Source organism: Mesoplodon mirus, assembly GCF_964341445.2.
Source record: "Mesoplodon mirus genome assembly, chromosome: 17".
NCBI lineage: Eukaryota > Metazoa > Chordata > Mammalia > Artiodactyla > Ziphiidae > Mesoplodon > Mesoplodon mirus.
The window spans coordinates 7,465,515-7,537,408 of NC_138993.1; the positions used below are offsets into that span (position 1 = coordinate 7,465,515).

Sequence of the window (71,894 nt, forward strand, 5' to 3'; positions counted from 1 at the left end):
ATTTGTTCAATGTATGACGTTAACATTCAGAGAGTGTTCATTACAAAAAAGTGTATTCCATTCTAAAAATGGAAACACCAAGGGTGAAAAAGAAAAACCTTCTGAATTACCGCTACTATTTCAGGAAGAAACACTTACTACATCCTCGCATTTTCATCATAATTCATTAAAATAAAAGAAAATCTAATTAGCTAGATCTGACAACCAATACACCGGCACGTTAGGTATCTAGTACAACCACAAAAAAGGTAAACAAAACCCAACCAGCCTAGTTTTCAGTTTTCTGGAGAAAAACAAAACAACAAACTCTGTTGGATTCTTGGCCATTTGCATTCAGAAGAACCGAAAACTAAAATTCCTTCTCACTGAAGAATTTCTTGGTACACGGGACTTCCTTCCTCTACACCACCCTATCAAAATTATCAGCATTATTCCAGAATATAATTAGTTTGAGACCACTTAAAAAAAAAGCCACAGTCCAAAATGCCCATGGTGATTATTCTGTAAAGAAATGGTCAGAAACTACACATTGTTAATCCAGGACACAACTCAATCGAGCGAAGGACGTCTGGAATATGCTGCCCCCAAGATTCAGAACGCAGACTCAGAAATAGCACGCGCGGTCACGATGTCCCTTAAACCACATGACCTTCCTACGAAAGCAGACCCTTAAACTTAGAAACTCCATGAGAACTCCCCCCTCCTCTGAAGTTAAAACAAGGCAGGGCAGCTGAAATGAGCGCAAAAGGGACACGTCGGCCACTGCCTAGTAAGAATGGGTCCTGGAGAGCAAAGTCCCTGTGCTTCGGCTACTCCCCTTACCGTTAGAAGATCTGGGAGGGAGGAAAGGAGGAGAAACACCCAGAATCCTGGTGGAAAAGCCCCTGGCCTCGCAGATGGGGTTTAGGGAGACAGGGAGGGGCAGCTCCGTGTGTGGTGACCCTTTGTGAACACGCTCTGTGGCAGCTCGGCTCTCACCGAAGCTTTAGGAGAGCGGACTAAGGGGGCATCGCGCGGCCCGCCGTCGCGGTGACCTCGGCGCTGCAAGGAGGCGCCGGCCAAGAGCCTCCATCGCACCCTCCGCCGGATGGGGAGCCCTTCCCTCCCCGGCCACCCGCCCACCCACCCAAGTCACTCATGGGCGCGTCGCCTTCCGACCCGGGCTCGCGCGGCCAGAGCGCAACGAGATGCGTTCCGGTTTCTTTCCTCAGCGTAATCCCTCCGCTGCCGACCGCGCACTAGTTTTAATCACGCCCCACCCCCTGGCCGCCGGCGTCACCTCCGCCACTCGAGCGCTTTCCAGCAGCTTCCAGAAATGTCGCCACCCCAAACCCCGCCACTCACATATGGCGGGCTCTGCAGCCACCGGCCCCGCCCCTAGTCGTCGCCGCAGCTGAAACTACGACTGCGGCAGCCGGGCGGACAGCCACGCCTCTCTGCGGAGGCCTGACGGAAGTGCTGCAGTCTTTGCCTTCCCCGCCACGCTTACGTCCTTTCAGGCCCCGCGCGGGGCAGGAAGGGGAACTCTTTAGCCGCGGACTCAAACCGGAAGCTGCTTTTCCAGCGGAGGGGCCGGTGGGGGAGGAGCAGGCTGAGGGGAACGTGTGTTGAACGTTGCACTCTGGTGTGGAGCAGTTCGGAGCGATCCGGCGCGAAGAAGGGGAGAACCCGCGGCAGGTAAGGGAGAAGACGGAGTAGTTTCCTGATTCAGCTCCTGAAATAGGGAAGGGGGACAGAGCTGGGCTGATCTATGGGATAGTTGCTCGCTGAAAGGAGGGGCTAGGCTGGGAGGGGGAAAGGATGGGAGTAGGTTCAGGTGGGAAGGCTTGGTGGTTAAGGTATTGGAATGGAGTCACAGATTCATTCGTTTGGACTCAGAGAGGTAAATGCTGAAGAGAAACCAGAGTCTCCCCCGCCCCCGCTTTCCCAAGGAGCGTGGAGATGGGGAGGATTAACGGAACCCTGCTCTTCCTAGGTTTCCAAGGTTGGGTTTTACAAGTGACGTGTCTTAGTCTGTGATTCTGGACGGCTGGGTTGGGTACCAGACAGGGCTGGGCGCCGAAAGCCGACCCGATTCCTCGGTTTCATGTCTGTTGTGGCCTTACCTTTGACAGTTCGCGTGCTGAGCCCACTTGGTCTTGGAGGGAAAGCTCTAACGGGTAAGGCCTTCTTCGAACAGCTGGTTCTCTGGGTTTCCCCATTTTGCACATGGGGCTGTGAATTAAGCTTAATTGCTTCTTTCGCTGTCCCCAGAGACAACTTCACACTTTGGTTGTGCCGTACCTGGGTCCCTACTGGGTTAGTAATTGACATTCGGGCTTTTGGGAAGTTGAAATGTAGAGGAGGGTAAGGCTGGAAAACCAGTGGTCTCAGAGTGCAGTGAGCTTTAGGTCATAGCACTACCTTTAGGTCATACGGAGCTGTTTGAACTTTCCTATAATCACACTGGAGTCAGCAGAGGATTTTCAGTTGAGTAGCGACAGACTCAGACTTGTTTTATAGAAGCATCACTTTGGCATGATACTGAGTGGGAATGGGATAGAAAGAGAGGTGGGGATTTGAGATGCTCCCAAAGAACTGTCCGTAGGATTTGATGACTTTCACTAAGTAAAGAAGAGGGAAGTGAAAGAGTAGAGAACCACTCAAATTTTTCTTTTTCTTTTTTGTGCGCGTTGTGTGACATGCGGTATCTTAGTTCCCCAGTTCCCCGAACATGGATGGAACCCGTGCCCCCTGCATTGGGAGGACGGAGTCTTAACCATTGGACCACCAGGGAAGTCCCGAGAACCACTCAGATTTTCTAGTTTGTGTGTTTGTAAGGATGGAGATGCCAAAGTCTAGGTGAGATACAAACAAGAGGAGCAGGAACAGGTAATTTTGAAGGGAGGACAATGAAGGCGGTCATTTAGAAACAAGTTAAGTTGTACGAATCACCCCAGGTTTTGTACATAGGGTATTTTTTAAGTGAATTTTCTTTTGGATGTTCTGCATGTTAAGAATTTCAACCACCAACCTGCCTGTTTTTCCCATTGAAATGTTGGGTGATAGGATCAGGAGAGCAGATTTGAAGGCTCCTCATGTTTTATTTATAACAGAGAGAGAGAGAGAACAGCTGGAAAAGTTTTCTTAATCCCTCAGGTGGATGGAAATTTTCATCAAAAAAAATTTGTTCCAGATACATAGCTTACCAACTTCTCTTTTGAGAATACTGCATAATGATCCAAGCAGTGCTGCATATTTTCTGCATAAAGTATAAAATAGCACCAAATAGTGGTTGCAATTTACTCTGTGTCAGGTGCTAAGCATTTTACGTGTATTATCACATTTAATTCTTAGAACAAACTAACGTCACAAATAAATTTCTGAACCTAAAGCTCATGCTTTTATCCACTCTGGAACCAGAAGTTTGGCACTTTACTATATAGTTCCCTTTTGTAAGTAGATTATAAATAGAACCAGCCAAAGTTAACCAATTAGTATTGTCTGTGAGGAGATTAAAAAGAAAAAGCTATCACCACACTTGTTTTTACCCTTTTGGCAGTGGTTCTCAATGGGGTGATTCCCCCCTCCCCCTGGGAGGGGAGAGGAGGGAGGGACATTTGGCAATGTCTAGAGACATGGTCACAGCTGAGGGGTGGGTGCTGTTGGCATCTAGCACATAGCGGTCATTTATGCTGCTAAACATCCTCTTAACACACAGGGCAGCCCTCACAACAGAAGAATTATCTGGGCCAAAATGTCGATAATCCTGTGGTTGAGAAACCCTGCTTTTGGATATTTCTTTAGGAATAGCATATTGACATCCACTGATACTTTTTTTTTTGAATATTTGAATTTTATTTATTTTGTATACAGCAGGTTCTTGTTATCTATTTTATACCTTTTAGTGTATACATGTCAATCCCAATCTCCCAGTTCATCCCCCCCCCACCACTGCCCCACCACTTTCCCCCCTTGGTGTCCATACGTTTGTTCTCTACATCTGTGTCTCTATTTATACCCTGCGAACCAGTTCATCTGTACCATTTTTCTAGGTTCCACATATATGCGTTCATATACGATATTTGTTTTTCTCTTTCTGACTTACTTCACTCTATATGACAGACTCTAGGGCCATCCACCTCACTACAAAGAACTCAATTTCGTTTCTTTTTATGGCTGAGTAATATTCCATTGTATATATGTGCCACATCTTCTTTATCCATTCATCCGATGATGGACACTTAGGTTGCTTCCATCTCCTGGCTATTGTAAATAGAGCTGCAGTGAACATTTTGGTACATGTCTCTTTTTGAATTATGGTTTTCTCAGGATATATGCCCAGTAGTGGGATTGCTGGGTCGTATGGTAGTTCTATTTGTAGTTTTTTAAGGAACCTCCATACTGTTCTCCATAGTGGCTGTACCAATTCACATTCCCACCAGCAGTGCAAGAGCGTTCCCTTTTTTCCACACCCTCTCCAGCATTTATTGTTTCTGGATTTTTTGATGATGGCCATTCTGACCGGTGTGAGATGATATCTCATTGTAGTTTTGATTTGTATTTCTCTAATGATTAATGATGTTGAGCATTCTTTCATGTGTTTGTTGGCAATCTGTATATCTTCTTTGGAGAAATGTCTATTTAGGTCTTCTGCCCATTTTTGGATTGGGTCGTTTGTTTTTTTGATATTGAGCTGCCCGTAAATTTTGGAGATTAATCCTATGTCAGTTGCTTCAAAATATATGCAAATATTTTCTCCCATTCTGAGGTTGTCTTTTTGTCTTGTTTATGGTTTCCTTTGCTATGCAAAAGCTTTTAAGTTTCATTAGGTCCCATTTGTTTATTTCTGTTTTTATTTCCATTTCTCTAAGAGGTGGGTCAAAAAGGATCTTGCTGTGATTTATGTCATAGTGTTCTGCCTATGTTTTCCTCTAAGAATTTTATACTGTCTGGTCTTACATTTAGGTCTCTAATCCATTTTGAGTTTATTTTTGTGTATGGTGTTAGGGAGTGTTCTAATTTCATTCTTTTACCTGTAGCTGTCCAGTTTTCCCAGCACCACTTATTGAAGAGGCTGTCTTTTCTCCATTGTATATCCTTGCCTCCTTTTTCATAGCTTAGTTGACCACAGGTGCGTGGGTTTATCTCTGGGCTTTCTATCCTGTTCCATTGATCTATATTTCTGTTTTTGTGCCAGTACCATACTATCTTGATTACTGTAGCTTTGTAGTATCATCTGAAGTCAGGGAGTCTGATTCCTCCAGCTCCATTTTTTTCCCTCAAGACTGCTTTGGCTATTCGGGGTCTATTGTGCTTCCATACAAACTTTAAGATTTTTTTGTTCTAGTTCTGTAAAAAATGCCACTGGTAATTTGATAGGGATTGCATTGAACCTGTAGATTGCTTTGGGTAGTATAGTCATTTTCACAATGTTGATTCTTCCAATCCAAGAACATGATATGTCTCTCCATCTGTTTGTGTCATCTTTGATTTCTTTCATCAGTGTCTTATAGTTTTCTGAGTACAGGTCTTTTTATCTCCTGAGGTAGGTTTATTTCTAGGTACTTTATTCTTTTTGTTGCAGTGGTGAATGAGATTGTTTCCTTAATTTCTCTTTCTGATCTTTTGTTGTTAGTGTATAGGAATGCAAGAGATTTCTGTGCATTAATTTTTGTATCCTGCAACTTTACCAAATTCATTGATTAGCTCTAGTAGTTTTCTGGTGGCATCTTTAGGATTCTCTAAAGAAAATAGTATTTCTCTAAAGACTGTATAGTATCGTGTCATCTGCAAACAGCAACAGTTTTACTTCTTCTTTTCCAATTTGTACTCCTTTTATTTCTTTTTCTTCTCTGATTGCCATGGCTAGGACTTTCAAACGATGTTGAATAATAGTGGCGAGAGTGGACATCCTTGTCTTGTTCCTGATTTTAGAGGAAATGCTTTCAGTTTTTCACCATTGAGAATGATGTTTGTTGTGGGTTTGTCATATATGGCTTTTATTATGTTGAGGTTGGCAGAGGTTCCCTCTCTGCCAACGTTCTGGAGAGTTTTTATCATAAATGGGTGTTGAATTTCGTCAAAAGCTTTTGCTGCATCTATTGAGATGAACATATGGTTTTTATTCTTCAATTTGTTAATATGGTGTATCACATTGATTGATTTGCATATATTGAAGAATCCTTGCATCCCTGGGATAAATCCCAGTTGATCGTGGTGTATGATCCTTTTAATGTGTTGTTGGATTCTGTTTGCTAGTATTTTGTTGAGGGTTTTTGCATCTATATTCATCAGTGATGTTGGTCTGTAATTTTCTTTTTTTGTAGAATCTTTGTCTGGTTTTGGTGTCAGGATGGTGGTGGCCTCATAGAATGAGTTTGGGAGTGTTCCTTCCTCTTCAGTTTTTTGGAAGAGTTTGAGAAGGATGGGTGTTAGCTCTTCTCTAAACGTTTGATAGAATTCACTTGTGAAGCCATCTGGTCCTGGACTTTTGTTTGTCGGAAGATTGTTAATCACAGTTTCAATTTCATTACTTGCAATTGGTCTGTTCATATTTTCTGTTTCTTCCTGGTTCAGCCTTGGAAGGTTATACCCTTCTAAGGATTCGTCCATTTCTTCCAGGTTGTCCATTTTATTGGCAGAGTTGCTTGTAGTAGTCTCTTATGATGCTTTGTATTTCTGGGGTGTCTGTTGTAACTTCTTTTTCATTTCTGATTTTATTGATTTGAGTCCTTTCCCTCTTTTCTTGATGAGTCTGGCTAAAGGTTTATCAATTTTGTTTATCCTCTCAAAGAACCAGCTTTTAGTTTTATTGATCTTTCCTATTGTTTTCTTTGTTTCTATTTCATTTATTTCTGCTCTGATCTTTATGATTTCTTTCCTTCTACTAATTTTGGGTTTTGTTTGTTCTTCTTTCTCTAGTTCCTTTAGGTGTAAGGTTAGATTGTTTATTGGAGATTTTTCTGTTTCTTGAGGTAGGCTTGTATTGCTATAAACTTCCCTCTTAGAACTGCCTTTGCTGCATCCCATAGGTTTTGGATCATTGTGTTTCATTGTAATTTGTCTCTAGGTATTTTTTGATTTCCTCTTTGATTTCTTCAGTGATCTCTTGGTTATTTAGTAATGTATTGTTCAGCCTCTATGTGTTTGTGTTTTTTATGATTTTTTCCCTGTAATTGATTTCTAATCTCATAGCGTTGTGATCAGAAAAGATGCTTGATATGATTTCAATTTTGTTAAATTTACTGAGGCTTGATTTGTGACCCAAGATGTGATCTATCCTGGAGAATGTTCCATGTGCACTTGAGAAGAAAGTGTAATCTGCTGCTTTTGGATGGAATGTCCTATAAATATCAATTAAATCTATCTGATCTACTGTGTCATTTAAAGCTTGTGTTTTCTTATTAGTTTTCTGTCTGGATGATCTGTCCATTAGCGTGAGGTGTTTAAGTCCCCCACTATTGTGTTACTGTCGATTTCCTCTTTTATAGCTGTTAGCAGTTGCCTTATGCATTGATGTACTCCTATGTTGGGTGCATAAACATTTGTAATTGTTATATCTTCTTTTTGGATTGATCCCTTGATCATTATGTAGTGTCCTTCCTTGTCTCTTGTAACATTCTTTATGTCAAAGTCTATTTTATCTGATACATGTATTGCTACTCCAGCTTTCTTTCAATTTCCATTTGCGTGGAATAGCTTTACATCCCCTCACATTCAGTCTATATGTGTCCCTCGGTCTGAAGTGGGTCTCTTGTAGACAGCATATAGATGGGTCTTGTTTTTGTATCCATTCAGCAAGCCTGTGTCTTTTGGTTGGAGCATTTAATCCATTCACGTTTAAGGTAATTATCAATATGTATGTTCCTGTTACCATTTTCTTAATTGTTATGGGTTTGTTTCTGTAGGTCCTTTTCTTCTCTTGTGTTTCCTACTTAGAGAAGTTCCTTTAGTATTTGTTGTAGAGTTGGTTTGGTGGTGCTGAATTCTCTTAGCTTTTGCTTGTCTGTAAAGCTTTTGATTTCTCCGTTGAATCTGAATGAGATCCTTGCCGGTAGAGTAATCTTGGTTGTAGGTTCTTCCCTTTCATCACTTTAAATATATCGTGCCACTTCCTTCTGGCTTGTAGAATTTCTGCTGAGAAATCAGCTGTTAACCTTATGGGAGTTCCCTTGTATGTTTTTTGTCGTTTTTTCCCTTGTTGGTTTCGATAATTTTTTTGTGTTTTTAATTTTTGCGAATTTGATTACTATGTGTCTCAGCGTGTTTCTCCTTGGGTTTAACCTGCCTGGGACTCTCTGCGCTTCCTGGACTTGGGTGGCTGTTTCCTTTACCATGTTAGGGAAGATTTTGAGTATAATCTCTTCAAATATTTTCTTGGGTCCTTTCTGTCTCTCTCTCATCTCCTTCTGGGACCCTTATAATGCAAATGTTGTTGTGTTTAATGTTGTCCCAGAGGTCTCTTAGGCTGTCTTCATTTCTTTTCATTCTTTTTTCTTTATTCTGTTCCACAGCAGTGAATTTCACCATTCTGTCTCCCAGGTCACTTATCCATTCTTCTGCCTCAGTTATTCTGTTATTGATTCCCTCCTAGTGTATTTTTCATTTCAGTTATTGTATTGTTCATCTCTGTTTGTTGGTTCTTTAATTCTTCTAGGTGTTTGTTCTTTAATTCTTCTAGGTCTTTGCTAAACATTTCTTGCACCTTCTCAATCTTTGCCTCCATTCTTTTCCCGAGGTCCTGGATCATCTTCGCTATCATTATTCAAATTCTTTTTCTGGAAGGTTGCCTCTCTCCACTTCATTTAGTTGTTTTTCTGGGGTTTTGTCTTGTTCCTTCATCTGGTACAAAGTCCTCTCCCTTTTCGTTTTGTCTCTCTTTCTGTGAATGTGGTTTTCCTTCCACAGGTTGCAGAATTGTAGTTCTTCTTGCTTCTGCTGTCTGCCCTCTGGTGGATGAGGCTATCCTCCACTGATACTTTTCTAAAAAGCATTTTTATTTTTGAAATTATTCCTTGGCTTGAAAGGTGTGTAAAGTTTATACAGCAGGAAACAATAGCATAACTAGTTTTTAAAGTGAATCTGTGAGCCCCAGTTTCCTAGGAAGTGGTTGTCATAGAATCATGGATTCTTAGATTTGGGAAAGACTTTTGCTTGAAAGTGTTTTACAACATCCCTGTGAAGTGGTGATTCACTCTGCTTAAAGTTCTCCTTTATCTTGTTTTCGTTGTATTTGAAATCCATATCTGAACCACTGTTAACAATTACTTTTCCCTTACACTGAGCTCCAGTTTCATAATTTCAACTTTACTAAATGTGATTCTACTCCATGGGTCTACACTCAAAACACTGTATGATTGACAGTGTTCCATTACAGATTATTTACTTTAATGTAAAATAGTATTTTGTTGGTAGCTTTTATTTAAAAAGTGGCACTGTTCTCAGTTGGTGATGTATTCTTGGCAGTTGAAAGCAATAGGAATGTATAGGGTTCGTTTGTCCTTGTTAAGTAATGGCACAAGGGATCTGTGTTTTATTTAAATATTTTCTTGGTATAATGCTTACATATTTGTTTCAAGTTGCGCGTAGACTAAAAACTTAGGTTTTCAAGCTCTCGTCAATATATTTAAGAAATAGCTATCTCTATTACAAGTTTTGATAAATTTGCTTACAAAAATTAGTCTACTGTGAAGACTGGTCCTATTGCCAGTTTTTGCCCTCTCTCCACAAATTTGCTAGATCTTTAAATAAATTTAGGTATTTTGTTTTCACTTCAAGATTACAATTTCAGAATATGTTTAACATAAGATATATAGTTCTCAAAATATACTTAATATGCATACATCTTATAAAAATTGTCTATTAACTTTTTTTTTTCCAGGGTTCATTGAAAAATCCTTAGTGATATTGACATGTTTCAAGTGACATAAATTAGCCAATGACTCGGAATGATGGATTCCCCGAAGATTGGAAATGGTTTGCCAGTGATTGGACCAGGGACTGATATAGGGATATCTTCACTCCACATGGTGGGGTATTTGGGAAAAGTTAGTGAACTTATTTTTTGCCTCAGTGCAAAGTTGGTTTTTTTCTCTCCTATTTTTAAGACTTAAATTTGGTTTTAACTTTACCAGTTAATTTTAAAAAAACTGTATCTTCCACGGAAATCTTACAGTAATGGCGAAAGATTGTTCTCTGTTTACCTCTCTATGTTTTATTGATATGTAAAAGTAGAAATAAAACATAGACCGTATAGTTTACTATTTGAAAATGTTGAATGTATTTTCAGTGACAGTTGACATTACTTTTTTTCTTGCAGATAAAACTGATGCTATCTTTAATACTTAATTTAATATTTAAAACTAGAATATATTCTTTTTGGAACAATAGCTGTATTAAAGCCTATATGCACTTCTTTTATTTGCTATCTTTAAGATATCTTGCCAGGACACTTCTAGGTGAAAATTGTACATTTTTTTTCTGGTTACTTTTCCATTTAACTTTTTGTAATTTTATACAATCTAGGAATGTCTATATTTTAATTTACTTTTTTTCTCTTTTAGAATTATGATTCATCTAAAGTACCGTCAGATGGGTATTGCCCTGCTTGTAGGACGAAGGGAAAGTTAAAAGCCTTAAAGACTTACCGAATTAGTTTTCAAGAATCTGTCTTTTTGTGTGAGGATCTGCAGGTAAAGTATTAATCTTAGATAGTATTGAAGTTTTCGCCTTTTGCTTTTTTCTTCAGTGTTTAAATTTGTACTCATTTTTTAGTTTTTAGACTGTATGTTTTTAATATGTAGTTAGTCTCTAGATCTGTCTGGTATGTAATTTTAAATATTTTATTTTGCCACTTGATTTCCTGAGTCATTACATGAAGATGTTTGTTTTTATTGTCATTAGACTTGTGAGAAGAGAGAATATATTTCAAGATTTTTTTTTTAAACCTTGTGGAGGTCCTTTTAGCTGTTGTTATTCTCATGTGTTGTTTATTAACTTTGGGACTTACTGAAAAGGTTATTAATCTCTAAGTATTATGTACATAAGGCTCTAAATATCTTAGAATTATAGTAATTTGTACCCACTGGCACAACTTTTTACACAGGAGCTCGTTAAATTCCATAATGCTCTATATCTTACTGTACTTGACAACTTATGAAACTGTCATATACATACTTAATTCTCAAAACTTTGCAAGGTAGGTATTTCCATGTTATGAATAAGAAAACAGATGCAGAGGGTTTAGGAACACCACATCTTCATAAAGCAGCAGAGCAGTGATTGGAATACAGTCATCTAATTTCAGATATGTATTATTCCAGGTAAACTAGCAGTTTATCAGAATCCTTGGAAAGCTTTTTAAAAATTTCTGGGTCTCACCTAGATGCTTATTGAATAGAGTTGGCCCAGAGTTCTGTAGTTTTATAACTTTTATAAACTGTCTGATGACCAGCCAGTTTTGGAAAATACTAGACTATATTATATTGTTGGTGATAGATACTTTTGTTGGGTAACACTTAAAGAAAATTTCAGGTATTCTTACAAATAGAAATAAATTATTTTTTTGCATTTATGCAATAAATATTTATTTGTGTGTCACCATGTTGGCACTGTTCCAGATGCTAGGATACAGTGAATAAAACAAAAATTTCTTGCTCTCAACAAGGCTATATACTAGATTGGGAAAGAAAATAAAAAAGGAAAGCATACTTTTTTGTGTGAGGTAATGAAAAGTGCTGTAGAGAAAAATACAGCCACAGGGACTGGAGTATCAGAGAGTGGGTAATTTGCAATTTTAAATAAAGTATAGGAGGAAACTGTTAATTGAGAAAGTGACATTTGAGCAAAGATCTGAAAGAGATGAAGAGGAACAAGTCCTGCGGATACCTGAGGAGTGAGCCTTCCAGGTGGGGAGAGTAGCAGACACAAGGTCCTGAGAGAGCAGAGGCTGCCTGTCCACATTTGTGCTACTGCAGGGAAACCAGCAGAGCTGGATCGGAGTGAGTGAAGCAGAATAAGGGAAGATGGGATGGATCCAGTAAAGCCTTGTAGGCCATTTGCTGGCTTTTACTATGAAATAAAGAACCATAGTAGGGATTTTGGCAGAGGAGTGACATGATCTGATTTTCATGTTGAAAAAAATGTGATGGGCAAGATCTGAAGCAGGGAAATGGTTGGAAGGCAGTTGTAGTATTCCAGGGATAACAAGTAGCGGCCAGGTTGATGAGGCATGGTTGGATTCTATAAGTATTTTGATAGTTAAAAGGATATGCTGAAAGAGTAGGGTACATGGTAGGAAAGGGAGGAATCAAGGATGATCCCCAGATATTTGGCTTGAATAACTGGAAGAATGGAGCTGCCGGTTGCTGAACTGAGAAAGACTTTGGGAAGAGGAAGATCTGGGGGAAAGATCAGGAGATCAGGAGCAATCAAGCTTGAGGCATCTATCTAATAGCTGGGTATATGGAGTAAACAGTTGGATCTATGTGTCTGGTGTTAGGTGGAGAGTCTAAGATTGGATATATACATTTGGGAGTCATCAGCAAACTTACATGAACTTACATGGTTCAGTAAGTAATTGAACCATGAGGCTGGGTGAGTTTACCAAGAGTGTGGATAAAGAGTTGCAAAACTGAGCTGGAACACTCCAGCATTAAAAAGTTTGAGAGGTGAAGTGGAGCCAGCAAAGAAGTGAGAGACGTGGAGAGTGAGGTAGGCGTAATCTCAGGAAGGAAAGTATATTGTCCTGGATGTCAAGTGAAAAAATACTTAATGAAGGAAGGAATGATTTACTGTCAATTCCAGTGAGAACTCAAGGTGGCTGAGGACTCAACTCACCATTGACTGGAGTGTCATGGGGGGTCCTTGCAGGCCTTGATTAGAGTAGTTTTGGTAAAGTAGTAGTGGTAAAAGCCTGATTGGACTGAGTGATGGAAAATGGGAGAGGAAGAATTGAGAAATATAGACGTGAGGTAGTACCCGGAGGGAACAGTTTTACTTTTGTTTGTTTTTAAGTTGGGAAAAACAACAGCATGTTTGTATGCTGGTTATATCCAATGGAGAGGGAAAAATAGGAGAAAGTGTCACAGAATTGCTGGAGGGATATCCCTAGAGCAAATGACAGGCTCTATTGCACAAGGGGAGGGCTTGACTTTAGGAGACTTGACAGCTCAGCTCATCTGTAACACCAGACTCTACAGAGTTTACTAATTAACTAGCTCAGCATAAAGTTATAGAATTGTGAGCACTGGAAAGAGAGAAAAATAAAACTTACTGATTCTAGAAGAAAATTACTTTTTTCCCTCTTCTGAACAATACGTAATATTTCAGTAGAGTTCTTTAACCAAGGACTACCAGAATAGAGAAGTCTCTGTTCTCAGAACAGTGGTTTTAACTATTATGGTTAGATGTGGTTTTTCTGCATTTTTAGTTTTTGAAGCATTCTTTTTTAAGCAATGAGGAAAAAAAAGTAACCAAGAGTTTCAAGTATATACTTTGCAAATGTAAAAAAAGAACTTTAGAGTAATTATTGATCTAGTTTTTAGAAAATGTTCTCATCATCAGTAAGAGCCCAGTGTATTTTATGAAGTACATTGGTTTACACCAGGAGTCAGCAAACTCCTTGTATATTACCCACTGGCTAAGAGTGATTTTTTGTTGTTGTTGTTGTTTTTAATTAAGTAGGGGTGCTGGTGGGATGTGCACACCATGATTTTGACTCTGCTTGAGAATGGTAAAGGTTTTTTTAAAATTTTTTGCCTTTAAAAAAAAAAAGTAAAAATTTTTTTGTTAAAAAAAACATAAAATTTACCATCTTAACTTTTTTTTTTTTTTTTTTTTTTTTTTTTTGGCGGTACACGGGCCTCTCACTGTTGTGGCCTCACCCGCTGCGGAGCACAGGCTCCGGACGCGCAGGCTCAGCGGCCATGGCTCACGGGCCCAGCCGCTCCGCGGCACATGGGATCTTCCCAGACCGGGGCACGAACCCGTGTCCCCTGAGTCGGCAGGCGGACTCTCAACCACTGTGCCACCAGGGAAGCCATCTTAACCATTTTTTTTTTTTTTATAAATTTATTTATTTATTTATGGCTGTGTTGGGTCTTCATTTCTGCGCAAGGGCTTTCTCTAGTTGCGGCAAGCGGGGGCCACTCTTCATCGCAGTGCGTGGGCCTCTCACTGTCGGGGCCTCTCTTGTTGCGGAGCACAGGCTCCAGACGCGCAGGCTCAGCAATCGTGGCTCACGGGGCCAGCTGCTCCGCGGCATGTGGGATCTTCCCAGACCGGGGCACAAACCCGTGTCCCCTGAGTCGGCAGGCGGACTCTCAACCACTGTGCCACCAGGGAAGCCATCTTAACCATTTTTAAGTGTACAGTTCAGGAGTGTTTGCTATATTCACATTGTTGTATAACATATCTCTAGAACCTTTTCATCTTGCGAAACTGAAATTCTGTACCCGTTGAATAACAACTTCTCCCTGTAGCCCTGGCAACTACCATTCTACTTTGTCTCTATGAATTTGACTACTCTAGGTACCTCATATAAGTGGAATCATACAGTTTTTGTCTTTTGTGATTTTACTTAGCATAATGTCCTCAAGGTTTATCCTTATTGTCGCATATGACAGGATTTCCCTTTTTAAGGCTGAATGACATTCTATTGTATGTATATACCACGTTTTCTTTATCCATTTGTTTGTCCATGGACATTTGGTTTGCTTCTACCTCCTGGCTATTGTCAATAATGCTGCAGTGAATATGGGTGTGCAAATATCTCTTTGAGGTTTTGTTTTCAATTTTTTTGGATGACTCTGAATACAAAATTACTGCTATTGATTAGTGTTCTCTGTCTTCTGATGTGTGGTAGGACTAAGGAAATAACCTCAGGGTATAAAGTTGAGGGTCAAGTTGTTAGTTGATGGTGATTGCACAGCTAGTTGGTAACAGAAAAATCAAGAACTTGTCCCGTTAAACTAAAGAATTTCAAAGTAAGTACAATATTATGCATATAGTGTTCGCTTGTATAGAAAATGCTATACTTTAAATGAGAGCATTTCAGTTAGTTGTTGCTGTGAAGTGAACCATCTCAAAACTTAGTCACTAGAGTAACTTAATGGCTTCACTTATGATTCTGTGGGTTGACAAGGCCGTTCTTACACTTCACATACTGTTGGCTGGGACAACTAAAATGTACACATGGCAGGCTGTGGATGCTAGCTGCCAGCTGGGAACTCAACTCAGGTAGTCAGCCAGGATCTCACTTCTTTTCCATGAGGGTCTCTCGGTGAGGCTAACTGGGATCCTTACAGTGTGATGGCTGGGACTAAGAAAGATTGTTCAGAAAGAGGGCTCCCAGAGGGCAAGCCCAATAAGCCAGTGCTTATGAAGCATGTGCATCCTGGTTGCTAATGTCCCATTAAAGCTAGTCACGTGGCCAAGCCTGAGGCTGTGTGGCAGGGGGCTGACTGTACAAGGGCATGAGTGTCTGGAGGTATAGTTCTTTAGTTCACTAGAGGCCACCAAGGGAGCAATCTACCATACTTGTGTAGAAGAAAGCATATTTTAAATGAGGGCACACAGTATATAGATTTCTTGCAGTTGTCTTGTAAAATATTTTACTAGTTTTCAAACTTAGGGGAAATTCATTGATTATTTTAGTGATTTGTTTACTCTTGATATTTGCCTGCAATTGTGTTCATGCATGGTGAAGTTATTAAAATTCAGCCAGTTTGATTCTTAGACCCAATATGGTGTAAAATTGATATGCTGATATGCTCTCAGATTAATACTCAGTCTCAAAACTGAGAAACAATACAGATTACTCTGTACGACTTTATTGGTTTGAAAATACTTTTCTAGTTTTTAATGCTATGCAGTGTACCTGTCTTAAAAAGAATAATACACTCATAAAATGTTGGAATTTTTAATTCACTCAACATTAGATTCTTTATTAAAGCAAAATTATGTATGTTTTCCTTGCTAGCTTACTCTAGAGTAACTCAGATTAAACCCTTGATTGTTCAAATTAGCTAGGAAAAATTACTCTTTTGGGGATGAAATTTTTGATTAAATAGCTGTTTATCCCTGGCTCCTTCAAATTTAGATTGATAATATTATATACCCTCTCATGTCAAATTAATGCTCAAATTTTATACATATTTTTCATGATATAGAATCTGTGAAGTTAAAGCTTGAGCTTATTTGAATTTTTAGTTTTTGTTATTTTTTTCTTTCTAGTGCATCTATCCCTTGGGCTCTAAATCACTTAATAACTTAATTACTCCTGATTTGGAAGACTGTCACACTCCAAATAAGCCTCAAAAAAGAAAGATCGTGGAAACCAACTATAAAGATTCACCTCTTTTAGCAAATTCCAAAAAGACTAAAAATCATAATGGTATTGATGGTGAACAAGTTTTGAACAGTAAACATAATGAAGAAGAGTATAATGAAACCTCATCAGACTTACCTGGTTTACTACACGGTGGTCAACAGAATCCAATTAGGACAACTGATTCCTTGGAGCAGAATGAGATTTTGGAAGCTGATATTGTTGACATGCCTGCTGAAGAAGATTCTACTATGGTTGATGTTTCTGGAACTGGAGGGACTTCCCCTCAAAATGAAGGATGCACGTCTGAACTGGAAATGCCGTTGGAGAGCAAGCATACCTCATTTTGCCAGACTTCATGTGTCCAATGGAAAAACGCACATGCCCTCTGTTGGTTAGACTGTATCCTGTCAGCATTGGTGCACTTGGAAGGGTTGAAAAACACTGTGACTGACCTATGCTCTAAAGAGGAGTCTGTGTTCAGTCGGTTGTTTACCAGGTATAATCAAGCCAATGAGTTTCTGCACACCAGTCAGTTGGATGGAGTTAAAGGTTAGTAATAACATTTTATTTCTCTTTAATTTTTAAAGAGGTTAATGTTGAACGTTGTCTTGTAGCACGCAAAAAGGTGCCATCAGTAGCTTTTGTTTTACGTAGAACCTCGGAGCAAGGAGCACAGGGACCGAGTCTGTCTTGAAGCTTGAGTGAACACCAGTTGTGTTATCATGACTTCCCAAAAGGCAGTCTTTTTCAAAAACTAAGGGTAAAGAATAAAGAGGCTATGGCTGTATCTTAGCTGTCAGGGTAATGGTGGTCAACATAGAGTCCATCAAAGTACAACTTTAAGTTTTTGAGTTGCCGTAAAGCAGAATAAAGAAGTAAATACAAACAATCCATAATTCCACAACTCCCCAAAAATCTCTTTTCACAGTGAGGGCTATATTTTTATTTTCTATAAAATAGGATACCCATGAACCCAAGATAAATTAAAATATTTCCAGTGACTTGCATCTACCTATGTGTTCCTCCACATCCCATCATCTACCTCCCCCAAAGTTAATCATTATCCTGAAATGTGTTATATCGTTTCTTGTTTTTTAATAGTTTTTCCTACATATATATGGCTAAGCAATATATTGCCTAATTTAATGTTTTGAACTTTATAAAAAAAGACATATGTACAGTATTTCTTCTGGGACTTTCTTTTCTTTTTATAAAGATTTATCTGTGCTGCTCCTTGTGTTTGTGTTTCATTGATTTTTATTGCTATATAATATTTCCAGTTCATAAGTATATCAGTTTGTAAGTACATAAGTGTATGTATTCATCTGTCATTGGGTTGTTTTTTTGCAATTGTAAATACTGCTGCTGTGACTATTCTTAGGCAAGTCTCCTGGGGCACAAGAGTTTTTCTTGGATATACCATAGGATAGGCTCTGAGTTCAGATTTACTAGATAATGGCTAATGGTTTTTTTTCCGAAGTGGTTGTACCAGTCTACTCCCATTAGCAATGTAGAAGAGATCTTCCTAATCCATATTTCCTCCGTAGGTTTTTTTCACACGTGGTGATTTTTGCAATTTGAATGATATAAAATGGTTTGTGGTCTTGATGTGCTTTTCCCAGATTTTAAAGAGGTTGAACAGCTCTTTGTATGTAGATTGACCCTCTGTTCCCTCTGTGAAGCCTGTTTGTGTCTTATCCCGGTTTGTTGTATTGTCATGTTCTTATTGATTTGTGTGAGTTTTTATATGTCCTTGTTGCTCTGTTTATTCAGACAGGTTACTGAATCTCCCAGTTTGTATCTCATGTTTCTACTTTTTTAAAGATATCTTTTGATGACAGAAATTGTTAATCTTTCCTTGTATAGCTAGTAATGTCTGTGGTTTTAAGAAGAAATGTTTCCTTTCTCCAAGATCAGAAAGTCATTTACCTCTGTTTTCACTGAGAAGTCACAGAGCTTTGCTTTTTACATTGAAATTCTTAGTTCAACTGGAGGTAATTGTGTCTGGTATGTGGTAACAGTTCATTTTTTTCCATTGCATAGCCAGTTTTCCTAGCTCCACCTTTTTCCTCAATTGACCTGCCATGCCCCCTTTGTCATATAACATTCTACGTATGTGTGCAGCTGTTCCTAAACTCTGTTTTGTTTTCTTGGTCACTTTATCTGTCCCTGCACCAGTACCACACTATTTTAATTATTAGGGCATTTTAGGTCTTGCTATCCTCATCTTTATTCAACTTGACTTTGATCATGCAATCTTTTTTTTTTTTTTTTTTTTTTTTTTTTTTTTTTGTGGTACACGGGCCTCTCATTGTTGTGGCCTCTCCCGTTGGGAGCACAGGCTCTGGACGCACAGGCTCAGCGGCCATGGCTCACGGGCCCAGCCACTCCGCGGCATGTGGGATCTTCCTGGACCGGGGCCCGAACCCGTGTCCCCTGCATCGGCAGGCAGACTCTCAACCACTGCGCCACCAGGGAAGCCCCCCATGCAATCTTTTATATAGATCTTATACATTGTTTCCCCATTGTTGACTATTTTTCTGTCTCTGTACCAATGCCATACTCTTTAATTATTATGGCTTTTGGGGTTTTGGTAGGTGGAGAATCCTAACCTTTATGCAGTTTGACTTCGGTTGTGCAACATTTTACTTTATTAGTATACTCTTATACATTGTTTCCCCATTGTTAACCATTCAGGCTACTTACCATTTTTTTTTTTTGCTATTATGTGTAAATACCATGGCAGATATCCGTGTATTCTTTGAATCTATTGCTGATTATACCCTAGAAGGGATGTTAAAATATTTATATTTATATAAAGAGTAGCCCCCACTGGCTGCAACTAGAGAAAGCCCATGCACAGCAACAAAGACCCAACACATCCAAAAGTAAATAAATAAAATAAATAAATTTATATTTAAAAAAAGAAGGGGATCCCCTTGGGGATCCTTTAAAAAAAAAAAAAAGAGTCTTTCTAAATGGCTTTCCGGAAGGGTTATACCAACATAATAATTCCATTTTCATATGTAGAAATAAACATCCCAGAACACTCTAATCACCTTTGCATAGAAACGTTTAAAAAGTTGTAAGTTTTTTAGATAAAAAATATTTTGTTTCCATTTGAGTTTCTTTGAGATTGAATTTTTTTGCAATTTTAAAATTCAGTTTCTCACAAGCATATTTGCTTTCACCTTTTCTCTTTATTTCTGTTTTCTATAATTATAGAAACCCCAGTACTGAGTTGTTGACAGTTGGTTGTTGTAGAAGAATATACCTCATTCAAATTTTGACTTGAATATTAAATTAGTATTAACTTTTTATTTTAATATTATATTACTTTTTTACAAGATAATTGTAGTTTTTACAATATAGTTGTAATTACATTTGTTCAAGCTACATTACTTTGGATTGTAAGTTTTCTCTTTTCTTCAGTGTGGTCAAATAACAAAAATTCTGGTTAATGCTTACTTCATATTACAGAAGACTCCAGATGTTTTCATGGTGAAACATATAAGCAGAGTGTGATCAGGCTGTATGAATTATTTATTCATAAGAGATTTGAGTGAAAAGATCTGTTTGTAGCTTAAAAGTAACTAGAGTCAGATGCATATGGCGGTTTTTATTCAAAATAATTTTCTTATTAAACTTAGGTAGTTTCCTGCCAGAGTAATTGCATCTTGAGGACTTTTACCCTAAAGAAATGATGAAAAACATGGACAGGTGTGTGCCCAAAGATGTTTAACGTGATAATATTTATAATAGTAAAAAAAGAAACAACTTAAATGTCCAGCAATAGGGAATGGCTAATAAAACTATGGTTCAGTCAGAGTGTAATTACTAGCCTGCAAATTTTTTAATGAAGCAGATTTGTGTAAAAAAAAAAGCAGAATGTAGAATTGTATGAAATGCGATGATGTCATTGAAGACCCTTCATTGGGAAATAATCATGACTTTATTGAGACTCCTTATAAATTTGTCTGCTCCTGTGATCTAGTTAAGTTCAGTAAAAGTTAAACAGAGAGGATTAAATGGTTAGATTTTGCCTCTAGCGTAAGTAATAATTTCATGAAAAGAGAGAGCTTCAGCTGTTTCAGAGATGGGCAAACTATCTGAAAGTGTGGCTCTTTAGCTAGGCCTGTGATTATTTGGATGAGAAAGACTTGCACTGAGATTTTACTCAGGCAGAATGATGTTGAGCCAGGCAGTTGGTACTAATGATATTGTGCTGTTCACACACACTGAGGGAATATATGGTATACCACAGAGAGAGGAAGAAGAATGAAGGAATTTTGTATTTTCCATTTTTGTCTCTGCAAAATTTGTTGACTCTGGTAAACTTTCATTTTGGTAATGTCTTAATTGTCTGTAGAAAGAAATAGGTTGATGAGAAATTGATAACGTTCTGTATTCTATTATCAGATGGAGATTGTAAAAAACTTCCTTCTGAAATATTTGCAAAGATAGAGACCTGTCTGAATGAAGTCAGAGATGATATTTTTATTAGGCTTCAGCCTCAGCTTAGGTGTACATTAGGTAAGTAATTTATGGAATTTAATTGTATTACTCATCTACCATAAAGACATACTTATATCAAAAGGAAATAAAATACTGTTTTACTACTTGGGATGATCAGATTCTTGGAATCTGATCATTTCATCACTGGTTAAATCATTCGTGGATGGAGGTGTTCTATATAAATATGCCGGCATGTGTCCCACCCCTTCAGCGTGGATGCAGTTCTCAGACCCAGCTGAATACTCACGGGGTACACCCTCAGTTGCTTTCCCAATACTGTCCCCCAGTAGACTACTCCAGCGTTTTCAACCTTGACTGACTGTGCATTAAAAAAGCACCTAGGGCACTTCCCTGGTGGCGCAGTGGTTGAGAGTCCGCCTGCCGATGCAGGGGACACGGGTTCATGCCCCGGTCCGGGAAGATCCCACATGCCGCGGAGCGGCTGGGCCCATGAGCCATGGCCGCTGAGCCTGCGCGTCCGGAGCCTGTGCTCCGCAACGGGAGAGGCCACAACAGTGAGAGGCCCGCGTACCGCAAAAAAAAAAAAAGCACCTAGGAAGTTTAAAAGTAAATAACTAGTGCTGGGGGCCCATTATATAAGAATCTGAGGATGTAGTTCAAGTATCAGTAATTTTTAGAAGCCTCCATGTGATTCTTATGGACGGATGGGGTTGAGAATCTCTGGTCTACACCAACCATAGTAATTCTATTTCCCCTGCTAGTGATTGGTTTAGGAATGGACATATGGTACAATTTTAGCCAATGGAATATGAGGAGATATATCCTGATGACCTTTTGGGAAAGTTTTCTTACTTTTAAAAAGGGCATAAGAATGAGACCCGCTTTGTCCTTTATGAATTGTCTTTTGGCCTCTGGGAGCCGAGTGGAACAGGGGCGCTAGAGTCTCCAGGTCTTTATAAAATTTTTTTGTATTGCAAAAAGGAGCTGGTAGTGATTATTTTTTTGAGGGGGTGCCTTTTGTTTTATTTCTCTTTATGTTTTATTTCTCTTTATCTTTTTTTTTTTTTCCTGCCACACGGCTCGCAGGATCTTAGTTCCCCGACCAGGGATTGAACCCAGGGCCCCAGCAATGAAAGAGCTGAGTCCTAACCACTGGACCGCCAGGGAATTACCATATTTCTCTTTATCCTTTTTTTTGAAGTCTATTTTTTAAAATTTTTATTTATTTTTGGCTGTGTTGGGTCTTCGTTGCTGCATGTGGGCTTTCTCTAGTTGCAGCGAGCGGGGGCTACTCTTCATTGCAGTGCGCGGGCTTCTCATTGAATGGCTTCATTTGTTGCGGAGCACGGGCTCTAGGCACGCGGGCTTCAGTAGTTGTGGCACGTGGGCTCAGTAGTTGTGGCTTGCAGGCTCAGTAGTTGTGGTGTGTGGGCTTCTCATTGCGGTGGCTTCTCTTGTTGCGGAGCACGGACTCTAGGCATGCAGGCTTTAGTAGTTGTGGCGCACGGGCTTAGTTGCTCCGCGGCATGTGGGATCTTCCCGGACCAGGGCTCGAACCCTGCATTGGTAGGCGTATTCCCAACCAGCGCGCCACCAGGGAAGTCCCTCTCTTTATCCTTGTATTAACTCTTCAATTAACATTGTGTTGTAGTAGCTGAATGTATGATACTCCTATTAGTGTAATACTCCTGTTAAATTATGTAAAATATCAATGCCTTCAAGTTTTTCTCTCAACAAGTGGCATTTATTTCATCAGACCCAGATAGTGTAGCTGGAAGCAGTGTCTTTTTTGCATGGTTGTATCCCCTATTTCTTTGTCCCACAGTTTTGTCCCCTAGTTTTACTATTTTGTTTTTTTTTTTTTTTTTTTTTTTTTTTTTTTTTTTTTTTTTTTTTGCTGTACGCGGGCCTCTCACTGCTGTGGCCTCTCCCGTTGCGGAGCACAGGCTCCGGACACACAGGCTCCGCGGCCATGGCTCGCGGGCCCAGCCGCTCCGCGGCATGTGGGATCTTCCGGGATCGGGGCACGAACCCGTGTCCCCTGCATCGGCAGGCGGACTCTCAACCACTGCGCCACCAGGGAAGCCCTACTATTTTGTTTTTTATGAACTCCTACATATATAAGTTTACTCTGTTCTTATAAACTGATTTTCCATATGCCAGATCTTTGGCATTGCCTCCTCTAGGACTGAAGGGCTATTCTAATTCATCATCAGGTGGGATCTCAGATGGGATGAATATTCTTTTATTCTTTTTATCAAAGTATGATTTACATATAGTAAAATCCTTTTCAGATGTATACAGTTGTGTTACCATTTCCACAATCAAAATATAGAACAGTTCTATCACCATGAAAATATTCCCCTGGCTCCTTTATGGTCAGCCCCTTTCCTTACCCCCGATCACTGATCTGTTGGGTGGATACTCATTTCAAAGGAACCTTTTTCATAAGATTGCCAGAGTGTAGACTGAGGGGCTCCCGTGTTGCATTTTGCAGGTATCATTTCCCTCCTAGAGTGACCTGAGATGTTTTATTCAGGTTCCCTACTCCAGTTCCCAATTGAATTAAAGAGTGGTTTCTTCCCCAGTCTGAATCATCACTCTTCTTATCCCTGCTAATTGTATTTACAAGGTGGCGTCTTGCTCCATTGCTACCTTGGGTCTGGGATTTGTAAATTTGTGCACTCATAGCCATTGGGCATGCATACAGCTCCTCCAATCCAGTAGAATCCTCTCATTTGTGTTTGTACTACTCAGTCAGCAGTGAGAGGTGCTGCATTAGAGGCTAAGATCTTACTAATGAAATCTTTGTTTCAGGGAGCACTTTAGAGTCTTATAACGTATGTGTCCTCATTCTGAATATTAACGTGTATTTTAAAGTACTAAAGAAAGAGAAGTGGAATCTGTATTGACCCAGAATGTTTGTTAAATTTTTAAGGTCGGCCAGCTACTTCCTCGTTTTGATTATTGTTTTTAAAAAACGCATTGTAAACTGTCCTCTCTGCTCTCCCTCCCCACAGTTTAAGAAATATAACATTACAAATACAACTGAAGCCCTTTTTGTACTCTTCCCCAATTCTTCCTTACCTCCCCACAAAGGTAACTACTATCTTCAGTTTGGTGTTTTCTTTCCCTCTAATGTGTATATTTCTTTCTTTTTTTAAAAAAAGGAAAAAGCTGTTATTGTTATGGTTTCTACTTATTTATGTAAGTGTAAAGAGTAAGTTAGCCTTTGAGTGTTGTGTACCAGTGTAAGGATAGACAGACCACTAGAACAGAATAGAAAGTCCAGCTCAGAACCCTCCCCGTTTGGTTACTTCATAACCATGATGGAGGTACTGATGCAGGTAGGTGGGGAAAGAAAAGGCCATCCAGGAAACGGTGCTTGGGACAGTAGTTTCCTGATACAGGGGGAAAATTAGATCCCTACTTCACACCATAATTAGAAAGAAACTTCAGCATATTTAAAAGCCTAAACATGAAAAGCAGAGTTGTAAAACTTTGGAAGAAAATATAGGTGAATATTTTACCACTCAGTGGGGAAGAATTTCCTAAATAAGATACATAAAAGAAGAGATTGGTGACTGTGATTACATTAAAGTTTAAAACCTCTGGGCAAAGATAGAACAAAGAAATAATACCCAGGATATCTTACAAAGAACTCCTGTACATCAGTTAAAAAAAAAAAAAAAGACAAAAACTGATAGAAAAATGGCCAGAAGACATTAATGAGAAATTAACAGAAGAGGAAACTTGAATAGCTAGACAGCAAGGAGTCCCTGAAAGGTTTGCATCCTGGTAGTAAACGAAGGTACTTTAGGGAAATATGCAAACTAGGTACAGATGATCCCCATCTTTCAATGGTCTGACTTTTGATTTTTTGAGTTTACAATGATGTTAAAGAGATAAATGCATTCAGTAGAAACTGCACTTTGAATTTTGATCTTTTCCTGGGCTAGTGGTAAGTGGTATGATACTTGTGATGCTGGGCAGTGGCAGTGAGCTGCAGCTCCCAGCCAGCCATGCAGTCATGGGGTAAACAACCGATACACTTACAACCATGCTGGACCCAGACCACCGTTCTGTTTTTCACTTTCATTATAGTATTCAATAAATTATATGAGATATTCAATACTTTATTTAAAAATAGGCTTTGTATTCAATGATTTTGCCCAACTGTAGTCTAATGTTAAGTTTTCTGAGCACATTGAAGTTAGGCTGGGTTAAGCTGTGATATTCAGTAGGTTAGGTGTATTAAATGCATTTTCGACTTAATGATATTTTCAGCTTACAGCATAAAGGTTTATTGGGACCTAACCCTATCATAAGATGAGGAAGATCTGTAGTTGGGTAGGAGTTGGCGATAAGGTACTACAGGCAAAGAAACCACTTATCTAGGGCTTCCCTGGGGGCTCAGTGGTTAAGAAGCCACCTGCCAATGCAGGGAACATGGGTTCGAGCCCTGGTCCGGGAAGATCCCACATGCCACGGAGCAACTAAGCCCGTGCACCACAACTGCTGAGCTTGTGCTCTAGAGCCCGCGAGCCACAACTACTGAGCCCGTGTGCGACAACTGCTGAAGCCCGCAAGCCTAGAGCCTGTGCTTCGCAACAAGAGAAGCCACCACAATGAGAGGCCCATGCACCGCAGTGAGGAGTAGCCCCCGCTCGCCGCAACTAGAGAAAGCCCGAGCACAGCAACGAAGACCCAACGCAGCCATAAGTCAATCAATCAATCAATAAACCACTTAACGAATTTAGGCTGGAGGTTCTAAAAATTAGAATTAGGTATTGGCATTATATGTTCTCTAATAGGATGCTTTATACCCATAAAACTTATAATCCAAGGAAAAATAATTAAGATCAATTTAGGAGCTATGTAAATTATCTAAAATGATCTGTAATCATGTAACTTACTTAACTGTGTTTTGAGCTCTTTCATGATATTTTGATTCATTGAAAACTTCATGTATTTTCAGACCTAAAGATTCTATGTCGTCATGAAATATAAATTATTTGCTTTTTCACTTAATACTTAGTTACAATAGAGTCAGCATTTAAAGGCTGATAACGGATTACAAACTCACGTTACACTGTGCACTGTTTATGCGTCTGATGTTGCATCTGTTCATTTTTAGGGGATTGATTTGTATTTATTTCTGTTTATAAAAAATATTTTGGGGCCTCCCTGGTGGCGCAGTGGTTGAGAGTCCGCCTGCCGATGCAGGGGACACGGGTTCGTGCCCCGGTCTGGGAGGATCCCATATGCCGCGGAGCGGCTGGGCCCGTGAGCCACGGCCGCTGGGCCTGCGCATCCGGAGCCTGTGCGCCGCAACGGGAGAGGCCACAACAGTGAGAGGCCCGCGTACCGCAAAAAGAAAAAAAAAAAAAAAATTTTGTTTTATGTTTTTTGTACAAAAATAGCTGTGGGACTATACCACAAAGGTGACTATTAAAATAGCCTTTGTGACCACCGACATTTATAGAGTGTGCTTAGGCAATAAAACCCACTGTTCTGCCTTTTGGTCCTGCCAAGGTGACTCCTGGCTGTGTTCCAGGCAACTGTAGTTCCAGGCCAGGGGGAGAACTGAACCACGGAAGTGAGACTGTCCCAGGGGACGGAGAGGCTAGAAGGACTCGGGTTCTTTCTCAGGCCAAATCAGTAAGGCAGCATCTAAGCTCCCTGGAGGATAGGAAGGAGAGAAACCAATTGGAGGATGAATGTTAAGAGGAGAATATAAATCCTCCTACTAACTTGCTTGCTGGTCTCTAAATTGGAAAACAGAATCCACAGTTGGGTTTTTGTTTTAATGACAACAAAATTCAGATCTTCTTTAGCCTTAAAGTTGTTGACATTTAATTTTAATTGTTAAAAGATTAAGAAGAGTAGTAGGTAAGGAGTCTGGAGATTTGAATCTGGTCCTCTAAGCCTGGTTTGTCATGCCCTCACCACATGTAGAACAAGAGAGTCAGAATAGAGATGGCTTTTTAATGGTTTTGTCCAGCTCTGAAATTATTATCGTACAGTGTCACCAGTCATATTACTTTTAGTATCTGTACCAAACAAACCTGTATATATTTTTGCTTTGTTTTTATAATACTCTAGGGCTGTTATAGTTCTGAGGATATTTTTTCCCTGAGAAAACCTAAAAAGATCTGAGGAGACAGTATTGAGCCTTTTCTATCTTTTGTCTTAAGAAGTTTTCATAAGTGTCCACCAAGACGAATGAAAGATACTGAGTGTTAATTAAATCTTTATGATGGACATTTTTAGAAAATGCTTTGAAAACTTCCCTTGCCCAACTGTGAATAACTTACTCTGTCGTACATACATATTCACATATATTCACACTGTGAATATAGTGAGAAAAGACAACAATTTGTACTCTTGGTTTATCTTTTTTCAGTTAATTATGAGCAATAATTTTTTGTTTCTTCTTCAAGGTGATATGGAAAGCCCTGTGTTTGCATTTCCCCTGCTCTTAAAAACAGAACCCCACGTTGAGAAGCTCTTCACATATTCTTTTTCTTGGAATTTTGAATGTTCACAGTGTGGACACAAATATCAAAACAGGTTAGTTTTTCTATTTTTTAAAATGGATTCATTCTATTGAAAATGGCTCCAAGTAATAAAATTTGAAGAAAACTTGCTTCCACTTGTAGCACTGCTCCCTCTACCCTTGATAAAATTTCCCACCATATATTGACGTTTTTCCACCATTAAGGTTAAAAGGAAAATTTTGAGCCTCAGCAATTGCAATTTGCTTGCTTCTTCATACTAGAAGAGTACAAAAAAAAATGGTTTGATAGATTACTAGAAGGCATTTTCTTAAGAAGTTCTTTAGTGGGAAGGGGGACAAATGGGAACGTAGCGTGTTCCCCTGTCCTCCCCTCCCCTCTGGATTCCCTGCCGAGTCAGAATACCTCTTAGAATTCTTTGAAAAACTATGTGTGTTTTGTTTATTCCAATATTAGGGACTAGGGCTTTTGTTTGCTTGTTTTTAACATCATGGAAACTTGATTTGAGGCTCCCAGAGTCTGGTAGCGGTCCTCAGAGGTGACTTACGCTTTCCCATTCCTTCCCTTAGTCCCATGAAAGACCAGCCATCACCTTCCATCAGCCTTCCACACGTGAGCCGTCCCAGCCGTCCTTTCTACTCCCCTGATGCCTCTAGGTGAGGATTAGAGGGATCATGACTGTTGTACATGACCCTGAGATTGGTACTTGGGAGGAGCATGGAGAAGAAAGAAGCTGCAAATTTATTTTGCCTCCATACACCTACCACATAAATAAGGAGGGAAATTAGGTTTTAGAAGAGGAGTCAGGGAGAGAAACTTCATCAGGCATGATACCCTCACTTTCTCCATATATGAGAAAGTCTCTGGCTGGCTGGCCTTTCCTCTTTTCTGAAAGTCAACTATTAGTAAACTAGAAAATTTGGAGTCTCTCCAAGTTATTAAGTAAAACTATGAGAGAAAAGTATTGCTTTAGATATGCATTATCTTAATTGAGATTATTTTTAGGTATTTAGGGATCAGTTGAGGAGAGCTGAGACTGAGAGAACACTCTAGGGAATCCAAGCTACAGAACCAGGAAACATTTGTTTTTTCACCAGTTAGCTCGAAAGTACTAGAACAGAGTAAGAATTAGCATTTCACTCATACCTAGGACTTAAATAATTTTGCGTGAGTATGAGAACAAATACCTGCTTCTAGGTCTTCTGTCATTAATTTCTGTAAATTATCTGACTTTCTCCTCATTTGACAATGTGAAAACTGAAGCTTTAAAGGGGTTAAACTGATGCCCAAGGTGACACGCTAGTAAATGGCAAAATTCAGGCTTCGGTTTTCTGTTCTCTAAGACTTTCCTGCTCACTGTGGTATACTGCCTAATCACCACCTGGATTTTAAATAATATAAATAACATATACAAGTCTGATGATTAAAATCAGCTTCATTATAGCTTTTCCAAAATCCCCATCTCAGTTGTTTGACAGCTTTTCATTGAGCGTATCCGATGTGCCAGGAACTTAACAGAAGTAACCTTTATTCTGGCCAAATTCAGACCAGTTAGTTAGGGAAATAACATATGAACATAATAGAGGACCAGTGACTTAGTCATTATTTTGATCTGTTGGCTTTGAATACAAGGTGATAAGTGCATTTTGGAGCTGTATAGAAAAAACTCTGAGAGCTCAAGGCACAGAAGCCACCAACCACTTGGGTTTGCCTTTTTCTTTTTTTTTTTTTAAGTTCTTTGTTCTAAAAGTAAAAGGAGTTATAGAGGAAAAGCTCAAATGAAGTGGCATTTTACTAAACCTATTTTCACTTAATCTGGTGGGAGAATACCCAGCAAACTCATTCATTTTTGTGTTGCTGTTTTTAGTGCCAGTTGAACAGCTTTTACTTAATTTAGAAGATATGTTCTGGAGGCAGTTAAAAACATGGTCTTTGGACTTGGACTCCCTGAATTCCTATCTCAAGTCTGTCATTTATCATCTGATGTATTTCACTTTCCTCATCTGTAAAATGGAGATAAGAATAGTAGGGCTTCCCTGGTGGCGCAGTGGTTGAGGGTCCGCCTGCTGATGCAGGGGACACGGGTTCGTGCCCCGGTCTGGGAGGTTCCCACATGCCGCGGAGCGGCTGGGCCCGTGAGCCATGGCCACTGAGCCTGCGCGTCCGGAGCCTGTGCTCCGCAACGGGAGAGGCCACAGCAGTGAGAAGCCCGCGTACCGCAAAAAAAAAAAAAAAAAAAAAAAAAAAGAATAGTACGTGCCGCTTCGATTTGTTTGGTACATGAGTGCTTAGCGCAGTGACTTGTACATAGTAAGTGCTCAGAAATGTTAGATGTCATGTGGAGCATTAACACTTATTTGCTGAGTCAAACTCCCTTTTATTAACTAAAAAATAGGAGCCTTTACTTCACGTTTATCTTTGAGAACTAAGAATTTAGCAGAAATATAATCAGTGTATTTGTTGATACCTCTATGTGGCTTTGCTTTTAAAATGTTAGCTTCCCTGATCTATTTTTAACGGCCTGTGCTTATCTCACTTATGATTTACCAGTATTTGTTACTGTTTAGAGAAGAAGGTGGTGTCTCCTAGATAATAAATAATTGCTCTTTTCAAGATATTACTAAAGCGAATCTAGTTGAGGTACAGTGTGCATCTGTAAAGATCATCTTTTTAGATGCCTATTGCTATCAAGTATTCAGGCTGAAGTGCAAATTGAGAACTTGTGTAAACTGTGAAAACAATATTCTTTCACAGCTGATATTCTTATATTTTAAGGATGAAGATAATTAAGTTGTCTCTCTTCCTGATTGTATATATTTGTAAGCGCCCCTTTTTGTTTTAGGTTGTCAATAATGGATAGCCAGAATGTGAAGTTTTTGAGTAAGGGATGAGCTCTTAATAAATTTGAAAGCCTTAGAACAGTGGTTCTCAACTATTTTTTGAGAAAAATATTTTTGGGGGGCTGTTTTTGTCCCATGGGACATTTGGCAACGTCTGGAGATAACTAGCTGCTACAGCTGGAGGCTGTTACTGGCATCTAGTGGGTAGAGGCCAGGGATGAGGCCACATATCCAGCAATGCAGAGTACTGTGCCCCACAGCAAAGAATAACCCAGTGCAAAATAGCAGTGGTACTGCTCTTGAGACACTCTGCCTTAACATTTTCTTCATCTCATAGCTGAAAAACTACAGGTAATTAATGTGGAGAGTCCTTATGAGAGCTTTACTAGAGTAGGGTTCGGGAGGAACATTGTTACATTGATTTGAGGGAATAGAAAAGTATGAATAAACAAATAAAGGAAAGCACCTTTTATTTTAGGTGTTGATTGAGTTAACATGAATGTATTTAACTTAATCAGAGTTTTGTCTTCTTTTTTTATAGATGTATGAAGAATCTGGTCACCTTTACAAACGTCATCCCTGAGTGGCACCCAGTTAATGCTGCCCATTTTGGTCCATGTAATAATTGCAACAATAAGTCACAGATAAGAAAAATGGTATTAGAAAAGTGAGTTTAAATTGCGCTACTATTTTTAGAACAAAATGAAGTGTGGATTTACTTTTTTTTTTTTCATGCGTAGAATTGAAAGTGATGACTACATCCTACTTTCAGAAGTTTGAGTTAATGTATGTCTGTGAATTGCCAAAATGATTCTCTCTATCAGGAACTCTGGCCAATAAGCAAGCTGTTCAGGCGACATACCACTGCAGAGCTGACTTAGGGTGATTGTCTGACCCCACTGTCCTACTGTCTTACCTTCTTTTGCCTTTTTCTCTCTTTAAGGATATTAAACTTCCATCTTTCTCACCTCTGCCAAGTGCCTGGAGTCATTAGAATTCTGGAATGTCCTTAATCTAATTTCAAGAACTAAGATGATTCAAAGATGAGCCATAGGCTCATCTGTCTGAATTTCCCTCTTCTTCCAGACCTCGGCCTGCTAATTCTTCATCCTTTTGTAAGCTTTCTACTGCCCTTGAGCAGATGTATCATTTTTATATTTTGCCAGCTCTTCTATTTTTTCCTCAGTGGGAGGACTGATCAGAATTATCTTTTCCAGTGTTATCAGAAGCCCCATATCTTTAAAAACTCACAGGTAAATTCCATTTTAGGCAGTTTGTCTCTCTTTTGTTAATACACTCACACACATACCTCCTCTTTAACCTTTGCTTTCAGTTGCCCTTATCTCTACATAAAGGAAATGTTTTGAGGTTTAATTTGATGTAATAAAGAACCAGTGACATTAACCTTTTCTTAACCTTTTCCTGATGCCCTTGGATGTGCCAAGAAACCTCTTAGAATCTTTCCTAAAGGTTTATTATCATCCAAGTAATAAATTCTCAGTTAATCTAATAGTGCCAAGACTTAAAAGGAAAAAAGAGCAGTGCCACTCCTACCCCATCTCCAGGCATCTGATTTTTTTTTAATTTTATTTATTCACTTATTTAATTTTTTAGCTGCATGGGGTCTTCGCTGCTGCACACGGGTTTTCTCTAGTTGTAGCGAGCGGGGGCTACTCTTTGTGGTGGCGCGTGGGCTTCTCATTGCGATGGCTTCTCTTGTTGCAGAGCACAGGCTCTAGGTGCCCGGGCTTCAGTAGTTGTGGCTCGTAGGCTCAGTAGTTGTGGCTCGCAGGCTCTAGAGTGCAGGCTCAGTAGTTGTGGCACACAGGCTTAGTTGCTCCATGGCATGTGGGATCTTCCCAGACCAGGGCTTGAACCCATGTTCCCTGCATTGGCAGGCGGATTCTTAACCACTGCGCCACCAGGGAAGCCCCAGGCACCTGCTTTTTAAACCTTTACGGTAGTATTTACTTTGAGATTTCAAAACAGTGTACTTATTCCACCTTTATATAGTCTTCTTTTATAGTAGTTGAGGACTAAGGGCTCTTACACCAACACCTGGGCCCCATCTCTATTTAACCTCTCCCTGTCCTTCCAATATGATTACATTTTTGGTTAAATCAGTGCTTCAGTACCTATTGTTTATTATGAATATGCATATATTCCCTCTCCAGCCAAGCAGGATATGTGGTTATGTTTCATTTCTTTTATAACTCTTTAGTTTTCCTGGAATTATTAATTGCCTGTGTTTTCACTTACTTTGTTATATAAACACTCAAATGCTTCACAGTTTTTTAAGTTCTCCTCCCCCTTTTTTTCTGGAAACCTCTCTTCTGGCTACCTTTTATCCTTCTCCAGGGTTCTAATCTATACTGGTTCCTCCCTGGGTCTGCTGCTTGGGAGTCTTCTTTTTTTTTTTTTTTTTAAAAATTTATTTATTTTATTTATTTATATTTGGCTGCGTTGGTTCTTTGTTGCTGCGTGTGGGCTTTCTCTAGTTGCGGCAAGCGGGAGCTACTCTTCTTTGAGGTGCACGGGCTTCTCGTTGTGGTGGCTTCTCGTTGCGGAGCACAGGCTCTAGGCGGGTGGGCTTCAGTAGTTGTGACGCATGGGCTTCAGTAGTTGTGGCGTGTGGGCTTTAGTGCACAGGCTCAGTAGTTGTGGCGCACGGGCTTAGTTGCTCCGCAGCATGTGGGATCTTCCCGGACGAGGGCTCGAACCCGTGTCCCTTGCATTGGCAGGCGTATTCTTAACCACTACGCCACCGGGGAAGTCCTGGGAGTCTTCTTTATACACACTTGTGGTCATTATCTCAGTATTCAGCCCAGGGCCTTACCCCTACCTTCTTCAGCATCTGTTGCCTATCAATATTGAGTCTTTAGGGGTTCTTTGGGGGCATATAAGCTCTTCTCATCAGTATCCCCACTCTGTAGCAGTCATTTCATCACTTCATTCATTCTGCTAAGTTACCATATTTCTGTTTGCTTTTTGTCTTCTAAGTATTTATTGTCTTCTCATTTGCCCATGTCTCCTTTCCCTTTTTTTGTCCTTTTGGTTTATTACCTTTTCTTGTCCTTTACTATCATTTGATAGCATTTGATTGGGGAGACAGTGGAGATATCTTTAACCAAAAGTCCATAGGCTGTCTGGGGTCCAAGCTTTGAGATTTAAGTCTTGAGGGAATCCCCACCCCCACCCCACCCTTTTATTTTTTTGACTGTGCTGCATGGCTTGTGAGATCTTAGTTCCCCAGCCAGGGACTGAATCCACACCCTCGGCAGTGAAAGCACAGAGTCCTAACCACTGGACCACCAGGGAATTCCCAGGGAATCCTTTTTTTTTGAAGTACTGTCCTTAGTGATGAATTAGAAGGGCGGCAGGAGTGGAAGTCTGTCGTCCTGCCCTGGGTCATTGAGTCACTGGAGGCTTTTTGGTATATATCATTATCACAGTGTATAGTGCTTTTTCTCAAGCCCTAACATTGAAGATAAACTCACTACTATTTTGTTTGATCAATTAATTTGTTGTATTGCAACATATAATTTTTAATTATACAAATATGTTGCTTTACTTACATTAAAGATTCATGCTCTGATCTGGAAATGTATCCAGACAGTGTTTCAATGGGAAATGTGTTTAGCGTTCTAATGAATGGGCCAACTTAAAAGCAGAATTTATAATTTGGACATTGGCTGTATTCAAAAGTAAATTGAACTAGTATGTAAAATTTCACTTAAATTTTAAAAGACAAGGTATATAAAGTCCCTGGTAATTTTTTTACTTTGAAATTTGTGTAACTTGATTGTTGGTATCTAATGGAATTTAGAAGCAAATTTAATATAGCTTTTAGGGATAACTTAAAAGTAATTGGGTCCATCATGATATCGTGCATAACTCAATCTTGTAGCATTCTAAAAACTAATAGTGTTCCCTGAACACCTTGTCTCAGGTAATCCCCATCTCTATATGTTCCCATTGGAAAAAGAGTCCATTGATAAATCTGGTGAGTCCAAATCTGCTACTTTTCTTTAAGTAAATTTGAGTAAATTGTTTAGGAATTATATCCAGAGCATGGTGACATAGACTTAGAATGTGATTTAATTTTACTTCACAGATTCTTGAAATGAACCTCTCATTACTGCCACGATCTCCTTTAGGAATCTGGTCATACACTATCCTGGATTGTCATTTGAAAAGCTCACTTACTTAAAGTTTTAACAATGATCTGTTTTTTCAACAACTATTTCTAAAGGATAGGGGAGTAGGGAGAATGGAAATAAGACATTTCTGCTCTGTGCTTATAGAGAGAGCTTTGTTAAACTGTCTAATACAATGATTTTCAGACTTTTTAAAAACAGATAAAGTACACTCTCCCCTACAAATTTTGGATGGAATACTGATATAAAAAATAGTTAAAATTATGTTTCTTAATTTAAGTCTTCATTGTTTGGCAGGAAATATTTCATTATTTGTGAGATCCTTGAACCACCTTCAGAAAACACAGTTTGTAAACCTTTGTTGAACAGTTGAGTTTTTTTTTTTTTTTTTGGCCACGCAGCATGTGAGATTCTTGTTCCCCAACTAGGGATTGAACCCACACCCCCTGCAGTGGAAGCATGGAGTCTTAACCAGTGGACAGCCAGGGAATTCCTGAACGGTTGAATTTTTTCTAAAGATGTATTTTCTTTTTTACAATTAACATGAACGAATTCTAATTCTTTGAATTATACCTAATTTTACTCATATTTTTCATTTTTTGTCATATTGCAAATTCAAACAATGGTATAATAGATCTAAAATGTAATGAGGTTTAAAAATTACATTTGCAGATTTTTTTCTGCCTAAAGCCTACATTATTACAGTTCAGAAGTACATATGTGCACATTGTTAAATATTCTTTTTCTAAAATATGAATGATTATGTTACATTAGTTGGATGAAAATCAAAAACTTGTACTCCAGGCCATTAGCACAAGACTGGCTACTTTTTGTGGAGCTGACTCAGTGTGCCCTGCTGACTTGCATAGCAGGGCAGTTAGCACAGTTACCTTGTGCTTGCTTTCTCTCTTTCCTATTTTTTCTTCTCTTCCTGAGGGTAGATCCTTATAATAGGAGGAGTTGAATCTCATGTTAGGGAGGTGAGTACAAATGGATTGTAGCTTGAAATCTCTTGTGACTCTTGGTTCCAGTTCTGTTAACCTGTCCCATCCAGTTTTTTATGGTTGAGTCAGAACCTGACTTGCTCTCTTCAGCTCTGAGCACTGTCTTTGACACTCAGGGTACTGTGGGTAGGAAGAAGTGTGAGAACAAAATCTGTTATTGCCAAGCTAGAGGTAAACTTCAACCCTCACCTGAGAGGCTGGAAATGAGACAAGCTGGAATTATGGGTAGGAAAATACCGTGACTTTTAGGGTTTAGGAGACGTAGAAAGGAAAATAAACTAGAAAAGGAGGAGGCCTATGCTTTATTTTGTTGACTCCAAGAAGCCAACGTTTCTAAGTTGTACTGTTTTAAAATTATGCCATTAAGAAATAAATGCTGCCTATTGAACATTTTCCACGCGTAAACTCACATAGAAACTAGTAAGATTGTGTAGTCTAGGGATCAACAAGAGAATGTTTTATAACTAGCCTCAGCAAATATATTGAAAAGGTAACATTTGAGGCCAAAAGAACTAAATATTAGTACTTGAAGAGGCCTGAAGCCTGCCTGTCCAGCTGTGAGAATAAATCTCTGGTTTTACTGTGGATCACTGATGCAGAGGCACAGTTTCACCTTTTAACATGTTTGAAATGGGAATACATCTAAAAGTCGATGGCATGGTATAGTTTAATTGGCAGTCTTCTTTCATAATGGTACATTTTATATAATCAGTGGCATCTCAGATCAATGTGTGGCAAAAAACAATGAGAATTTAGTGTTATGGACGGTTTTGCAGGACTTTTTATTTATTGGTACTTAAGTTTTAAAGACTTGATTATTCTCTAACAGAAAGATTGACAAGGGATAATTTACAAATTATCTCTCATCAGTTTGAATAATCTTCATTTTGGACATTGATTCAAGTTTATTTCAGCTGAATAAATTTTGGTAAGCTAAGTAAGTTTTGACAGCTGTTTAAATATTGGGAAGAGGTATTCAACATTTTTTGTAAATCCTGAGAGCTTTGTTAAATTTAATTATTTGAGGCCTATTCTGGGTTCTATTTTCTGGTTTGTTATGTTACTGTAATAATAAAATGTATCTTTGAAATTATGGATGTCTTGAAGTTTATAGTAAATCAACCATCATGTTGTATTTTCTTCTCTACTTCCTCACAAATAAACTTTTTGTAAGTAGAAAATTTAGTTTGATGGGTCTCTCTACTTCCTGAGAAAACTGAGAGAAATAGGCCAAAGCATTAGCATGTTGGGGTTTTTTAAATGTTTGTTTGAATATCTTAGGTTTGTTATTTTGTTTCACATATCACCTGTCCCATCTAACAAAGGCAATTAATTTGGGCACTTGATGCCAAGGAGAATTCTCAAAGGTCTGGATTTTTTTCTTTTGATTCTGTGAAGTAGTTTCCGAGAGATCTTCTTTAAGCCAAAGCAGCATCGCGGCTCACAGAGCAATTTTTGTTTAATGGTCTGTGTTAGAGCCTTATTGCATGATGGCTTCCAACTGTCAGTGATACCATTCTGAGAAGGGTTTACTGTTACATTCTTCTTAGAGTGAGTTCTCCATTTCTAATTAAGGCACACATCTGGAGGTTCTCAAGAAAAATCAGTGCAGTTGGCCTTGAAAATGTTATGTGTGACTTACTCACTTTAGACCATCTTTTGTACAACCAGACACATGGTATTACATTTGTTTGACTTCTTTTACCTTTCTCTCCCACAGAGTCTCTCTCATATTCATGTTGCACTTTGTGGAAGGCTTACCGCATAATGACTTGCAGCACTATTCATTTCATTCTGAAGGCTGTCTTTATCAAATAACTTCGGTAATTCAGTACCAAGCAAATAATCATTTTATAACATGGATTTTAGATGCTGATGGTAAGTGTTTAAACGTTTTTCTTTTACAATAATAGGCATGGAGACTAAACTGTAGTTTGTTCTTTTAAGACAGACTTGGCCTTGGCTCTTTTTTCTCTCTTCTTGTCCTTGCCTGTTACTGTTCCGCCCCTCTCCTCTATTCTGTCACTATGCTTTAGAATCACTCCTAACTTTTAACTTTGCTTATTTATATTAGCATATTTATGGGTATACACATGCATATGTGTCTTTCTTTTTTAGACAGAGATTGAGGTGATAATACTACCGTTGCTTTACAGTTTGCTATTTTTAACTTAATGCCTTTGCTTTCATTTTTTATTATATGAGTCATATATGTTCAGTATAAAAAATGGTGGCAATTTTGAGTTTTTAGATCTATAACCTTGTATTTCTTTTAAAAAGAAAGTGCATTGTTCTGGAGGTTTTTTAGTTGAGAACAAAAATAAAATAAGTTTTGCTGAGTTTGCAATTGTTAGTAATATAAGTAAAAGTAAACATCTATTTCTAAGACTATTAGACATTGCAGACTATGTAACCTTCTCTCACTGTGAAATAGAATATCTGAAATCCATAGTTTGCTAACAGCTACAGTCAAGGTAAAGCCTTTATTTAAATAATTAAGCTTTTCAATACAAGGTTAACTAGTACAGCTCATGAATTTTGCTTTTTCCCTTCTGTATATTTAATGTGGTTTATTATTGAGTTTGTTTCCCCTCACGATGTTCACTTTGTCTTAGACAAGATAACTCAGTCTCCTTAAAGTGTTATATCAGTTCATTGATAAGGGGTCACTTTGATTTTGTTCTATTTTTCCATTTACAGTTGTTAAGAAATTTTTCATATTTGATGTTTTCTTCCTGGGGATGGTTTGGTTAGATGACACAATAACGTGTTTATAAAAGCACTTTGCAAATTGAAACTCATGTTATAAATATAGTTATTACCTTAAAGTTTTACCCTACTTCAGAATTTGGGGTGGTGTTCAATAACATAAAAAAACTTTGAAAAAATTTATTTTACTTTTTTATTGCATTCTAGAGTATGAAAAGTCTGCTTCAGGTAGAAGAGGTTAGATGGTTTCCAACTTTGACAGCATATGAAAATTGTATGGTTAGCTTATAAAAAACATCCTGGCTCTCTCCTAGACCAGTGAATCAGTCTCTGAGAATTCAGCCTAAATATTGATCAGATGATTCTAATGTGTATGTATGGTAGAGAACCACTGACCTAGGCAAAGAAAATATTCTCAAAGTTTTAATGGGTATAGGATACAAAGTGATGGGTTCAGATAGTTTATAAGGGTGTATCCACATAAACGTAACAGATGGTTTTGTTTGGGGTTTTTTGGTGTGTAGAGGGACATTAACCTCTTTCCCTTCATCCATCATCTCATTCCTACTTGACAAATGAGAAAACAGGAGCTCAGAAATAAAATAAGAGCAGACACCTAAAAACCTAAGCTTCTTTTTCTAACCCCAAAAAGAAATAAAATAAGAATTGAATTAAGTGTTGGCATTTGAGTTAACAAGCTTCATTTATCTTGAAAATTCATTGTATTATGAAAAACTTAATCTATTTTCTAATATTGTTAGATATATTAGGTGATACTGTACTGTATTTCTAAGTTCCAGAAGTTAAAGATACTTCTGTCTTGATTTTTGTGGGCATTTTAGAAAAGAGTAAACACTACCTCAATTTCTCACATTTCTGGATGTTAGTGTATAACTTTTGTTATCCGAATAAGGACTTCTAACATTTGGCAGAGAAAAATGGTGACATAAGGATAGGCCATGTTTTCAAGCATTCTCCTTTGGTGGATATCCAGTGATACAGCGGTTAAAAAGGCCAGAAGAAAGTTAACCCAGGATGGTGGTTTTTTTGAATGTCTAACATCTTTCACTTTCCTTCCCCATCCCCCAGGAAGTTGGCTGGAATGTGATGACTTAAAAGGCCCATGGTCTGAAAGGCATGAGAAATTTCAAGTTCCTGCTTCAGAGATGCATATTGTTATCTGGGAAAGAAAAACATCCCAAACGACAGATAAAGCACCTGCCTGCTGCCCACTTAAAAAGACTTATGATCAACACGCTTTCGGAGATGAGAATCAAGTATCTCCAGCATTGTGTTCTGTAGGTGGTGTTGCTGCAGCTGAAATGTCCTCAGGAACTCACCCCACAAATGTGTCCGTTGCTCCTAATACTCTTTCACAGGATGAAGCCGTAACTTCTGAGCACCATTTATTTTCAGGTCCGAAAGGTTTGGTCGACAAGAGTATTTCACCTTTGACATTTGAAGAAATACAGGTTAACTCTGAAGGTTTTTTATTAGAAAATAAACCTGTGGCAGAGAATGCAGGGGTTGTCAAAACACATACTTTGCAATCTCAGGAGTCACTAATGGCTTCTTTAGTATCGGCTCCATGCGAGGACGAGCTTACCCAAGACCAGTTTGTGGATTTAAGCTTTTCATCTCAACTTGTAAAGACAAATGTGCCATCAGTACAGCTGAATACAGAAGATACTGTAGTTACTCAGCCTGTGAATGATATTCGTGCTACTGACCTTACACAGAGAGTAAAGTCAGTAGAAACTGAGGGTACAGTTGCCCTAGAGAAGGATGCTCCATCGAAACAACTTCTTTTACCAAAAACTGAGAAATTAAAACCAGAACAGCATGTTACATCTCAGGTGTCTGATTTGAAGGAAAAAGAAACTGCAGCATCTTCTCAAACCATAACAGCTAAGCCGTCACAGAATCCATTTCTGAAAGAAAATCAGAAAAAACCATTTGTGGGAAGCTGGGTTAAAGGCTTACTAAGCAAGGGTGTTCCTTTTATGCCGTTTCGTGTTTCAGCTCATAATAGAAACACTGTGACTGATTTGCAGCCTCCAGTTAAGGGGGCAAGTAATTTTGGTGGCTTTAAAACTAAAGGTACAAAACAAAAGGGTAACTGGGCATCCAGGGAAGCTCATAGGTGTGCAAGTAAGCCTCCTCCAGTTAGTAACCCTGCACCAAGCCATCCATCACCAGTCAGCACAGCTTCTCTCCCTGCTAATGGTTATGGTGATTTGGAAGTTTTGAAGAAATGTGAAAACGCCTCATATGGAGCTCACCTCAACCACAATTCTCATGGAAATGAAAATGGTGTTTCTTCAGCAAACCATGGAGACTCAGTTGAGGGTCAGATTCATAAACTTCGTCTAAAACTTCTTAAAAAACTTAAGGCAAAAAAGAAGAAATTAGCTGCCCTTATGTCTTCCCCCCCAAATGGAACACTTCCAAGTGAAAATTTAGAACCTATGTCCCATTGTGGATCTCCAAATGATTGTGAATCTCCAAATGATTGTGAATCAATAGAAGACTTGTTAAAAGAACTACAACATCAAATTGATATTGCCGATAGTAAATCTGGATGCGCCACAGTTCCTAGTGTTTCCTCATACAGTAGTCAAACTCATGAAGAAATCTTAGCAGAATTACTGTCCCCTACAACTGTTGTTTCAACAGAGCTCTCAGAAAATGAGGAGGCTGATTTTAGATACTTAGAAATGGGAGATAATCATATCCCAGCACCAGTACCTAATGAATTAAACAATATTCCCCAAGACATACATCTGAGACAGGACCATAATTACTGCAGCCCTACCAAGAAAAATCAATGCCAAGTTCAGCCAGACTCACTCACAAATAATGCCTATGTTACGACATTGAACTCGGAAAATCCCATGAAGACTGATATTTTTGATGAGTTTTTTTCTACTTCCGCATTAAATTCTTTAGCAAGTGACACATTAGACTTCCCTCATTTTGATGACTATCTGTTTGAGAATTGTTGAATGCTTGTTAACTCTTTTTAGGTTAATATTTATTATTACTCTTGGAAAAATTAACTATGTTTTTAGGTAGTGTTTACACACTGGCCTTGTCATGAACAAAATGTAATCTACTGAAGGTTTTACCTTTGGTTATGCCCACAAAGCATATGATCTGTTTCACAAGTTTAAATGATGAAGAATTTGTTCTCCTTGTTGGCTTCATTTTGTGTTTGTAGGAGAATGAGGATTTCAAAATGTTAAAAATGAAAAGTAGTTTATAGTTTCTGGCAGTTTGTACAGTTGGGTACATTAAGTTTCTACATTTTAAATTTTAGTTATGTTGGTTCAGGCAAAACACTAGTTGATACAAACTTAAGTCATTGTATATGATACGTGAACACATGACTGTTTTGCTAATGGTTTTGTGATCTTACTTAAGAGCCTAAGCCTGTCTCTTCTACCAGTAGAGTGGTGTAGAATGTAAGCTCCCCTCATACAACTTGTTTCCTCTTTCTCTCTTTACAAAAGATGGCAGGAAACTTGTTACTAGAACTTTATATAATGTTAGGTGATCAAAAAAATGATCTGTAACTGGAAAAAGTAACCTATTTTTGTGTTGATGTGCTAAGAGTTTACATTATAAGTATCATCTTTCTCCCCCAAGACATTTATTTCTGTAACCAAAGTGGGACACCATCTAACAGTTATATTTTGGGAGAAATAGCAGTGCATGTAAGGCTTGCCTATGTTGGATTCTACTGTAAATGAAACATTAATTCATTTAAACCTCAGCATTCCTATGAGCAAGGTACTCTTATCACTTTTAACAGATAAGGAAACAGCACAGAACTAGTAAGTTGTAGAGCTGGGATTGAGTATAGAGTGGTTACTACCGTGCTTGAACTTAACATATGTTCTACCTCTAGCTTCATTTAGAGTTTGGGTGCCCAAACAGCACCCCTGCTGTAGTGATTTGAGTTAGTAGCAGAGTTACTAAGGTTTGAAGGTGGCAGTCTTGGGGGAGAATACTTTGCTAGGGACTCAGTACTGCAAAAATGATTTGTCAAAATTACTCCCAAACCTCCTCCTCCCTTTTTTTCTGATTGCAAAAGTAAAAAGTCATGTTTATTGTAAGGAAAAACTGGGAAAATACAGGAAAACACCAAGAAGATTTCGGAGCATTCATCTTAACACTTGGTGGTAATAACTACTGCAAACATTTTCATATTTTTATGCATTTAGACTTTAAGACATAAATATGAGATTCTGTTGTACCTATTTGTTAATGATCTGTGTTAATGTTTAATGAGCATTTTTCCATCTTAGTTTTTGACAACTTTTGGATAGCTATATAATGTTACATTGTGTGTATTACCATTGTTTCACCAATTTATATTTTGAGGTGATTTGTATTGTTTTGTTATTGTTAATTATCCTTATTGATAAAAATTTTCACAGATCCAAGTTTTACTTTCTGGGAGTGGAATTTCTGGGTCAAAGAATATGCACTTTTTTACAGTCTCTTAATGATTGTTTGCATGGCTTTGCTGAACCCTCACCAACACCAGGTAGTAGCATTGAAGGGGGAAAAAACCTTGGCTGGTTTTGGTTACATTTCCATGATTATTAGTGAGGTTGAATATTTTCTGTAACTTTATTGGCCAGTTGAGTTTCTTTGAGGAATTGCTTATCCATCCTTTACTTGTTATTAATTATTTATTCAACTATTTCTAGATTTCTGCTGAGTGCCAAGCACTGTTGTAAACCTCAGACATAAGGCAATAAAAATAAATAAGTAAAAGGAAATTCTTGCCTTTTAGTAATTTGCCTTCTAAACAAGGAGGTAAATATATAATGTTGGGTGGTCATAGGGGATACGTATGGTTGACTCCTGTTATTTGCGGTACTTCTGTTGTATCAAGTCACCACAAACACTGAATTAGCAAATACTGGACCACCGCTCCTGGGGGAATACAGTTAGGTTCCTGTGAGCCTCTGGTCACAACATTTTTGTCACCTGATCAACAAATGTTGTTTTTTGTGTGTTTCTGTTTAAAGATACCTTATGTAATATATATTGTTGATTTATTAATATTGAACACAAGGTCACCAGCGCTGTAACTCCTGCCTGAATGGAGCTCATCCCACGCATGTTTTTTTCCATGAGGCATGTCACACCTTTCTTGCACTTTGGAATACTAGACAGCACTTGAGCACCACACTTGGGGGCCATTTTAAACAAGTGAAATAACCAACAAAAAGGACAAAAAATGTCCATAAGACATTTGGTCCATGCCAATGGTCCTTGAAATTTTGTCCTACCCAAAATGTCCATGAGCATATTTGGTCCACGCCAAATGATCTGTACCAAATAGCAAGAGCCTCGATATTTGGCATGGACCAAATGTACTGCAAGGGTTTCAGATTTTTCATTGCTGTGTACATGTCCATAAATGACCACAAGAGCACTGCAAGTATTGATTTTTAGGGTTACAAATAAATTTTGGCAAGTAGGCATGTCAATGGAACTAGGTTTCTTTTCTTCCTTCTTTTCCCTTCCTTCCTCCCTCTCTCTCTCCCTTTCTTCCTTCCTTTCTTTCTTTTCTTTCCTTCCTTCCTCCCTCCCTCCCTCCCTCCCTCTCTTTCTTCTTTCTTTCCCTCCCTTCCTTCCTTCCTTCCTCCCTCTCTTTCTCCTTCCTTTCTTTCTTTTTCTTTCTTTCTTCCTTTTTCTTACTTTCCTTTCCTTCCTTCCTTTCCTTCCTCCCTCCCTCCCTCCCTTCCTTCCTTCCATGAATCTTTAATTCTTTTGCAGTGTATCTTGATGTGTTGCCATGAGGTTTCTTTTCCCCCCCAATAGTATATTTGTTCAAATACCATTTATTGAATCACCTCACTGTTCTTTAAAATTCAAAATACACCATTCACATATCTTTCATATTATGTTAACAAATATTCAATTCCTATAGTTTATTGAAGTTATGTGGGAAGAAACAGTGATCAATTATAGAAGGCAATTAAACAGTGTAAATATCAATTTCCTAGGGGGGGAAAAAGGCTAGGAGGAAAGTCTATCAAATTTTAGCCAATTTTTCTTCCAGTTAACGTTATTGCAGTCATCCACTCTGCAAGTCAGAAAAAGTATATGAAAAGCAGAAGATAGAGTTTATTAGAGTTTTGTTTCTTCCAGTTTTACTGAGATATAATTGACATACAGCACTGTATAAGTTTAAGGTGTACAGCATAATGGTTTGAGTTACATATATTGTGAAATGATTACTGCAGTAAGTTTAGTTATCTTAGTGTTTTCCTGGGTACCGCAAATGCAAACAACACAAAATGGACTAGCTTTTCCAAACTCAGAATCGGGGGCCAAAAACAGTGAGCCGTGTCCATATGTGTTATGGCAGGGGAGGAAGGGTGGAATCGAGCTGGCAGGTTAGAGGGAGCATCGCAAAGGAGTAACCTTAAACGAATGACTTTTTCTGAGCCGTTTCCAGAGGCATCTCCTCCTGCGGGCGCTCCTGCCGCAGGTAAAGAGCCCCATACCGTTGGTGGCTCTGAAACAGACCTGTTCAGTGAGCTTATCTGTGACTGTCTTTCTGGCCCTTCTTTGCTTTTCACCTCCAGGAGCTCCTCTCCCCTTTCTCCCCACCCGTGTTCCCTCAGGAAGCCACAGAAGAGGCAAAGGTGGCCGACAGGCACTACAGGATGCTTCTGAGTAAAGCAGACCCACAAAAGGCGCTTATTAACTTCTGCAAGACAGCAAAGTGCCAAAGCGACAATAAGTCTGGTACTGGAGAAGTTTAATCAGGAGATTAAATGTAACCACAGAAGCAAGAGGTCATCAGGAGAAAAGGAGCTCCTATGAAATACTTCAAATCTCAAAATGAAAATGCATTTCCTGTTTAGTTATTGCAGGCACTTAATAGCTTGATCAAGCACCCTTCTTGCCGGCTTTCTCGTTATTATAATCTTCCCACTGGGTTTGGAGGCAGAGGTGATCTAAATATGCTGAGAAGTTCAAGTGTGTCTACAACTCACCTGATATTTAAAACTCCCCCAGCCCCAAGGCAACGTAAACGGGGCTTGTTCAGCAGGATGTCAAGATATTTGAGTTGTAAACTGGAGTCCCATTGATATGGACCTTGTGGTTACTGTAGAGCATCCCTGTGCTTGGTAACTAATAGGGAAATTCTGTATTTAAAACTTCAGTTCTATATTTAGTTCTTATCCATTGCAGATTTTCACCTCTGCAGTAGTATTATAGTGAATTCCTTTTTTTTTTTAACATCTTTATTGGAGTATAATTGCGTTACAATGGTGTCTTACTTTCTGCTTTATAACAAAGTGAATCAGTTATACATATACATATGTTCCCATATCTCTTCCCTCTTGCACCTCCCTCCCTCCCACCCTCCCTATCCCACCCCTCCAGGTGGTCACAAAGAACCAAGCTGATCTCCCTGTGCTATGCGGCTGCTTCCCACTAGCTATCTACCTTACGTTTGGTAGTGTATATATGTCCATGCCTCTCTCTCACTTTGTCACAGCTTACCCTTCCCCTTCCTCGTGTCCTCAAGTGCATTCTCTAGTAGGTCTGTGTCTTTATTCCCGTCTTACCCCTAGGTTCTTCATGACCTTTTTTTTTTCTTAGATTCCATATATATGTGTTAGCATACGGTATATGTTTTTTCTCTTTCTGACTTACTTCACTCTGTATGACAGACTCTAGGTCCATCCACCTCACTAGAATTCCAATTATCAAGCCAGCCTATGTTCTTGTACCAGTGAATATATTGGATAATTAAGTATAAATAAACTACCATTATGCTCACACATGCATATAATAATCTATGATCTACTTCGCAGTTTATTACTAAGGTAGTTGAAGATCTCCTTATTTTAAAGTTTGTATTTGATTTACTTGTTTAGGAATAACTAGTTTGAGTCATCTTTGACAGACAATAATTTTTGGTTTGTTTTTACTAAAAAAAAAAAAAGGCTCAAATCCTATGAGGGGGTGACTAAAATATGATAGTTTGCTGGGTGTCATTAAAGTGACTCCCAAGGAAAGAAATACAAATTGGTATCTGGTGATGGTGTAAATCCCTATAGAAGGGACCCTGGAAGGATCACTATATTAAAGCCCTTTACAGCCAGTACCTCCAGTCGCTCCAGACTACAACAATAAAGCATTAGATGTTAAAACCTCAAGGCAGTTTTTTTTGTCTTAAGTCCTTTATTACTAATTTTACATACGTAATTAATTGCTCAGCAAAAAAAAAAAGGAAACTGGCTACTGGCTTCTCTTTGTGACTTGTCAATAATATTAGACTCTTCTAGTTCTTTGTGTTACCTTAAAATCTTCAGTTTAGTAATTTTCCCATACCTAAACACTTTGGATGTGACATGCTTTATGAGCTTTATCAGTAATTAGAATACAAATCCAATAAATAAAATACAAAGCCGGGCCTTCAAAATCTGAGGGCCAAGAACTCTCTGCTCCAGAGGCTCTGTGACTCTCTTGGACATTGTAAATAAGATGTTCTCTGTGAATGTGTACATTCTGGGAAGAGGGTCCTTAGCTTCCCATTCAGATTTTCACTGGGCTCTGTGGACCCCTAAGTAGTCTCTTGGGAAGTTTATCTTAAATAAATGAAGTTTAACTTAAAATGAAGATTGTTTCTGAGACTAGGTTCTAGATGAACTCCATGGTGGAGAACAGGCCACAAGTTAGGAAAGCTAAGAGTATGGACAATTTATAATTTTTCTAATTTCAAGGTTTCTTTAAGACCCCTCCAAAGTCCCACATCATCAAGCAATGGTATCACCACTTTCTGGGTCTCCCAGGCTCTAAATGCGGGCTTCACCCTCAAACTTCCCTCCTGTTTCAGTCCCTAAATCTTGACCAGGCTTCCCTTGAATCAATCCATGCCTTCTTTCCTTTACCCACCTTAACCCAGAGCGTCACTGCCTCTCCTTTGAAATATAATTGCGTCTAAACTGTCCTCTGATCTCTTATTTCTTTTTATTTCCTTTCTTTTTTCTTTCTTTCTTTTCTTTTTTTTTTTTTTTTTTTTTTGCGGTACACGGGCCTCTCACTGCTGTGGCCTCTCCCGTCGCGGAGCACAGGCTCCGGACGCGCAGGCTCAGCGGCCATGGCTCACGGGCCCAGCCGCTCCGTGGCATGTGGGATCCTCGCGGACCGGGGCCCGAACCCGTGTCCCCTGCCTCGGCAGGCGGACTCTCAACCACTGCGCCACCAGGGAAGCCCTCTTATTTCTTATTGACATTGTTGCCAACCCAACCACCTACAATAGATTTCATTCTGTCCTGAAACAGAAACCTTTAATAGTGCCTCTCTTACTCTACAGGGTAAAGTGCAGCCTCTTCTCTCTCTCTCTTTTTTAAACTTTTTATTTTATATTGGAGTATAGCCAATTACCAATGTTGTGAGAGTCTCAGGTGCACAGCAGAGCGACTCAGCCATACATATACACGGATCCATTCTCCCCCAGACTCCCCTCCCATCCAGGCTGCCACATAACATTGAGCAGAGTTCCCTGTGCTATACAGCAGGTCCTTGTTGGTTATCCTTTTTAAATACAGCAGTGTGTACATGTCAATCCCCAACTCCGTAACTATCCCTTCCCTCCACCCTTCCCCCCCTGGTAACCGTAAGTTCATTCTCGAAGTCTGTGAGTTCATTTCTGGTTTGTAAATACATTCATTTGTATCATTTCTTTTAGATTCTGCAGATAAGCGATATTATACGATATTTCTCTTCCTCTGACTTACTTCACTCAGTATGACAATCTCTAGGTCCATCCATGTTAGTGCAAATGGCATTATTTCATTCTTCTTTATGACTAATAATCCATTGTATATATATGTGCCACATCTTCTTCACTCGTTCCTCTGTCGATGGACACTTAGGTTGCTTCCATGGCTTGGCTACTGCAAACAGCTCTGCAATGAACATTGGGGTGCATGTATCCTTTTGGACTATGTTTTTTTCTGGGTACATGCCCAGGAGTGGGATTGCAGGGTCATATGGTAGCTCTGTTTTTAGTTTTGTTTTTTTTTTTAAACGATAACTCTTTTTAAAAAATTTATTTATTTATTTATGGCTGTGTTGGGTCTTCGTTTCTGTGCGAGGGCTTTCTCTAGTTGCTGGCAAGTAGGGGCCACTCTTCATCGTGGTGCGTGGGCCTCTCACTATTGTGGCCTCTCTTGTTGCAGAGCACAGGCTCCAGACGCGCAAGCTCAGTAGTGTGGCTCACAGCCCCAGCTGCTCCGCGGCATGTGGGATCCTCCCAGACCAGGGCTCGAACCCATGTCCCCTGCATTGGCAGGGAGATTCTCAACCACTGCACCACCGGGGAAGCCTTGTTTTTAGTTTTTTTAAGGAACCTCCATACTGTTCTCGGACAGCCTCTTCTCTTGCTCTTCAGGGCCCTTCCACAAGCTACAAACGTTTTCACTGCTCCCTATTTAAGTACACTTTGTCCATCACCCCCATCGTGCCCTCATCTTGTCCTGAAATTTCCCCAGCCTTAGACACGCCTCCTCTGCCTCTGGCCTGTCCAGATCTTTCAGGGTCATTTCAAATCCTCTGTGAAGATACCATCCAGCCCATCTAAGCTGACTTCCTCCTTCAAGGCCTGGGAGCATTTTTCTGCGTTTCTCATGCCGACCTTTCATCATATGCATTTTTATCTGACTGTCGGTCTCTGTTAAACACATACCCCAAGAAGGCAGGGATTGCTCTGGTCCTGAGCGTGTGCCATGGGACAGGCCTGTGCTAGATGAACGGAGACATGGTGCCTACTCTGAAGAGGTCATATTCCTGTGCAGGGGACAAGTAACTCCCTGGTTTCAGGGTACTGTGATGCATGCGTGGAGGATGGACCTCTAAATTAGATGGAGGTAGCGTCAGGGGAGGCTTCCTGAGGGGGTAGCTTCTCAGCACATGTTACCCAGGTAAGCAGAATGGGGCACATCGGGGTGTAGGGACAGGTGTCTGGCCGGGAAGGGGGTGTAGGTCATCCTGGGCCATTCAAGGAACTCCTGGTAAGTGCTTATAACCTCTCTCATGCGGAAACTGGGCAGGAGACACAGCTGCGGATCATGAAAGCCCTTGTGCGCTAAGCTCAAGAATTTGAACTGTGTCCTGAAGGAAATCCTTTGGACCCTAAATTGATCATTAATAACAGAAAATGGTCTCTTCCCTCAAGGAGCTTATACCCTAGTGTAAGTACACTCAGCTTCAAGGTGGAAGGACATGCTAAGTCCCCATCACTTCAGTAATAGCAAATATTACACCTTCTTCATCTTGAAATGTGAGACTCAATTTCAACGGTGTATAAATGATCTTATGACATAATTCCACTGCCACCCCCTCCCCGTTTCTTATTTCCACTGTAAGCTATCCTTTTTTTAAATTGAAGTCTAGTTGATTTACAATGTTGTCTTAATTACTGCTGTACAGCAAAGTGATTCAGTTATACATACATACATATATATATATATATATATATATATATATATATATATACATTCTTCTTTTTTTTTTTTTTTTTTTTTTTTTCGGTATGCGGGCCTCTCACTGCTGTGGCCTCCCCCGTTGCGGAGCACAGGCTCCGGATGCGCAGGCCCAGCGGCCATGGCTCACGGGCCCAGCCGCTCCGCAGCATATGGGATCCTCCCAGACCGGGGCACGAACCCGTATCCCCTGCATCGGCAGGCGGACTCTCAACCACTGCGCCACCAGGGAGGCCCTATTCTTCTTTTTATACTTTTTAAAAAATATTCTTTTCCATTATGGTTTATCATAGGATATTGAATATAGTTCTCTGTGTCACTGTAAGCTATCCTTAAGTGTAGGTGGCAAGTTTGGAATTTTGAGAAGCATCAGAAAGGCCCCTACCTAAGAACATTTTTTAGGGGTGGCTACCTGCCATTCTGCCTGGAATTCCACCATAAGTGCAATATTGTGTCTCCTTCCTGAGGGGTCCTAACGAGACAGTAGAGGATATTTTGTTATCAACCATAATTTGATAAATAATTGTCAGCCAGCATTTGCCAAGGCATTCCCTAGGAGACACCCTAGTGAGACAGTCAACTCTTCCTTCTTCTAGGTCTCAAAGTTCTATCCCTGATAAGAACGACCCAGAGAAAAAGCACCTACCACATGACCTCAATCTTGGCAGAAATGAATTACATCTTCATGTTATCATATTATCATGTGGTTCTCTATCTTTATAGAAACTCGTATGTATACAATGATATACATGTCAATTATTTCTCAATAAAGTAAAAAAAAAGAAAGTCTTATGCAAATCATCTTCTTGAAAAATATTTGTGTCTTCTGTGAGACGAGTTGAAAATATGTCATTTGAGACGTTTTAACAGGAACCCATACAAACAATTTCTGCTTGAGTTTAATTTCAGAAAAAAATCTGCCAGCAATCTAAAGAAAACGTTAAGGCTTTGCCTAGATTCAAGTCCTTGATCCAAAAGCTGTAACACAGCTTAATTCAGCAAATAGTTTCTTGGTATAACGGTGCCTCCACATACTTTGAACTCTGAGATGTCTCCTCTTGCATGTTTGCATCTGCATTTGCTTCTCAAATGCTTTTGGCCACAGATATGGCAAAATTGAATAACTACATTTGCTTTTTGGTGGTATCAGATTTTCTGAGAGAAACCAGTGGTATTTATTGATTCACCTGTCAATGGGCAATTGAGTGTTTTTTGTTTGTTTGTTTTTGCCATAACAATGTCTGCTGTTGATGAACAATGTTGGGCAGGTCTCCTGAAGCATATATGCACATTTCCCCCAGATATTCGGTAGGACTAGAATTAGCTATCCATGGGCTCCCATTTCAGCAGCTGTGCCGCTCTTGGATTCACTGCGTTGGGCACCGAATACTATTAAGAGGACGTTGTCTTCCTCTGTTCTAGAAACGTAGCAGTGTCGTACTCCTATTTGATTAAAAATCTCGGAGTTGTAGTTTTAAAATGAATCCCTGTAGAGGAAAACAATCTCCTTCGTCCCTGGGTGGGCTCGAACCACCAACCTTTCGGTTAACAGCCGAACGCGCTAACCGATTGCGCCACAGAGACGGGGCTACTGGGGCCGCGCTGCGGTGTGTACAGATTTCCGCGGCTGCGGCGGCTCTCTCGCCGCCCTGGGCGTAGCCGCGCTGGCACCTCGGAGGAGCGCGCCGAGGAGGAGCCGGGCTGCGGGCGGAGGCTCGGGTGGAGCCGCGGGGCTCCTCGGGGCCGGAGCGTGTCGCGGCTCCGCGGGCCCGGGGGCCCGGGGGCCCGGGGCGGGGGGGACACTCCCCTGCCCCGTGCGCGCTGGAGCGGTTCTCCCGGGCGGCCGCGCGCAGTGACAGTGAGCGTGACGACGACCCGGCCGTCTGGGTGCCCGGCCGCGGAAGCTGGAAGGGGTGAGGTCGCGCGTGCTCTCCTGCCGGACTACACGCGCTCGAGCTGTGTGAGAAGCCCAGAGGGCTGTGTGGACCTGGAGGACGGAGCCACATCCCGGAGCCCCCCAGCTTTAGGGCAGTGGTTCTCAGCCTTTGCGTGGTTGTGTTATTGCCCCTCTCCCTCTCCTTTGGATATTTCCCCCCTTAATCACCAACCCCCCCAGCATAAAATTTTGATACCATAGATACACCGCGTATGTGTGAATTTGCCCTGTGCCCTTCTGTGCTAGGTGCATAGAAAGAATAAGATTTTTTCACCTCTAAGAGACAATTTTTGCCCCCTTGGCGAGGATAGGGCCAGCGTTGAGAATGCCCGGTTTGGGACATCAGAAGAGCCCTATGGAGGGAGTGGCAGTTAAGATGTGCCTTTAACTTTGAAATGGCCTCTGCAGGCTCCACCCCTCCGCGTTCCCTGACTTCTGCACTGAGGCCTTTGAGATCTGGGATGACCCGTCTCTCCAAAGGTGGGGACTGGGAGCCTTAGCATTAGTGCCACACCCTTAGAACTTCCTGGCCTTCATTTTACTTTTGCGAAGCCAGATCTCTTGAGCGTCGCTCCCCTTGTCGTCTCCGCCCACAGAATAGGAAATTCACCCCAGCTCTCCACGTGCTAAATCCAGTCCTGTGTGCTCCCTGTTTCCGTTCAACTTACCTGTGAGGGACCGTCCTCCACCTCCTCCTCCTTCCCTCACCCCTTCCTGTCTCCTTCCTCCTAGTTCTTTTCTCATCATTTTAACCGTTTTTTTTTAAGCGCACAGTTCGGTGGCATTAAGTACATTCACACTGCTGTGCAGCCGTCACCACCATCCATCTCCAAAACGTTTTCATTATCCCAACCTGAAACTCTGCATCCATTACACATTACCTCCTCCCTTCCACATCCACCCCATCCCCCCGACCTGGCAACCACCATTCTACCTTCTGTCTCTATGAGCTTGACTACTCTCGGGACCTCATGTAGTGAAATTGTACAGTACTTGTCCTATCTTGTTTCACTTAGCATGTCTTCAGAGTTCGTCCACATTGTTGCATGTGTCAGAATTGCATCCCTTTTTAAGGCTGAATCATATTCCATTGTGTGTATGCACCACATTGTCTTTACCCCTTTATCAGTTGATGGACACTTGGGTTGCTTCCATATTTTGGTTATTGTGAATAATGCTGCAGTGAATATGGTTGTGTAAATATCTCTTTGAGACCTTACTCTCAGTTCTTTTGGGTACATATCCAGAAATACAACTGATGAATCATATGGTAATTCTGTTTTTAATTTTTCATACCATTTTCCGCAGCAGCTGCACTGTTTCACATTCCCACCAACAGTGCGCAAAGGTTTCTATTTCTCCACATCCTGCCAACACTTGCTATTTTCTTTCCCCCTTCCTTTCTTCCCTCTTTACTTCTGTCCTTCCTCCCTCCCTCCCTCCCCTCCCTCCCTCTCTCCCTCCTCCCTCCCCTCCTTCTCTCCCTCCCTCCCTCCCTCTCTCCCCCTCTCCCTCCCTCCCTCCCTCTTCCTCCCTCCCTCCCTCCCCCCCTCTCTCCCTCCCTCTCTCCCCCTCCCTCCCTCCCTCCCTCCCTCTCTCCCCCTCCCTCCCTCCCCTCCCTCCCTCTCTCCCTCCCTCCCTCCCTCTCTCCCCCTCCCTCCTCCCTCCCTCCCTCCCTTCCTTCCTTCCTTCCTTCCTTCTTGTCTGTAACAGCCATCCTGATGCGTGTGAAGTGTTACCTCATTATGGTTTTGATTTGCATTTCCCTAGTGATTACTGATGTTGAGCATATTTTTTGAAATTTCTTTTGGATCTGGGTTCTCCGACCCTTCTTGCTTCCTCCTAGCAAGAGCCAGCTGTGCTTCACTGAGGAGAAAGCTGAGAGTGATGGAGGCCAGCTTCTGATAAAGGGGGGGAGGGAAAGAGCTAAGTGGAGCTGCAGAGATGAGCCTGTGCCATGCAAGGAGAGGGGATGAAGGAGGAATCTTCTGAGTAGGACTATCTAGAGATCCTGTTGTCAGGAGGTTCTTGCCCGTCTGTGCTGGGCAACTTTTGGAGTCAGTTATGTTTAATCTGGTTCTGTGGAGTTATTTATGCATGTGGTGCTTATGAGTGGCCAACAGGTGAAGAAGGAATTGATGACCTCCACCTTGGAATTCCTGGAACAGATAAGGTTTTCCAAACTGCACCTTTAAAAGTTAGCTTAGGGCTTCCCTGGTGGCGCAGTGGTTGAGAGTCCGCCTGCCCATGCAGGGGTTCCTGCCCGGTCCGGGAGGATCCCACATGCCGCGGAGCAGCTGGGCCCGTGAGCCATGGCTGCTGAGCCTGCGCGTCCGGAGCCTGTGCTCCGCAACGGGAGAGGCCACAACAGTGAAAGGCCCGCGTACCGCAAAAAAAAAAAAAAAAAAAAAAAAAAAGTTAGCTTAAACTTATACTACTTTAATGGAATTTTTAATTTGCATTTTCAGTTTCTTCTTAAGGACTGTGAGAAATTCTTTTTTTTTTTTTGGCCATGTGGACTGCAGGAGCTTAGTTCCCCAATCAGGGATCGAACCCGTCCCCCCTGCAGTAGAAGAGCAGAGTCCTAACCATCAGGCTGCCAGGGAATTCCCAGGATTGTGGGAGATTCTAATTTAAGTGTTTAAATGATGACATCTCTCTCTCTCTCTCTTTCTCTTTCTTCTGTGATTCCTCTTAAAAACACAGTGATATCTTTCAGATGTATAAGAAATAGAACCTTATCTTTCTATCACTCCATTCAACTTCTGTTTCGATTTCCTGTTCTGCTGCTGCCCTAAACGCAATCTCTGTCAATTCAGGATTCCCTTCCTGAATTCAAGTCCCCTTCCCCCGAGTTGTTTCCAAGTGCTGAAGCTTTGGAGGGTGGCCACTCATCTGGTCCTTGAGTCACATGTGCACACAGCTTGCTGAAGAGGTAGTTTTGCTCCTATTGCAGGTCCCAATCCTTTCCCCACTGAGGGAAAGGAATCTCTTGTGAAACTGGCTGTTGCATCCGTCATTCCATAAAGTCATTCCTGGCGCAGTCTTCTCTACTTATGGGACCTGTTATGGACTGAATGTTCGTATCCCCTCAAAATTCACATATTGAAATCTGTTCGCCCATGTGATGATGTTTGGAGGTGGGGCCTTTGGGAGGTATTTGGGTAGGGACATCAAGGGCATGGGATTAGTGCCCTTTTAAGAAGAGGCTGGAGAGCTAGCTCCATGTTTCTCCTCCACATTAGGACAGAACACGAGGTCAGCAGTCTGCAACACGGAAGAGGTTCTCACCGAAGCCTGACCCTGCTGGCACCCTGATGTTGGACTTCCAGCCTCCAGAACTGTGAGAAATAAATTTCTGTTATCTATGAGTCACCCAGTTTATGGTACTTTGGTATAGTAGCCTGAGGTAAGACCCCAAACTTCCCTCTTCTCATCAACCCCACCTGGACACCCCCATCTCTCGAGCCCCAGATCGTGAGGTATACAAGTGGTTGCAAAAAAAATTTTTTTTAATAAACTTATTTATTTATTATTTATTTATTTTTGGCTGTGTTGGGTCTTTGTTGCTGCGTGCGGGCTTTCTCTAGTTGCAGCGAGCGGGGGCTATTCTTCATTGCGGTGCGTGGGCTTTTCATTGTGGTGGCTTCTCTTATTGCAGAGCATGGGCTCTAAGCAGGCGGGCTTCAGTAGTTGTGGCATGCGGGCTCAGTAGTTGTGGCACGCGGGCTCAGTTGCTCCATGGCATGTGGGATCTTCCCGGACCAGGGCTCGAACCTCTGTCCCCTGCATTGGCAGGCGGATTCTTAATCACTGCGCCACCAGGAAAGTCTGGCTGTAAAATTTTAAGAGGCACTTGTGTGGAAGGGAGAAAAAGAAATAACCACTGAACGTGCTTGAGTCCCAGCTGAAAGTCTAAGGGTGTCTTTTTAGTCATACTTGTCTGAAAATATTATCAAATTTTCTCTGTTAGGCTGAGCTCTTGGGTCTCTCTTGCTCCATATTCATGTGGGTACAGTGCTTTTCTGAAAGGAAGATGGCATTAATGGACCAATTATGTTTAAGTAATTATAGGTCCTTCTCAATTATAGGTCATTCCAGGAACTAGATGATTGTGTCCACTGAAATGACACCCTCAACTAGAAGCTCCCACTAACATGTAGGCCCTCCAGGGACAGAGATTTTAGTCAGCTTTGCTCCCTGCTGAATCCCCAGCACCTACCACAGTGCTCAGCACATAGCAGGCACTCAGTAACTCCATGCTGAATAGATGAGTAAAGTAAAACATAAACCATAAAGGAAACTGGGAAAAAATAAAGTGTGACGGAAAAATTAAATTCCTAATATATAAAGTGCATCTATCAATTAATATGGAAAAATACCTCTTTACAACTCAACTAAAAAAAATCAAACAAACAAAAATGGGGACATGAACAGAAGATTCCCAAAAGAAGAAATACTCACAACCAATATAATCATAAAAGTTTAACCTCACAAGTTATCAAAATCAAAATGAAATGAAGTAAAAAGTTTCCTCTTCTCAAATAGCAAAGAAGAAAAAGAGATACTACTAAAATTCTATTAATGGCATAGTTACAGGCCATTGCACACAGGACTGATGAGGGTAAACTTGGCCTATTATTTCTGGATAGCAGTTTGGTAACATGAACATTGAATGATGTTCATCCTAGAAATTCGATGTTAGAAATTTATCCTAAGAAAGGGACCAGGGATGTGGCCCAAGTTTTAAGTATATCATCACAGTATTATTTATAATAGTGATAAATAGGAAACAACTTAAATATCCAGCAACAGGGGAAAATGAAAAATTGTGGTATATTTAGAAAATAGAGTATTAAAATATAGACATCAAGAATAATATTTTAAAACATATAGTCAGGGTAAAGTGTTAAGTAAAAAAAGGTAGGCTACAGAACACTATAATTCTAAAAATAGTATTTTCAAAGAATATTTGACAACAGGGTTATGATGAAATGTTAAGTTAAAAGGTCAGATGGAGAACTGTGTCATCATGATAACTCAGAGCTGCATCTTCTTTCTGTGTGTCCCGTATTATTGCACACTTTATACATAACGTCTCATTTAAGCCCATAACAAGCCTGTGGGACAGATACTATCAATATTACTCTTATTCTAATTTTTCAGGTGGGGGAATGGGAGCAGAGACGGAGCATCTGTTCAGGTTACAGAGCTTGTGAGTGTACGGCCGGGCTCCACACCTAGCGTCAGGCTCCAGCAGCTAGGCTTGTAACCTTGACCCACACAGCCTCTCACATTAAATACGTGGTATGAGCACAAATTGTGTGTGTGTGTGTGTGTGTGTACACATGAGTCGTGCTTATGCTTATCTCTGAGTGGTGATTATAATTTTCTTCCTTCCCCCTTTCCACAAGTTTCTCAAGCATCTGCAGCAAGCTGTCCTTTTAAGGGGCCAGCAATGAAAGGCAGCAGAAGCAGTTTCCCTAAATTGCAGGTAGAGGGTGGTAGGTGGTTAGTCTCCGCCGATCTTCTCTGTCTGGGGGCAGAGGAGTGCCAGTGTGTGAGGTGGTAACTCAGGGCAGTCCCGTGTCTGCACACATGGGTCTCTGTCAAGCATGGTGTACCCGTCACGCTGCTCTCCCTTCTCCAGCTCTTTTACTTGCCTGAGAAAAGGTGTCTGAGGGACATGGACACCACTCCTAATGGGAATTTTACACTGTGCGACTCTTCAGTAATAAATGTGCTTTCATTGAAGAACTGGTATCTGGACTTCCCTGGTGGTTAAGAGTCTGCCTGCCAGTGCGGGGGACACGGGTTCAAGCTCTGGTCCGGGAAGATCCCACATGCCGCGGAGAAACTAAACCCACGTGCCACAACTACTGAGCCTGTGCTCTAGAGTCCGCGAGCCACAGCTGCTGGGCCCGTGAGCCACAGCTGCTGAAGCCCACGTGCCTGGAGCCTGTGCTCCGCAACAAGAGAGGCCACCGCCATGAGAGGCCCGCGCACCACAATGAAGAGTAGCCCCCGCTTGCCTCAACTTGAGAAAGCCCGCGCACAGCAGCAGGGACCCAACGCAGCCAAAAATAAATAAATTAATTAAATAAATTAAAAAAGAACTGGTATCTGAGATTTTAGGTGACTTTTTTTATTTTTTAAAAATTTATTTATTTATTTATTTATTTATTTATATTTTTTATTTTTGGCTGCGTTGGGTCTTCGTTGCTGCGCGTGGGTTTTCTCTAGTTGCGGCGAGCGGGGGCTGCTCTTCGATGCGGTGTGCGGGCTTCTCATTGCAGTGGCTTCTCTCGTTGCGGAGCAGGCGCTCTAGGCATGCGGGCTTCAGGAGTTGCAGCATGCGGGCTCGGTAGCTGTGGCTCGCGGGCTCTAGAGCACAGGCTCAGTAGTTGTGGTGCACAGGCTTAGTTGCTCCACGGCATGTGGGATCTTCCTAGGCCAGGGCTCGAACCCGTGTCCCCTGCATTGGCAGGCCGATTCTTAACCACTGTGCCCGGGGAGCCCCATGATTGAGTTTTTGAAGAAAGAAGTTCTACAACTCTCCTTACATAACAGATGCTCAATAAAATGTTTGATGCTGTAGACTGTTCTAGATGCTCTGTTCTATTGCTGTAGCCCTCACTAACAAGGCTTACTTTCTGCTTTCTAATCTAAATATTGCTATATTTAAAAATCCTGTTTCTCAGCTGAATCTTTCGTGAAGAATAATAGTTATTCTCGCTGGTGTGTTACAAAAGGTATGCTTCACCTTGGCCTAATTAGGACAAATGGTAGCACCCCCTTTTACATTTAAGTCCAATTTTGCAATAAAAAATTGCTTATATGAGCATGGGGCTTATACAAAATAAAAATTGGATTTGTGCAATTTTCTGGAGACCCACAAACTAGAAATAATTCATTCATTCAGCAAATATTTACTGAATCATTACTCTGTTCCCCAGAGAAGACAGAACAATGTCCTTGGGGTAAGAAATGATTTCATGAACACAACATAATAACTGTAAACGTGAAATAAAGGGTTGATGTATTTGATTATATTTAAAATGTAGTAAAACTTTTGTTAAACGAATAAGCAAAAAATAAATTTAAAAGACAAAACCATAGACTGAGTGAAGAATTTGCAATGCACGTAACCAGCAAAGCCTTAGTATCCAGAATTCATAAAGAATGCCTACCAATTAGTGGAAGACAAACAACAAAACAGAAAAACAGGCAAAACATTAATGGAGAGGAAATCCATATTTCAGTAAACTCATGAGAAGACACTAAACTCTTCTAATAACCTGGGAAACATAGAATCATAATGAGATGTTATTTCACACCCAGCAGATTGGCAGAATTGAGGAAGCCTGAAAAACTCAGTTGGTGTGGGTTGGAGCATTTGGCCCTCACTTTCATTTGCTGTGGATGGAAATCAGAACACATGCCCTGGAGAACGATTTGTCAGTATCCTGCTGACATTGGAGAGATTCATTCCCTCCAATGCACAGGTTTCACCTTGAGATATACGTAAACAAGGATATGTATGAGATGATTTGATCCAGTATTGTTCACAGTAGTGAAATATTTTGTTTATTTTTATTCAAATATTTTTATAAGTCCTAGGTGTACAGCATTACAATTCAACATCTAGGCACACTTCAGAGTGATAACAGGACAAGTCTAGTTACCATCCATCACCATGCACTTGGTCCCCTTCAACCATTTTCCCACCCCATAACCCCTTTCCCCCCTGGTAACCCCAAATCTATTCTCTATCTATGAGTTTATTTTTATTTTATTTCATTTTTTTTAGATTCTACATATGAGTGGAATCCACATATGAGAAATTATAAGGTATTTATCTTCTCCATCTGACTTATTTCACTTAGTATTATGCCATCAAGGTCCATCTGTATTATGACAAATGGCAGGATTTCTTTTTCTTGGCCGAGTAGTATTCCACTGTATTGTATATGTGAGTGTGTGTGTGTGTGTGTGTGTATACACACATATATATATATGTGTATATATATATATACCTCAAATCTTCTTTATCCTTTCGTCCATCAGTGGACACTTAGGTTGTTTCCATAACTTGGCTATTGTGAATAATGCAGTAATGAACATAGGGGTGCATGTATCTTTTCAAATCAGTGTTTCCATGTTCTTTGAATAAATACTCAGAAGTGGAATATCTGGATCACATGGTAGTTCTATTTTTAATTTTTTGAGAAATCTCCATAGTGTTTTCCACAGTGGCTGCACGAATTTACATTCCCACCAACAGTGCACGAGGATTCCCTTTTCTCCACACCCTCTCCAGCATTTGTTATTCCTTGTCTTTTTGATAACAGTCATTCTAACAGGCGTGAGGTGATATCTCACTGTGGTTTTGATTTACATTTCCCTGATAATTAGCGATGTTGGACATCTTTTCATGGTCCTGTTGGCCATCTATATGCCTACTTTGGAAAAATGTCTATTCAGACCCTGTGTCCATTTTTCAACTGGGTTGTTTGTTTTTTGTTGTTGTTGAGTTGTCATAATAGTGAAGCATTTGAAATGACTCAACTTCATCAAAAGGATGGTGGATAAATAAACATGGTATATTTAAACATTGCAATACTATATAGCAGTTCTAATAATGAATTGGGTCTTTACTTACCAGTGTGTATAAATTTTCAAATGTGATGTTGCACAAAGGATAGGTACAGTATGTTACCATTTCTATAAAAGTAGTCAATAGACAAAGCAATGTTATGTATTATTTATGGATACATGTACATGCGGTCATGATATGAAACATGCATAGGAATGATAAAAACCAAATTCAGGGAAGCAGATACCTCTGAAGAGGGAAACAGGAGAGTAGGGTCATGGAGACAGAAGGCTCTCCCATTGTCTGCCACCTTTTGTTCCTGGAAAAAAACTGAAGGAGGTATAGTGTAATCTTAGGATTTGATAGTGTTCCAGGGTGGGTACACAGATTTTTGTTATTTTTTTTTTACTGTGGAAAAAAGCACATAAAAAATTTACCATCTGAACCATTTCTAAGTATACAGTTCAGTAGTGTTAAGTATATTCTCATTGTTGTGTGAAGATTTCCAGAACTTTTTCATCTTGCAAAACAGAAACTCTATAGACATTAAACAGCAACTCTTTATTCCCCGTCCTCCCAGCCCCTGGCAACCACCACTCTGCTTTCTGTTTATATGAATTTGCTTCCGACTCTTCATATGAGTGGAATCATAACAGTATTTGTCCTTCTGTGACTGGCTTATTTCACTTAGCATAATGTCCTCAAGATTCATCCATGTTGTAGCATATGTCAGAATTTCCTTCTTTTTTTAAGGCTGCATTATATGTATATAATATGTATATATGTATGTACATGTGAATATATATCTGTCTAGACCACATTTTCTTTATCCATTCATCTGTCAATGGATATTTGGGTTGCTTCCACCTCTTGGTCGTTGTGAATAATGCTGCAATGAATAATTTGCAACGCGTGTGGAAATATCTCTTTGAGACCCTGCTTTGAATTCTTTTGGATATATACCCAGGAATGGGATTGCTGGGTATACAGTAATTTTATTTTTAATTTTTTGTGGAAGCTCCTTACTGTTTTCCATAATAGCTGTGCCATTTTACATTCCCACCAACAATGCACAGGAGTTCCAATTTCTTTACATCTCGGCAAATACTTGTTATCTTTTGTTCTTTTGATAGTGACCATCCTAATGAGTGTGAGGTAATACCGCACTGCGATTTTTATTTGCATTTCTCTGATAATGAATGATGTTGAGCATCTTTTCAGATGTATTTTGGCCATTTGTATATCTTCTCGGGAGAACTGTCTCTTCAAGTCCTTTGTCCCCTTTTTAAATGTGTTACTTTTTGTTGTTGTTGTTGTTGAGTTGTACGAGTTCCTTATACATTCTGGATGTTAACCCTTTATCAGATATATGATTTGCAAATATTTACTCCCGTTCTGTAGGTTGTTATTATTTTAACTGATTTTTGTGTTTGAAATATTTCATAACGGTATTTTAAAAGGCAGGTGAGAATTCCTTATCAAAACCATCGAAGACACGGTTGTTGCGGATATAATGCCTTATTCTAATTCTGTCTTTCTTTCTTGGGAGTTTCATGTTTGACTTGATCGTACAAGTTGAGGTTTGTATGTAAATGGGAAGATTTAAAATACTATAAGATGTAAATTTTCTTAAAATTAATCCATACATTCAGTGCTATTCCAGTAGGATTTAGGGGAAATCTCTATGTGTAGTATAATATATATACACGTACATATTTGTGTATTTGTACAAGAAGATCTTGAAAGAGACACACTAAACCATTTAATAGCTACCTTTGGGGAGCAGGGATGCATCAAAGTTTTGACCGTTGCCAAGAGTCCAGGAAGGGCCATGATTTGTGCTGAGCATTGCTCTCTGGTAATGGAAGAGAGTTCCTCAGGCGAGTGGGTGAAACCGGCCTGATGCTGGATGCTGACGTCTCACTGGGGCCTGTTGCTCTAGCCCAGGTTTGCATTCTTTGGGAAACATAATCTGCTACAAGGCTCTCCCATTTGGGGAAAGCGCAAGTTCCCAGACGTTTGCCTCTCTTGGTTGGGGCCTCTCGAGTTCAATGATAAAATTGAGGTGATGGTTTAAGTGATACATACAAGGAACGTGGCAGAAAATGCTGAGGGTTGAGAGCTTACTTTGGGTGGGGAGGAGGGAGGAGTGAAGAGGAGGAGTTCTGGGGACGAGAAGGAGATTGAGTGGGAGATACAACAGCGTGAGTGGGGAGGACCTGTGTGCTCGGTGGGTGGGGCTTTATGTGGGGCTTACAAGGGATCCAGCGAAGAGTCCCAACCCTGACAGTGAGCTAAAGAAAATAGCATTTTAACATCTTTCATTTTGCAATGAATGGTTTACAGTTTCCAAGGCCTTTTAAAATACATTTCTTATAACAGCCATGTGAAAGCAATGAGGCAAAAAAAAAAGTCAGTGCCCATTGTGTGAATTTAACTGTAATGATAGAATGTAGGGCTCGTCTGCCAGTATTGTAATGGCCCAGTATTTTTTCAGACAGTATTTGGGGCACTAGCTTACAGGCAAAAGAGCACAGTGGTTAAGGTTGTACCCTTGCTAGCAGACTATTCAAATTCTATCACCACTTACTACCCTGGGCACCAGGGCATGTTTCTTTACTTCTCTGCCTTAGTTTTCTCATCTGTAAAATGGGGATGATGATTAGAAAAACACCTAGACCTTAGAATTGTTATGAGAATTAAAAGAAATAGGCAAGTAAAACTCTCAGCAGAGTCCCGGCATCCAGTAAGCATCAATAAGTGTTTGCTCTTATTGTTACAATTACTTGAAGTGGTCCCATCTTATAGCATCTTCTGGACACTTTCTGACCAGGTGGCTCCTGTCTCCTAGTAACTGACAAACACTGCTGAGTCTTAATAAGCAGGTGTTTGATGCCTATGTTGTGATTGGATTTCCAAACCTCGTTACTTGAGACACAATTCTCCTATTTGATTTTTTCCATTTATTTTTTTAACATCTTTATTGGAATATAATTGCTTTACAATGTTGTGTTAGTTTCTGCTGTATAACAAAGTGAATCAGTTATACATATACATATATCTCCATATCCCCTCCCTCTTGCGTCTCCCTCCCATCCTCCCTATCCCACCCCTCTTGGTGGTCACATCCATTTATTTTTGTTACAGTAAGGCATGTGTGTGACGACAGAGCAAATAATACAGAGCAGATTATAGTGGAGAGTCATGGTCTCCCACCTTTCCTTCCCCGCCATGAATTCACAACTCAGGGACAATGTTCTTTCTCCCTTTCTCCCTCCCTCCCTCTCTTTCTTTTCTTTCTTTCTTTTTTTTTTTTTTAAAAAAAACAGTTTCTTTATTCACCTCTGCTTCTGATTACCCTGATAACTCAGGACTATATATGTGTTATCACCTCTATTGACCTATTTAGAAGGCTTTGACATTAACTTTTAACATTTCAGTATGAAGATTTGCTTTGCAATGTCCCAGTCCACCATCCCCTTCCCACTATTAATATTCATATTTTTGGTAGGCAGACTTTTAAAATTTATAAGCACTCTTTTGTGGTTCTCTGAATGTTCCATTTTTATAGCAACCTGTTACTGTTGCATGGGTACAGGCAGGCTGGGAGGTCTCATGGGTCAGCCTGCAGGACTTTTCACTTAATGCCTGGCTCTCAGTATGGTATCACCAGCTGCAGCTGTGCCTGGCCCTGAAGTGGAGCCCCTCATTTGCCTGGAGAGCCCCAGTGGTCTGCCTACATATGACAGGAAAAGTGAGTGCCTGATGTGAGCTTCCTTGGCCGTTGTCTATTTTCAGGCAAAGTGTCTCCACCAATTAGGACTTCAGACTCAGAGCTCTGGGTAAGGTGGGCAAAAAGAGGGATGTCAGGCTGCAGGGGCCTCCAAATAAGGGCCCAAAGAGGCTGAACTTTGGGGTTCCAACCTATTAACCAGAGTCTGAGCTCTCCTTGACTATTTTGTTCCGTATCTTTGGGTTTTGTTCTGTTCTGTCTGCCAGTAAATGCTGGCTCTCTGGGCAGCGGTGGGGAAGACGGTGTCTAAAAGCTAGTTGTCCATGTGAGGCATTCACATAATCTCTCTCTTTCCAGCCCACGTCCTGCTTCTGCCCTCTAACCCAGCTGCTGACTCCAAGCCCAGAAACATGCCAGGGTTCTGTTAGATAGATCAGCTGCCAGCATCTCTGCAACAACTACAGAAAATTCTAGACTGTGTTTTCTCTTCAGGCTTTGTCGGTCAACTTGCTTCATTGGTCTTGCATCTTCCAAAAATGTATAGATAATCTCTCTTATGTGGGAGTGGCAGAAACTACTAGTTGACCACCTAATATTCATATTATTGTGCTTCCTTACTAACAGAACCCCTGTATTGTTGAGAGTGGCAGCTTAATAATACATCCCATGTCCATGGAAGTCATGGGAGAGACTGCCAAGAAAATTCTTAGAAGAGACAGACTCAGCTAGCTGTTCTTTCTGCTTGTCTTTGCTCCTTCCTTCTCCTTCCTGTGTGGAATAGGGATGTGATGCCTGGAGCTACAGCAGTCATCTTGGCACAATGTGGGAAAAGACAAGAAACTCTCAGAAACCTTAGCCCTGGCATTTCTGTATACTTCCAAATATTTGCTCCCCTATAGGAGTGTTAGATATTTTTGCCTGTCGCTTTGGGACTGTAGGAGGAGTATGCTTCCCTGCCTCATTGTCAGGTTTGGCCATGTGACTTGCTTTGGCCTATAAAATGTGAGTGGGAGAAACTTGAATGTTTCTACCAGTGTTTTTGTTCTCTTCCCTTTGCTATTAGGAAGGCATGTCCAGGATAGAGACTGTTCTTTCAGCCTGGATTCTGTGATGAGAAGACATCTAGAGGAGACCAGTAACATACAAAGTGAGTTAGAAATAAACCTTTGTTGCTGTAAGCTACAGAGATTTTAGGTTACCACAGTACTGTCTAGTGAAAGTTGACTTATACAATATGTAATAGGATAAATAAATATGTGGAACAGGATGTTAAGTGTTGGTGTTTCAAAGCTGAGGGAAAAGGGTCAAATGTGCTCACACATTCTAAAGAGAGATGCTGGCTCAACCTGCAGCATTTACTATGATTTAGGGAAACTAGTTCTGAAATTCTCCATTACTGCTACAGTTTGGATCCTCTGGGGAACAGACATTGAGTTATGACTACAAGAGGTTTATTGTGGGGCGATGGCTGTAAAAGGTGATGGAGGTTGCAGGAGTGGACGGGGAACCTCAGACTGTGATGGAGATCTGACAGAGCACAGGCCAGCCCAGTGGGGAGCCCTGGACCAAAGATGGCCCATTAGAGGAGCAGCACATGGGGCAGAAATGGCCAGGCCCTGTCCCCCTGATACGGCTCTGAAGTGACCCCTCTGCTGGGGAGTTTGTGTGTTTGTCCCTTTGAGTGGGCGATCCCTCTCCAGATGACCTCCTACGACTCCAGTCGGTCCTGTTTCTGGCAGCAGGACAGCTCCTGCCTCTTTCTGCTTGGGTTTCTCGACTTCAGGCAGTCCTCTGGGCAGAGACCCTTTCAGGCTCACAGCAGCTGCCTTCCACTGCGCTTATTTGGGAAAACGCTGTGCATCTCTTTCTTATTTGTTAAGTTGTGGTTAAAACACACACACACACACCAAAAACCAAAAAGAACCCCCAAAACCCACATACCATAAACTTCACCATCTTAACCTTTTTTTTAAATTAATTAATTAATTTATTTATTTATCTTTGGTTGTGTTGGGTCTTTGTTGCTTCACGTGGACTTTCTCTAGTTGTGGCGAGCGGGGGCTACTCTTTGTTGTGGTGCGCGGGCTTCTCATTGCGGTGGCTTCTCTTGTTTCAGAGCACAGGCTCTAGGTGCGCAGGCTTCAGTAGTTGTGGCACGCATACTCAGTAGTTGTGGTTTGCGGGTCCTAGAGCGCAGGCTCAGTAGTTGTGGCACATGGGCTTAGTTGCTCCACAGCATGTGGGACCTTCCCAGCCCAGGGCTCCAACCCAGGTCCCCTGCACTGGCAGGCGGATTCTTAACCACTCTGCCACCAGGGAAGCCCTTAACCATTTTTAAATGTACAGATTAGTAGAATTGTATGACATGCACGCCCGACATGTATATACATAGAAGAAATCCTGGAAGGCTCCGTACTGAGGTGATAACAGAGGTAATCAGGGGGTGATGATAGGTGTTTGTCCGTTTGTTTATTTATTGATTACATCTACTTTCCAATTTTACTATAATGAACATGTACAATTTCATTATCAGAAAGATAAACTGCAAACATTCGTTTTGATTGAAAAAACTGAGTCCAAGTCTTGCTTCCCAAGACCACACCCTTCGGGCTGTCCCTGGCTGCTTTCCCTGGAACCATCCCACCGTGCAGGGGGCGTAGTCCACAGCCCGGATGCTGACCTCGGCCTGTGGGGCCTCCATGGGCAGCCCCTGACTCTCTGCTCTTGGGTTTTGGGGCACGCGTCACTTCCAGGAGGAAAGGGCAGCCGCCTTGCCTTGGACATGGGTGATGACTCACAGAGCGTGGCTGCTTTCACCCTGGAGGGCTCGATGAAAAACCTGGTACGGGACTTCCCTGGTGGTCCAGTGGTTAAGACTGCGCTTCCACTGCAGGGGGTGCAGGTTCGATCCCTGGTCAGGGAACTAAGATCCTGCATGCCTCGCGGCCAAAAATTTAAAAAAAAAAAGACCTTGGTAGGAGGAATGTAAATGAGATCAGGACTTATCTGACATTGGAGAGGATGCTGAGAGGACAGACGGTCAACGTCTAGCTCCGGGAAGAGTCTACTTTGGAGCAGAATGAGGACTGGCTCTTGGCAATGCAGCTGAGCCCAGACACAGGAGCAGAAGGAAACGCAGGGCACAGGGAGGTGGCAGGAGGGAGGGAGGTTAGAGAGAGGGCAGCAGGAGAAGGGCTGGAATGACAGTTATTCCAGAATATAGAACAGCGGAGCCGCGTCAGGACGCCCCCACGCCAGGTTCAACTTTCACACCCCAGCTTAAAGGCCACGAGGATCTTTATACTTCCTGTTAGATGTCACCGGGTGGCGACCCAAAGTCTTGAACCGGATGACAACACCCCTCCAGTGCTGTCTAAGCACACTCTTTTCCTGTAATCGTTCCCACATAACATTTTATCACCTTTCTTGATTAGTCTTAATAGGATACACGTATGAGAGTATCTTCCCTTTTGAAATATTTGCGTCTCATTCATTGCTTTGGAGGCTGTGCATGTTGTTGTGTGGTGGTCCACTCTGCCAGTAAACACGTAGTCCTACCGTGAGCATGTTTTATTTGTGTAATAAACCAAAATGAAAAATAAAGAATGCACTGACTATGAATTAGACTTATTGATAGGTACCAGGACGACAGAGGTGAATGAGATGTGGTCCCTGTTCTTGAGCAACTTGCAGTTTGGTTGGGAGACTGGGCGTGCACGTTAAAAGGATTATGCTAACACATATGTATGGAATTGAAGAAAAAAAATGTCATGAAGAACCTAGGGGTAAGATGGGAATAAAGACACAGACCTACTAGACCATGGACTTGAGGATATGGGGAGGGGGAAGGGTAAGCTGTGACAAAGTGAGAGAGTGGCATGGACATATATGCACTACCAAACGTAAGGTAGATAGCTAGTGGGAAGCAGCCGCATAGCACAGGGAGATCAGCTTGGTGCTTTGTGACCACCTAGAGGGGTGGGATAGGGAGGGTGGGAGGGAGGGAGACGCAAGAGGGAAGAGATATGGGAACATATGTACATGTATAACTGATTCACTTTGTTATAAAGCAGAAACTAACACACCATTGTAAAGCAATTATACTCCAATAAAGATGTTAAAAAAAAGGATTAAAGTAATAAATGTGTTTATTAAGTGCTGGGTGAGGGCCACAGAACACAAATGCGAAGGAGTTTCATGCAGGGAAAGTTTAGCAAGACTAACACAGGTGATAAGAATAGATAAATCTATCGCATGCATTTAGAATCCGCCCTTGTGTGGTGGGGTATGACTTTGGGGGTGGGGGACCGGCAGCGGCTTCTCAGGCTGGTTTCCAGGGAGACTGAGGAAGATGAGGTCGTGGGCAGTGAAGGGGGAAACGGTCACCTTAGGCTCTTCCTCTCCTTTACAAGCCCTTACGACGGGTCTGTTCAGTCAGCGTCCTTTTAGGAGCCACTCCAGGAGAAAGAAGGCAGGAAGGAAGCTTCCAGCAAAAAGATCCAAAGGGAAATGTGCTTTATATGCATAGCATTGTTTTGCTGTCTTTCCAGATGGAGTGTCTCCTAAAAAAGCCCCTTTCTCTGACAACGGCTCTAAAAGGAGGAACCGTCCTTCGCAACAGACACGTGCATCTCTCATTCCTCATCCACTGAGTGTCAGACCCTGTTCTAGGTGCCACCTGGCTTCTGTCTCTCAACAAGCGTGCTTAACTCTTCCCTGAAGTCTCAACCATGATTTTTTTTTTTTAAAAAAAGGAGGCAATTGCCTCAACCTGGGTCTGCTGGCCTTTCAGAGATTCTAAATTCCCTTTTGCAAGTCAGGCTGGGGTTAATGGCTCTTTCTCGCCGCCACTGAGAAATCCGAGGGCTCTCCCACCAGTGTTGAGCAGACACTTTTTTTTTTTTCTTTTTCTTTTTTTTTTGCGGTACGCGGGCCTCTCCCATTGCGGAGCACAGGCTCCGGACGCGCAGGCTCAGCGGCCACGGCTCACGGGCCCAGCCGCTCCGCGGCACGTGGGAGCTTCCCAGACCGGGGCACGAACCCGTGCATCGGCAGGCAGACTCTCAACCACCGTGCCACCAGGGAAGCCCTGAGCAGACCCTTTGAAAGGCTCATTTCCTGTCTCCTGAGTGTGTGAGTGGCCACTGGAGGCCACGGGAGGGAGGAGGGAAACCTCAGAAGAGTCGGCCCCAAAGTAGCAGCCGCGTGGACCGTCCTGTCTGGCTGCTTCCCCGGTAAAACCCAGGCAGGGGGAGAAGAGCCAACGTTTTGAGACAGAATGAGCAAAGGAGGGGAAACATTGAAAAGTGCATGAGCAGGGTCCCCGGGGAGGGAAGGGGGGGGGAGGACAAGCACGTGGGGAGAAGTGGCTCCAGAAGTTGGGAAAGAGCCCATCTTACTGGAAGAGAAGGATGTCCTGAAGGAGGGCGAGAGGGAAACAGAAATCAGCCTGATTTCTGAAAGGACCACCTTTCTCATTTTACAGATGAGGAAACTGAGGCCCGAGACGGGAAGTGGTTCGCACGAGGGCAGGGCCTGGAAGGAATCATCTGCTTTCTCGCTCTCTCTGCCCTTGCTCACCTCCGCTTCTGTGGCGAGGTAGTACTGGCGGACAGGCCGCTTGGAAGCCCTACACGGACAGGCATGGGGCAGCCGTAAAGCACAGAGGGTCCTGGTTGAGGTTTGAGTCTTGATTCCAGGTCAGGAAAGGGAGACCTTTGAGATCTCTGCCCCCCCTGCTGGCAACGCCCCTCAGAACTGTAGCCGGGGTCCCGGAGGATGTAAAGCTGGCTGTGAGCTGGGGTTGTGTGCAGAGCTGGGGGCCCCCGCAGTTGTGCAGGCAGGTGCTGAAACTCTCCATCAGCACTCTTTGAAGATACGCGCGTCTTTTCTATTTCAGTAAGATCTTGTGGAAAAACCCGTACAAAACGTTTGACCAACCTAATATTTAGCATCCTCCCAAAGAGACCTCGGAGATAAGAGATGCAGGCCCCTGCCTTCTGCTTTTTTCCACCTCCTCTGGGGACACTCTTCCTGTCTGCGGAGCTCATCTTGGCTTCCCATTGTGCCTGCTGACTGGTATTTTTAACTCTACCTTTCTAGTATTTTTATAGTACCTTTCTAGTACCTTAGCTGGCTCAGCCTGGATCTCAGTTACGTGGACCTCTGTCTGCTTCCTTCTCTGGACTGGACATTCTCCAAGGCCAGGAGGTCCCTGTCTCGTTCATACCTGCGCATCGCCCACCTCTGTCAGTGCACAAATATGGGATGCTTTGGAGTTTGAAACCAGCTGTCAAAGCTGGAACGTTTGCCATGAGCTCTCCAAGAATTCCGAAGGGCGGAAAGGAGAGGGATTTGGGTGCCGGAAGTGGAAGGTTATTCTAAGAACGGGTGTGGCAGGGAAGACAAATATAGCTGGTGGAGTGGAGAGTGAGTGGGCAGAAAGAAAGTGGAAGTGGAAGAGAAGGGGCGGAGAGTGAGTGAGCAGAGAAGGAGGAAGGAAGCGGAGACACAGCCCACGGGGCAGTGCAGGCTCCAGACTCAGCCCTGCCCGCCGGAGCTTGCTTGCTGCGGACGCCCAAAACCTCAGCCTCAGACCTTCCTGCCCTTTCTTTGTCTATCCTTCCAATGCTGGGTCATTGAAAGAGATCTTTGGCTTAATTTCCACCAATACTCTGATTATGGGCATTTGGCCGTAAGAAGTCATGGCCATGGCATGCCATCCTACTAAGAGGAAATGAAATACCTCAATATAAACCATTTTTATTTCTTGAGAGGTTTTTGTAGTATTAAAAACTCCCATGATCGTTCTGGCTCTAACGTTGCTCTTGGCTCTTAGGGGTAAGGTTTGTAATTTGATGCAAAATAACCACGATGCATATGCGGCTGTACGTGTCTCGTTACCTAGCCAGGCATGTGGGCAATGAGTTTTCCTGGTTTTTTTTTTATCATTACATCTTCTCTTGCCCTGTGTTTCTGCCTTCACATCCTTTAAATTTGCTGCTGTTTGACAACCACAGCCTGGATCTGGTTTCCCAGGAGGTTTTTGTAGGAATGAACTGCCAGTTGGTTTTGGCTCTGTGATAGGGCCCCGGGCTGGCTTACTGGGAAACCATTGCTGTAACCTCTGGGCCAGAGGTGCCTGGGGAGTGAACTGCCACCACTTGCTCTCCCCTCGGCTTGAGCCCCATCAAGAAACCTAAAGATTTTCTTTGACATTTTATAAAGTCACTGATCCTCATTTGTCAAAATGTGTCCTGAGGAAGTTTTCTTGAAAGTGAAACCAGTCCATAAGCTCATCTTCTCAGGAACCCACAGAAAGCATGTGCCTGCCCTCAGTGGCCCAGGTAGCTGCTCTCTCCTTCCCCATGGGATGTTCAGGTGAGTTGAGTTCTCCTAAAGATGACCCAGGTGCCTAGACACACAGTCCTCCGCGACCCTCTGGATGCTGGCGGGAAGCCTCACAGCCACGCCACCCCCATTTCCATCCCCCCCACCCCAGGCCCTGCCCCTGGTTTTCTGGCCGGCCATTCCTGTTCTCCAGCACCCTGTTTCAGAGGAGAGCTTCCCTCTTGTGCTGGGCTCCTCCTCCCCGGGGACAGTCGGTGGCTTCTGCATGTCCAGAAGGGTGCAGCTCGTGACCGAGACCCAGTCTGGGTCCCACCTCCTGGTAACAGGGAGGACATCACTTTCCTGAGCAAAGGCTTCCCGCTGGGCCCTGAGTTCTCAAGATGTTGCAACTCTCCCTCCCAATCACTGTCGTGAAGACTGGACGGGGGCTCAGTGGCAAGCTGTCTCCCCGGTCCCCTGCCTCGGGCTGCCCCAGTGACCCTGGTGGGGGGGAGTCTCTGCTCTCACAACCCATTGCCACGCTGCAGTGTGGCCTGGACATTAATTCTGAGGATGCTGTTGACCATTGCAGGAACTGAAGTTGACTTTTTCCATGAAGGTGATTTCTGCAAGGAGGGGAACGGAGAGGACCAAGTTCCCTGAAATAAATCTTTAGGCTCAGTTATTGGAAGGGAACACGTTAAAGAAGAAATGTGGGCGTGGAGGTTATATTGAATTGCTGTGTGCTGTAACACG

The 71,894-nt window shown here is 41.2% G+C and overlaps 1 protein-coding gene and 1 long non-coding RNA gene across 5 annotated transcripts; both read left to right on the forward strand.

Moving 5' to 3' along the window:
* The first annotated feature begins 1,409 nt into the window (after positions 1–1,409).
* USPL1 (ubiquitin specific peptidase like 1) lies at positions 1,410–42,795 on the forward strand. Of its 4 annotated transcripts, none has more exons than XM_082602425.1 (10): positions 1,410–1,677; positions 9,863–10,028; positions 10,545–10,673; positions 16,216–16,861; positions 20,732–20,845; positions 27,232–27,361; positions 27,876–27,962; positions 30,688–30,813; positions 37,028–37,185; positions 39,106–42,795. In XM_082602425.1, exons 2-10 carry the CDS (start codon positions 9,930–9,932, stop codon positions 41,019–41,021), a joined length of 3,405 nt encoding a protein of 1,134 aa, XP_082458551.1. In that variant the 5' UTR covers positions 1,410–1,677; positions 9,863–9,929; the 3' UTR covers positions 41,022–42,795. The 4 variants fall into 4 exon arrangements, with proteins under 4 accessions (XP_082458551.1, XP_082458553.1, XP_082458554.1 ...); XM_082602426.1 differs by lacking the exon at positions 1,410–1,677 and adding an exon at positions 1,714–2,871; XM_082602427.1 differs by lacking the exon at positions 27,876–27,962.
* Positions 42,796–51,259: 8,464 nt separating this feature from the next.
* LOC309792606 lies at positions 51,260–56,671 on the forward strand. Its single transcript, XR_014291746.1, has 3 exons — positions 51,260–51,457; positions 54,726–54,823; positions 56,647–56,671. It is a non-coding gene; the product is annotated as an uncharacterized lncRNA (long non-coding RNA).
* The last annotated feature ends 15,223 nt before the right edge of the window (positions 56,672–71,894 follow it).

What these genes read in the sequence shown, in the direction of transcription:
- USPL1 (XM_082602425.1), top strand. Translation starts at nt 9,930, where the DNA reads ATGATGGATTCCCCGAAGATTGGAAATGGTTTGCCAGTGATTGGACCA. An exon ending in TTTTGTGTGAGGATCTGCAG is followed by an intron (nt 10,674 to 16,215) that starts GTAAAGTATTAA and finishes TTTTCTTTCTAG; the next exon opens with TGCATCTATCCCTTGGGCTC. An exon ending in TCAGTTGGATGGAGTTAAAG is followed by an intron (nt 16,862 to 20,731) that starts GTTAGTAATAAC and finishes TTCTATTATCAG; the next exon opens with ATGGAGATTGTAAAAAACTT.